The sequence below is a fragment of the Pristiophorus japonicus genome, chromosome 26 (assembly GCF_044704955.1).
Source record: "Pristiophorus japonicus isolate sPriJap1 chromosome 26, sPriJap1.hap1, whole genome shotgun sequence".
In the NCBI taxonomy this organism is placed as follows: Eukaryota; Metazoa; Chordata; class Chondrichthyes; family Pristiophoridae; genus Pristiophorus; species Pristiophorus japonicus.
Window position 1 is genome coordinate 12443903 of NC_092002.1, and position 71861 is coordinate 12515763.

General features: G+C 49.5%; 2 protein-coding genes and 1 pseudogene across 6 annotated transcripts; 2 read left to right on the top strand and 1 right to left on the bottom strand.

The window, feature by feature from the left end:
* Positions 1 to 5407: 5407 nt before the first annotated feature.
* On the bottom strand, positions 5408 to 25686 carry b9d2 (B9 domain containing 2). Of its 5 annotated transcripts, none has more exons than XM_070867830.1 (4): positions 25629 to 25686; positions 12549 to 12640; positions 10099 to 10224; positions 5408 to 6530 (listed from the first exon to the last, which is right to left on the bottom strand). In XM_070867830.1, the coding sequence occupies exons 2-4, from the start codon at positions 12634 to 12636 to the stop codon at positions 6217 to 6219; spliced, it is 528 nt and encodes a 175-aa protein (XP_070723931.1). In that variant the 5' UTR covers positions 12637 to 12640; positions 25629 to 25686; the 3' UTR covers positions 5408 to 6216. The 5 variants fall into 5 exon arrangements, with proteins under 5 accessions (XP_070723931.1, XP_070723926.1, XP_070723929.1 ...); XM_070867825.1 differs by lacking the exon at positions 25629 to 25686 and adding an exon at positions 14246 to 14365; XM_070867828.1 differs by lacking the exon at positions 25629 to 25686 and adding an exon at positions 14114 to 14238.
* A 9159-nt stretch (positions 25687 to 34845) lies between these two features.
* Positions 34846 to 35077, top strand: LOC139239273 (U2 spliceosomal RNA; annotated as a pseudogene).
* Positions 35078 to 57332: 22255 nt separating this feature from the next.
* LOC139239081 (synapse differentiation-inducing gene protein 1-like) lies at positions 57333 to 65311 on the top strand. Its single transcript, XM_070867599.1, has 3 exons — positions 57333 to 57788; positions 63543 to 63692; positions 65153 to 65311. Exons 1-3 carry the CDS (start codon positions 57333 to 57335, stop codon positions 65309 to 65311), a joined length of 765 nt encoding a protein of 254 aa, XP_070723700.1.
* Positions 65312 to 71861: the final 6550 nt, after the last annotated feature.

Below are 71861 nucleotides of genomic sequence, written 5' to 3' on the forward strand. Positions count from 1 at the left end.
GTCTCCAGTCGTCCTGGTTAACCCTTGCCACTGGATAAAGGCCTAGCTCTGTCAAGCCCCGTGTGGTGGCTGATGTGCAACGGTCACCACACGTTAAAAAAATCCACGCACAGGCATCTTCCACCTCCTCTATTGGAATTCAGGACTGGAACATCGGGTCCTTCATTGAAACAGCTGTGAACTTGTGGAAGCAAGTCATCCTCGTTCAAGGGACCACCGATGATGATGATGGATGCACCCTCCCTGGCTGGCTGAGCCATTTGTGTTAGCGTTGAAGTACTTCTGCCATTTTCTTTTTAAGTGCGGAAAGGAATTCAGAATAAGAACGGAAGACTCCAATTTCGGAATTGTTTTGAATGTTATTTTTTTTTTCAGGAGGCAATTGAGCTGTAAGGGCTTAAAAACTGCTGTTTTCACATGATATTAACTTACTTCATTTCAGAAGGCGGTTCCCCTTTAAGTGACCGACTGCTTTTTGAAATGACAGCCTTGCTTTAAGAGCAGGCTGTTCTTGCTGCAATGACGCCAGGGCCGTGCTACATTGGGGCCTCCTGCCGGGACTAACGCCACCAGGACAGCCTTGCGCGGTAAGTTTAGTGCAGGGCTAAGGTTAATGTCAGTGTCATCAGTTCCGGCGGCCATTAACATGGCCCACGTGACACCTAGGTTTTTAGCAACGTGGAATTTCCAGGCCCTTGTTTTACAGATGTAACTTAAGCTGAAGCCTCGTCTGCCTCACTTCTCCCTCAACCACTAAAAATACTTTGTACCACTCATAGGCAGTCCCTCGAACGAGGATGACTTGCTTCCACACAAGTTCACAGATGTTTCAGTGAAGGGCCCGCTATTCCAGTCCTGAACTCCAGTTGAGGGGGTGGAAGATGCCTGTGCGTGTGGTGGATTTTTTTAACGTGGGGTGGCCGTTGCACACCAGCCACCACACGGGCTTGACAGAGCTAGGTCTTGGTCCAGTGGCAAGGGTTAACCAGGAATACTGGAGACCTGCTCTGCTGCACGGACCTAGTGCGCGCACATATCGCACAGTGTGGGCTGGGCCCGTGCTGCCCCTGGGCCCTCGCCTCTTCTGGGCCCCGTACCCTCATTTGCCGCACCTCCGCCCACGATGTTCTAGGGCCCGGCGCTCCAGCTCTATTTATAGACCCGACCTGCGGTGGTGTTCTGATTAGTACCATTCCCCTGTTGTGACCACACAATCTCATTCAAGCCTTCCCTGATTCATTTGAAAATTCAGGCTTCATGAAGTGTCAGCTTTTGTACATGTACACCTACACTGGATAAAAGAAAACATTTGATTCCTGTCTGGTACTGTATGGCCCGTGTGTGTCTCAGGCAGGAAAGTGGAGTTGAGGCCAGGATCAGATCAGCCATGATCTTATTGAATGGCGGAGCAGGCTCGAGGGGCCGAATGGCCGACTCCTGCTCCGAATTCTTATGCTCTTATGCACTGCGGCTGAGAGTGTGTGTGTAATCTGGTGTTTAAAGTAAAGAAACGAAAAAGAAGAAAGTAATCCAACAGGAGGGAATTCCAGAGCTTCGAGCCAAGGCAGCTGAAGGCACGGATGCCAAGGTAGAGCGATAGAAATCAGGAATGCACAAGAGGTCAGAATTGGAGGAGCATGGTGATCTCAGAGGGTTGTAGGGCTGGAGGAGGTTACAGAGATAGAGATGGAGTGAGGCCATGGAGGAATTTGGCCACAAGGATGAGAATTTTATTATGAGCATGTATCTAACCTGTGCTGTACCAGGGGCAGGTACAGCACGGGGTTAGATACAGAGTAAATCTCCCTCTACACTGTCCCATCAAACACTCCCAGGGCAGGTACAGCACGGGGTTAGATATAGAGTAACGCTCCCTCTACACTGTCCCATCAAACACTCCCAGGGCAGGTACAGCACGGGTTAGATACAGAGTAAATCTCCCTCTACACTGTCCCATCAAACACTCCCAGGGCAGGTACAGCACGGGTTAGATACAGAGTAAAGCCCCCTCTACACAATATTTTTCCTTTTCAGGGAGTGAGGGAGGTAGCGGGGGCAGAGTCCAAGTTAGTTTGTGCTACAGACCTGGAATTAGGAACATTGTCAAATTTCCTGGAAGGGTTTACTTCTAGTACGAGCAGTGTGAGACTTTCGACCCATCAGTCTGAGCTGTGTTTAACCACCAGAGAAAACTGTTCTTTAAAATAAAAACAAAACAAGATATTTTTGAAATGACTCTGTATTTATTGATTCAGTTATGTACAATGCTCATTGCAAAATTAACATTAAAAAAGCAATCCACATGGAATAACATATTTCTGTTCACAAACACTTCCATAGCATTGTGCACAGTTGTGTTGGATATAATCGAGATCACAGGGCAGATAGGAGTGTGAGAGATGGAATAGAGAACAAAGCACAGACAGGGAGCGAGAACTTGATCGCTGCAAATATTAAATCAGTGCAGCCGAGACAGACTTCACAAATGATCAGATATTCTAACATAATTGGTGAATTTTCTAATTTACACCTGGAAGGTAGGTCTTGGTTTTGTGCCATAGCGTTAATTGGGTGATAACAAGTCGGCAGCCCATTTTACAACTCACCCAATTTATATTTACATTGCAGTCAGTCCCACACACACACTGACTCTCACTGGGGTACGGGTCCCACACACACTGACTCTCACTGGGGTACAGTTCCACACACACTGACTCTCACTGGGGTACAGGTCCCACTCACACTGACTCTCACTGGGGTACAGTTCCACACACACTGACTCTCACTGGGGTACAGGTCCCACACACACTGACTCTCACTGGGGTACAGTCCCACACACACTGACTCTCACTGGGGTACAGTCCCACACACACTGACTCTCACTGGGGTACGGGTCCCACACACACTGACTCTCACTGGGGTACGGGTCCCACACACACTGACTCTCACTGGGGTACAGTTCCACACACACTGACTCTCACTGGGGTACAGGTCCCACTCACACTGACTCTCACTGGGGTACAGTTCCACACACACTGACTCTCACTGGGGTACAGGTCCCACACACACTGACTCTCACTGGGGTACAGTCCCACACACACTGACTCTCACTGGGGTACAGTCCCACACACACTGACTCTCACTGGGGTACGGGTCCCACACACACTGACTCTCACTGGGGTACGGGTCCCACACACACTGACTCTCACTGGAGTATAGTTCCACACACACTGACTCTCACTGGAGTATAGTTCCACACACACTGACTCTCACTGGGGTACAGTTCCACACACACTGACTCTCACTGGAGTATAGTTCCACACACACTGACTCTCACTGGAGTATAGTTCCACACACACTGACTCTCACTGGGGTACAGTCCCACACACACTGACTCTCACTGGGGTACAGTCCCACACACACTGACTCTCACTGGGGTACGGGTCCCACACACACTGACTCTCACTGGGGTACAGTCCCACACACACTGACTCTCACTGGAGTATAGTTCCACACACACTGACTCTCACTGGGGTACGGGTCCCACACACACTGACTCTCACTGGGGTATAGTTCCACACACACTGACTCTCACTGGAGTATAGTTCCACACACACTGACTCTCACTGGGGTACAGTTCCACACACACTGACTCTCACTGGAGTATAGTTCCACACACACTGACTCTCACTGGAGTATAGTTCCACACACACTGACTCTCACTGGGGTACGAGTCCCACACACACTGACTCTCACTGGGGTACGGGTCCCACACACACTGACTCTCACTGGAGTATAGTTCCACACACACTGACTCTCACTGGGGTACAGTTCCACACACACTGACTCTCACTGGAGTATAGTTCCACACACACTGACTCTCACTGGGGTACGAGTCCCACACACACTGACTCTCACTGGGGTACGAGTCCCACACACACTGACTCTCACTGGGGTACGAGTCCCACACACACTGACTCTCACTGGGGTACGAGTCCCACACACACTGACTCTCACTGGGGTACGAGTCCCACACACACTGACTCTCACTGGGGTACGGGTCCCACACACACTGACTCTCACTGGAGTATAGTTCCACACACACTGACTCTCACTGGGGTACAGTTCCACACACACTGACTCTCACTGGAGTATAGTTCCACACACACTGACTCTCACTGGAGTATAGTTCCACACACACTGACTCTCACTGGGGTACAGTCCCACACACACTGACTCTCACTGGGGTACGGGTCCCACACACACTGACTCTCACTGGGGTACGGGTCCCACACACACTGACTCTCACTGGAGTATAGTTCCACACACACTGACTCTCACTGGGGTACGGGTCCCACACACACTGACTCTCACTGGAGTATAGTTCCACACACACTGACTCTCACTGGAGTATAGTTCCACACACACTGACTCTCACTGGGGTACAGTTCCACACACACTGACTCTCACTGGAGTATAGTTCCACACACACTGACTCTCACTGGAGTATAGTTCCACACACACTGACTCTCACTGGGGTACGAGTCCCACACACACTGACTCTCACTGGGGTACGGGTCCCACACACACTGACTCTCACTGGAGTATAGTTCCACACACACTGACTCTCACTGGGGTACAGTTCCACACACACTGACTCTCACTGGAGTATAGTTCCACACACACTGACTCTCACTGGGGTACGAGTCCCACACACACTGACTCTCACTGGGGTACGAGTCCCACACACACTGACTCTCACTGGGGTACGAGTCCCACACACACTGACTCTCACTGGGGTACGAGTCCCACACACACTGACTCTCACTGGGGTACAGTTCCACACACACTGACTCACTGGGGTAGTTCCACTCTCACTGGGGTACGGGTCCCACACACACTGACTCTCACTGGGGTAGTTCCACACACACTGACTCTCACTGGGGTACGGGTCCCACACACACTGACTCTCATTGGGGTACGGGTCCCACACACACTGACTCTCACTGGGGTACGGGTCCCACACACACTGACTCTCACTGGGGTACGGGTCCCACACACACTGACTCTCACTGGGGTACGGGTCCCACACACACTGACTCTCACTGGGGTACGGGTCCCACACACACTGACTCTCACTGGGGTAGAATTCCATGGGCACTGATTCGAGCAAAAGCATCGCTCAGACAGATTCACGGCATTTAGATGACACTATCGCTGCACATATATTAAAAGTGCTAAGCGCACCAATGCAATGTTACCGTGGAAACCATCAGGACGGGTTAACAACCAGCGGCCCAGCCCACGTGGCTGGGTAACGCATGCGGGTGATCGCACCGAATTGTTGCCGGCCATGATGAGAACAGACGCCATACAGCCCTGGTAGACGGGCAGATTAACCACGAATAAATGTGGGGAAAAAAATATATAAGGCCTCCCAAATAGACTGAGTAGAATAGACAATGAGAGGAAAAACAAGACTATATATATATGTATATATATATATATATATATATATATGTATATATATATGTATAGGAATCTAGTTTTATAACGTTACCAGAACCAGAATATATACCGACAGGTTGAACCTCTCTAGTCCGGGACTCTCTGGTGCGGAAACATCCGTGGTTCGTCATTAGTTTGCCGAACTGCCACTTTCCTGGGCCTGGGTTTGGGGCTCACTGTTAAGCGCTCCTGCGCCACTCAGTATCTCACTCTGCTTCCTCACTGTGGAATCGTGGGACTTGACAGTGCAATGAAGAGGCGTCAGACCCGAGACAGACAGAGAAATGACCAATCAGCAACATTCCCCGCCTCTCCTCCCTCATTCCAGCACTGACCACCCCCCCACCCCCCGTGGTTTGGAAAATTCTCTTTGTTTCGGCACCGGTCAGGTCCCGAGGGTGCCGGACCAGAGAAGTGCAAGCTGTACTTGATGCAGAATTTCATTGTTGAATATACTGGCCTGTGTTTTCATGCTCAAACCATACATGTAATGTAATGAACATGAGCAGACATAACTAGAGGCCCGGTCGGGATCAGTTTGCTCCAGGCCCAACACGCCCTTAATCCGGCCCTGCTGGCAAGGACTGGAATCTGCGGCAAGCAGACAAGCGCTCGGATAAAAAGAAACGACCACCTCGGATGAAACCGGATGCGAGCAGGAGAAAGTGCGGAGGGCCGCTCCGCCTGCGACGAGGCCTCGCCGGCGTTTCAGTACTCGACCCCGTAGCGGTCGAAGTTGCGGAGGATGATGCTGAGCTGCAGGTGCACCTTGCCCATGGCCACGGTGTGGAGCCGGTAGCGGTCGGCCCCGGTGTAGATCAGGTCGCTGTGCTTGAGCTGGGGCCCGCCGCCCACAAACGCGTGGCACAGCTGCTCCTGCCAGGTGCCCAGGGGCCGCCAGGTGACGCAGTGCAGCTCGTGGGAGCCCGGGCTGCTGGGCACGTGGCAGAAGCCGTAGCCATACAGCTCGTTCCTGCCGAAGGAGTCCTGGTGCCAGACCTGCAGGAAGAGCTTGGGCCAGCCTGCAGCAGAAAGAAAGACTTGCATTTATATAGCGCCTTTCAAGACCTCCGGACGTCTCAAAGCGCTTTACAGGCAATGAAGTACATCTGGACATGTACAAAAGGCGATCAAATTGCATGGCTTTCACGGAATGCCACACTGAACACAGACATTTCATCTATCAGCTTTCAACACGAGGCGATATCCATAAATGTACAAAAGCGGCCTCACTGTTGTAATGTGGGAAACTCGGCAGCCAATGTGCGCACAGCAAGCTCCCACAAACAACAATGCGATAATGACCAGATCATTTCTTTTTGTTATGTTGATTTGAGGGATACATATTGGCCCCAGGACACCGGGGATAACTCCCCTGCTCTTCTTCGAAATAGTACATAGCATAAGAACATAAGAATTAGGACCAGGAGTAGGCCATCTAGCCCCTCGAGCCTGCTCCACCATTCAACAAGATCATGGCTGATCTGGCCGTGGACTCAGCTCCACTTACCCGCCCGCTCCCCATAACCCTTAATTCCCTTATTGGTTAAAAATCTATCTATCTGTGATTTGAATAAATTCAATGAGCTAGCCTCAACTGCTTCCTTGGGCAGAGAATTCCACAGATTCACAACCCTCTGGGAGAAGAAATTCCTTCTCAACTCAGTTTTAAATTGGCTCCCCCGTATTTTGAGGCTATGCCCCCTAGTTCTAGTCTCCCCGACCAGTGGAAATAACCTCTCTGCCTCTATCTTGTCTATCCCTTTCATTATTTTAAATGTTTCTATAAGATCACCCCTCATCCTTCTGAGCTCCGAGTAAAGACCCAGTCTACTCAATCTATCATCATAAGGTAACCCCCTCATCTCTGGAATCAGCCTAGTGAATCGTCTCTGTATCCCCTCCAAAGCTAGTATATCCTTCCTTAAGTAAGGTGACCAAAACTGCACGCAGTACTCCAGGTGCGGCCTCACCAATACCCTGTACAGTTGCAGCAGGACCTCCCTGCTTTTGTACTCCATCCCTCTCGCAATGAAGGCCAACATTCCATTCGCCTTCCTGATTACCTGCTGTACCTGCAAACTAACTTTTTGGGATTCATGCACAAGGACCCCCAGGTCCCTCTGCACCGCAGCATGTTGTAATTTCTCCCCATTCAAATAATATTCCCTTTTACTGTTTTTTTCCCCCAAGATGGATGATCTCACATTTTCTGACATTGTATTCCATCTGCCAAACCTTAGCCCATTCGCTTAATCTATCTAAATCTCTTTGCAGCCTCTCTGTGTCCTCTACACAACCCGCTTTCCCACTAATCTTTGTGTCATCTGCAAATTTTGTTACACTACACTCTGTCCCCTCTTCCAGGTCATCTATGTATATTGTAAACAGTTGTGGTCCCAGCACCAATCCCTGTGGCACACCACTAACCACTGATTTCCAACCTGAAAAGGACCCATTTATCCCGACTCTCTGCTTTCTGTTAGCCAGCCAATTCTCGATCCATGCTAATACATTTCCTCTGACTCCGCGTACCTTTATCTTCTGCAGTAACCTTTTGTGTGGCACCTTATCGAATGCCTTTTGGAAATCTAAATACACCACATCCATCGGTACACCTCTATCCACCATGCTCGTTATATCCTCAAAGAATTCCAGTAAATTAGTTAAACATGATTTCCCCTTCATGAATCCATGTTGCGTCTGCTTGACTGCACTATTCCTATCTAGATGTCCCGCTATTTCTTCCTTAATAATAGCTTCAAGCATTTTCCCCACTACAGATGTTAAACTAACTGGCCTATAAGTTACCTGCCTTTTGTCTGCCCCCCTTTTTAAACAGAGGCGTTACATTAGCTGCTTTCCAATCTGATGGTACCTCCCCAGAGTCCAAAGAATTTTGGTAGATTATAACGAATGCATCTGCTATAACTTCCGCCATCTCTTTTAATACCCTGGGATGCATTTCATCAGGACCAGGGAACTTGTCTACCTTGAGTCCCATTAGCCTGTCCAGCACTACCCTCCTAGTGATAGTGATTATCTCAAGGTCCTCCCTTCCCACATTCCCGTGACCAGCAATTTTTGGCATGGTTTTTGTGTCTTCCACTGTGAAGACCGAAGCAAAATAATTGTTTAAGGCCTCAGCCATTTCCACATTTCCCATTATTAAATCCCCCTTCTCATCTTCTAAGGGACCAACATTTACTTTAGTCACTCTCTTCCGTTTTATATATCTGTAAAAGCTTGGGTTCCTGTCTCCTTTCCCTGTACTAGCAATACTGAACAGGGGGCGGGGGGGCTAAATCTTGAAGCAGTCCGTTGAAATCAATGCACTTTGCAACTTAAACATTGTGAATTAATTTCAATCACCTTCTTGGTTTATTTGACACAGAACCAGCTCATTTATCACTGCAGTAATTGTGCCTTGATTTGCCTTTTTTACCTTCAGTCCTGTGGATCAGACCTCACACACATATCGAATACAATACAACCAACCCTTAAGGGTTACGGTAGCACAGCGGTTATGTTACTGGACTCCAATTGCTCCTTCAATTTTGAACTCTTGCTCAGTCCCGATTTTAATCGCTCCGCCATTGGTGGCCGTGCCTTCAGTTGCCTGGGCCCCAAGCTCTGGAATTCCCTCCCTAAACCTCGCCGCCTCTCTACCTCTCTCTCCTCCTTCAAGACACTCCTTAAAACCGACCTCTTTGACCAAGCCCTAATTTCTCCTTATATGGCTCGGTGTCAAATTTTGTCTGATAACACTCCTGTGAAGCACCTCAGAATGTTTTACTACGTTAAAGGCGCTATATAAATGCAAGTTGTTATATTTCCGTACACCGTCCATCATCATCATCATCATCATAGGCAGTCCCTCAGAATCGAGGACTTGCTTCCACTCCCAAAGTGAGTTCTTTGATGGCTGAACAGTCCGATACGAGAGCCACAGACCCTGTTATAGGTGGGACAGACATTCGTCGAGGGAAGGGGTGGGGAGGGCTGGTTTACCGCGCGCTCCTTCCGCTGCCTGCGCCTGGCCTCTTCATGCTCCTTGCGTCGAGCCTCAAAGAGCTCAACGCCCTCCCGGATGGACTTTCTCCACCTCGGGCGGTCTGCGGCCAGGATCTCCCAGGTGTCAGTGGTAATGTCGCACTTTACCAGGGAGGCTTTGAGGGTGTCCTTATAACGTTTCCGCTGCCCACCTTTGGCTCGTTTACCATGAAGGAGCTCCGCATAAAGCGTTTGCTTAGGGAGTCTCGTATCTGGCATGCGTACTATGTGGCCTGCCCAGCGAAGCTGATCGAGTGTGGTCAGTGCTTCAATGCTGGGGATGTTAGCCTGGTCGAGGACACTGATGTTGGTGCGCCTGTCCTCCCAGGAGATTTGCAGGATCTTGCGGTCCATCACACATATGCCAATGCCGGAATTCACCAGTCTTTACAGAAGACGTACTGAAATACTTTGCGTCTTTGATAAATGACAGTAACAAATTGAAGGGGCCTATCATGCCTGCTATCCCTAGAGAGAAACTTAGACCAACAGGAGAGCGCGTGCAGCTGGATAAAAGGTGGCGCGCGCCGTAGTTACCTTGGAGACCTTTGGTTGCATAGTGCACATCAATAGGATGTGACCAGTAAGTCATCTCCTTGACTGTCGGGTTGTCCACTTGCGTTTGTCCTTCCTTCAAGCCGGACAGCAGCTTCCAAGCACATCCTGCGGACATGGGACGGGGAGGAGAAAGGAGATTGTTGCAAAAAAAAACAATTAGATTGTTGCTGTCAGCACAGGAATTGCTAGATGAAAAACGACCGTTCAAATTATCGCGCATGCGCGGTTTCTCCCGTGTGTAAGCCGGTGAGCGGACTGCGCGGGACCTCCTGACTGCTGCTCAGCCGCAGAGCTTAGCAGCACGGTTGGTCCCATTGAAGCACCGTCATTTACAGCTCAGAAGGAGGCCATTCGGCCCGTCGTGTCCGCACCGGCGGACAAAGAGCTATCCAGCCTAATCCCACTTTCCAGCTCTCGGTCCGTAGCCCTGCAGGTTACGGCACTTCAAGTGCACATCCAAATTCTTTTTAAATGCGATGAGGGTTTCTGCCTCTACCACCCTTTCAGGCAGCGAGTTCCAGACCCCCACCACCCTCTGGGTGAAAAAAGTTCTCCTCAAATCCCCTCTAAACCTCCACCAGTTACTTTAAATCTATGCCCCCTGGTTGCTGACCCCTCTGCAGAGAGAAACAGGTCCTTCCTATCCACTCTATCTCAGTCCCTCATAATTTTATACACCTCAATTAAATCTTCCCTCAGTCTCCTCTGTTCCAAAGAAAAACAACCCCAGCCTATCCAGTCTTTCCTCATAGCTAAAATTCTCCAGTCCTGGCAACATCCTCGTAAATCTCCTCTGCACCCTCCCCAGTGCAATCACATCTTTCCTGTAATGTGACCAGACCTGCATGCAGTACTCCAGCTGTGGCCTAACAAGTGTTTTATATAGTTCAAGCATAACCTCCCTGCTCTTGTATTCTATTCAATGCCCCGGCTAATAAAGGCAAGTATCCCGTATGCCTTCTTAACCACCTTTTCTACCTGGCCTGCTACCTTCAGGTGTCACAGAAACACAAAAATTTATTTTCTTCATTAAAGTGTGACAACTGAAAGTATGGATGTAATTTTCTTCCAATCCTGTTTGTTGAAAGGCTGAGCAGGGCTGTGTAATGTATTTGCTTCATGGGTTCTTTGATTAAGAATTCATAGCAACACATTACTATTAAGAACTAGTTGGTTTATTAGCAAAGGTTTAACTACACATGACCAGTTCAGCCACCAAGCTCACAACCACCTGCCTCATTGTGGATCCCCCGAACCCAACTGGCCGGGGTTTTATTGAGTCTTGTGAACATCACGTGACTGGCTAAGCCACTCACAACTCAACAGCTCTACAACTATTTTATGTCATACAATTAACCAAGAGCCCCCCTTGTTAATGGGGCACAACAACTCGAAAACTGAATAAATCAAATTAAAATTTGGTTGCCGGGGTTGATGATGCACTCCGGTGCAACAGCTCTACAACTATTTTAAATATCATCATTATAGGCGGTCCTTCTAAAGAGGATGTCTTGCTTCCACACCAAAAGGGTTGAGTTCACTGATGTTTTAATGGAGCACCCGATATTCCAGTCCTGAACTCCAGGGGTGGAAGATGCCTGTGCGTGCACATCAGCCACCACACGCCTTTATCCAGTGGCAAGGGTAAACCAGGACTGGAGACCTGCTCTGCTTATACTATGCTGTTCACAGACTGTGCTGTTCACAGACTGCGCCCTCTATTTTAAATATACCTTTAAGCCCCCTTTTGTAATGGCACAAAAAATCCACCAATTAACTAATGAACATTAAAGGGAACCGTGACAAATCAAATCAAATTAAAATTTTGTTCCCTGTTGAAATGATGCACTCCAGTCCCTCCGGCGCCCACCTCTCGCGGAAGGCCGCGAGCATACCGGTGGACACCGCGTGCTCCATCTCCAGGGACACCCTGGCAACAGCTCTACAACTCTTTTAGGGAAGCAAAAAATAAACATTAAATCGTGCCCCCCGATCTGGGGGACACTCCAAACACTTTTCACGTGCCCTTTTTTTGTTTTTTTTTGGTGATTTTTATGGGTTTTTTGGGGTTTTTTTGGGCAGTAAAATCACAGATATATATATATATATACACACACAAGTGCCTCCTATAAAAGGGGAGGGGGACACTAAAACCCAGCAATTAAAACAAATTGAACTTTAAAACATATAAAATCAAATTAAAATTTGGTTGCCGGGGGTGATGATGCACTCCAGTCCCTCCAGCGCCCACCACTCACGGAAGGCCGCAAGTGTACCGGTGGACACCGCGTGCTCCATCTCCAAGGACACCCTGGCAACAGCTCTACAAACCTGTGAGGATACTCAAAGGTGCATACGTCACAGGCTGCAGCTAAAACGTAGCAACCCATGCCCCACTCCTCCCCCACAACCCCAAGTGAAAGCCTCACCTGTTTGCAGTCCCCACTTACAGAACAGGCTGTGCTGTGGGAAGCCACTCGCTCCAACAATCTGTCCGATGATGTGTAGCTCCGCCATCCTCCTGCACGGAAATAACAGTGGTCATTTAGCGCAGCTCGCCCTCAACTAGGCGCGACACCGCGCAGAGCGATCCCATTGCCCCGGCACCGCCTATTAATGCCATTCTGCTGGCTGAACAAGCTGTGATGGACTTCACGTGGAGCACCCAACAAACCAGTAACGCACAACTACAGATAAAACCAGAAAAAAAGTCAACAGAATACCACCTGTTAGCTTCCAAACTTTAAAAGAGAGCAGCGGGGGGGGGGTAAGGTCAGATAGCCACAACACTGTCCTTTCATAAGAACATAAGAAATAGGAGCAGGAGTCGGCCATTTGGCCCCTCGAGCCTGCTCCGCCATTCAATAAGATCATGGCTGATCTGATCACGGACTCAGCTCCACTTCCCTGTCCGCTCCCCATAACCCTCGACTCCCTTATTGCCCAAAAATCTGTCTATCTCCCCCTTAAATATATTCAATGACCCAGCCTCCACAGCTCCCTGGGGCAGAGAATTCCATAGATTTACAACCCTCAGAGAAGAAATTTCTCCTCATCTCAGTTTTAAATGGACGGCCCCTTATTCTGAGACTATGTCCCCTAGTTTTAGTTTCCCCTATGAGTGGAAATATCCTCTCTGCATCCAGCACCACCCAATAGATTCCGGAGACAGCAGACTGCAGGAACTCTCCTCTCTCCATCAGCTGCATCAATCCTGCAAATGCTAAGAGATTGCTTTCCCCGGGCAGGAGGGTCTAGCACCAGGGAGTCACAGTCTCAGGATAAGAGGTCGGCCATTTAGGACTGAGATGAGGATGAATTTCTCCACTCAAGAGGCTTGTGAAACTTTTGAATTCTCTACCACCCAAAGGACAGTGGATGCTGAATCGTTGAGTATATTCAAGGCTGTGATCAATAGGTTTTTGGACATGAGGGGAATCAAGGGATTTGGGGATCGGGTGGGAAAGTGGACTTCAGTTTGAAGATCAGCCGCGATCGTGTTAAATGGCGGAGCAGGCTCGAGGGGCCGTTTGGCCGACTCCTGCTCCTAATTCTTATGTTCTATCAAAATGGCTTCAACTCACTCCACAGCACAAACTGGCCTGTGTTTCAGAAAAAAGACTTGGAGACTTGCATTTATATAGCGCCTTTCACGACCACCAGACATCCCATGGCACTATTTTAAAGAAGAGCAGGGGGGTTATCCCCCGTGTCCTGGGGCCAATATTTATCCCTCAGTCAACATAACAAAAAACAGATAATCTGGGTCATTATCACATTGCTGTGTGTGGGATCTTGCTGTGCACAAATTGGCTGCTGCGTTTCCCACATTACAACAGTGACTACACTCCAAAAGTACTTCATTGGCTATAAAGCGCTTTAGGACGTCCGGTGGTGGTGAAAGGCGCTATATAAATGCAAGTCTTTCTTTATTCCGAAATCCTGGAGCAGACCCCACACCCCAAAAGAGCGAGTGATTGACAGACCGACCGACCAATCAGAGCGCGCTCCTGAGCGGCCGCCGGCGGGCTCCGCCAATCAGCGACGGTAAGGGAGGCGGGTCTCCGCTGGCGCCGATTGCCCCGGGCGACGCCTCCCGCGGCCCAGTGGGGGATCTGTTTCTTACTGGGGCCGGGGGCTGGGGTCGCCTCTCTCCGCCTCCGCCTCGCTCTCCTCCTCCTCCTCCTTCCCTCACTCCGGCCCGCCGCCCGTCCTCCAGCCTCCGATAACCTGGGCAACCCAGCAACGCGCTCCTTCATTGGCTGGCGGGCGCTGGGGCCAATGGGAAGCAGGGTCAAGGGTCAGGGGGTCAGTCTCTCAAACCCAGCGGCTGATTGAGTCACCCCTTCCCCCTCACCTCCCTAAACCCGAGCTTCCCCTCCCCTCGTTCATCCAGCCACACTTTAGGAAAGATGTCCCACTCCAGGGACATAAATCCAGGCTGACACTCCCAGCGCAGTGCTGAGGGAGCGCCGCACTGCCGGAGGTGCCGTCTTTCGGGTGAGACGTTAAACCGGGGCCCCGTCTGTTCTCTCAGGTGGATGTAAAAGATCCCACGGCCACTATATTGAAGAAGAGCAGGGGAGTTATCCCCGGTGTCCTGGGGCCAATATTTATCCCTCAATCAACATCACTAAAAACAGATAATCTGGTCATTATCACATTGCTGTGTGTGGGAGCTTGCTGTGCGCAAATTGGCTGCTGCTTTTCCCACATTACAACAGTGACTGCACTCCAAAAGTACTTCATTAGCTGTGAAGTGCTTTGTGGTCCGGTGATTGTGATAGGCGCTATTTAAATGCAAGTTTTTTCCCTTTTTTTTTAAGCCCCTTAGAAAGTGCAGAGGCGATTAACAACAATTAGAACTTGCACTTATATAGTGCCTTTAAAGTAGTAAAACGTCCCAAGGTGCTTCACAGGAGTGTTATGTGACAAAAACCTAAGGAGAAATTAGGGCACGTGAGCAAAAGCTTGTTCAAAGAGGTAGGTTTTAAGGAGCGTCTTAAACAAGGAAAGAGAGGTTTAGGGAGGGAATTCCACAGCTTCTGGCCTAGGCAACAGGAGGCACGGCCACCAATGATTGAGCGATTATAATCAGGGATTCTCAGGGCGCCAGATTTGGAGGAGTGCAGATATCTAGGAGGTGGGGAATTTGTGGGGCTGGAGCAGGTTACAAAGATAGGGAGGGCCATGGAGGGATTTGTAAACAAGGATGAAAATTTTGAAATCGAGGCGTTGCTTAACCGGGAGCCAATGTAGGTCAGCGAGCACAGGGGGTGATGGGTGAGCGGGACTTAGTGCGAGTTAGGACACGGGGCAGCCGAGTTTTGGATGACAAGTTAATGTAGGATAGAACGTGGAAGGCCAGCCAGGAGTACCAGGGATGAGGGAATTCAGTTATGTGAAAGAAAGACCTGGTATTTATATACCGGGCCTCCCAAAGTGCTTTACAGCCAATGAAGTACTATTTTGAAATGTGGTCACTGTTTACATTGAATGGCACAGAATATACGGCACAGAAACAGGCCATTCGGCTCCACTCGAGCCTCCTTCCCCATCTAACTATCTGCATAACCCTCTATTCCCTTCTCCCTTATATGCTTATCTAACTGCCCCGTAAATGCATCGATACTATTCGCTTCAACCACTCCCTGTGGCAGCGAGTTCCACATTCTCACCACTCTCTGGGTAAAGAGGTTTCTGCTGAATTCCCCATTGGATTTCTTGGTGACTTATCTTGCGATGTTGTAATATAGGAAACACAACAGCAGTAATAACCAGATAATCTGTTGATTGAGGGATAAATATTGGCCAGGACATCGGGGAGAACTCCCCTGCTCTTCTTCGAAATAATGGTCGTGGGATCTTTCACATCCGCCTGAGAGAGCAGGCTGGAGCTGCGGATGTTGTCCTTAGAGCTGAAAGAGTTAAGTTGAGATTTCATAGTGGTCTTCAAAATTATGAAGGGTTTTGATAACGTTACATTGAATGTACAGGACAGGAACAGGCCATTTGGCCCAGCAGGTCTGTGCTGGTGTTTATACTCCACATGTCCCTCCTTACTTTAGCTCACCCTCCTTACTTTAGCTCACCCTATCATCATATTCTTCTATTCCTTTCATCCTCATGTTTTTATCCAGCTTCTTCTTAAATGCATCTGTGCCATTCACTTCTTTGTGGTAGTAAGTTCCACATTCTCATCACTCTGGGCAAAGAGGTTTGTCCTGATTTTCCTATTAGATTTACTAGTGCCTCTACTCATTGGAATTCAGGTGATCTTATCGAAACGTGTAAGATTATGAGGAGGCTTGACAAGGTGGATGCAGAGAGGATGTTTCCACTGATGGGGGAGACTAGAACTAGAGGGCATGATCTTAGAATAAGGGGCCGCCCATTTAAAACAGAGATGAGGAGAAATTTCTTCTCTCAGAGGGTTGTAAATCTGTGGAATTCTCTGCCCCAGAGAGCTGTGGAAGCTGGGACATTGAATAAATTTAAGACAGAAATAGAGAGTTTCTTAAATGATAAGGAGATAAGGGGTTATGGGGAGCGGGCGGGGAAGTGGACCTGAGTCCATGATCGGATCAGCCATGATCGTATTAAATGGCGGAGCAGGCTCGAGGGGGCGTATGGCCGACTCCTGCTCCTATTTCTTATGTTCTTATGTTATATTTATGGGCCACTAGTTTTGGCCTCCCCCCACAAGGGGAAGCATCTTCCCTACGTCTACCCCATCCAACCCCTTCATAGTTTTAAGGACGCGACTGCTGCCAACGACCGAGGAAGCAGCGTAGGGGCATTCTGCGCATGCGCGCTTCCGGTTTGTTAAGGGAACGGGCGCATTAAAAAAAAGAATTAAAAATCCGGGAAAGGTGCGGTCTCGTTAGAAAAAGCCAGAAAGGGAGAGTGCTCGTTGGAGCTGCCGCTTCTGGTCGTTGGCAGCAGTCACTCTGTAGTTTTAAAGACCTCTATTAGGTCACCCCATAACCCTTATCTAGAGAAAACTGCCTGTTCAGTCTTTCCTGATAAGTATATCCTCTCAGTTCTGGTATCATCCACGTGAATCCTTCTTGCGCTTTCTCTTGTGCCTCTATTTCCTTTCTATAATATGGAGAAGCATCCGGGAGGGCACCGAACACCTCGCGTCTCTTCTCCGGGAGCAAGCAGAAGCCAAGTACAAACAGCGGAAGGAGCGCCCGACAAACCAAGCACCCCACCCACCCGTCCCTCCAACCACCGCCTGCCCCCACCTGTGACAGAGACTGTAGGTCCCACATTGGGCTCATCAGTCACCTGAGAACCCACATCAGTGTGGAAGCAAGTCACCCTCGACTCCGAGGCACTGCTTAAAGAAGAATATGGAACCAGAGCCGTGCACAGTAAGTAGTAAGGAACTGTTTCCAGTGGCAGGAGGGGCGGTAATTAATTGGTCAGAGAACCAGAGGGGAGAGGAGGAGAATTTTTTTTACGTAGTGTGTTTTTTTCAAAAATCTACTTTATTCATATAAAATGTTCACAATACACTGGAAAATAGTTCAGTACATTGCGGTCAGCAATTCCATACAATCCGTTCGGATGCTGACAGCAGTTCCATACAATGCACTAGCGTGCATTTCATTTCAAGGTACAGTTCAGTACAATCTGTAAATCACGTTACATGTAGTACTGTGCAAATAAGGGTATTACATGGAGCAGATGAGAACAGGTTTACATTACATTCCAGGATACATTTCAATACCGATCACCAATCACGTTACATGTAGCACTATGCCGATGAAAGCAGTACACAGAACGGATGAGAATACATTTACATTTCTTTACAAGGTACTAAACAGTGCAGAGACTTTCATTATACACGGCACAACACAGGTGTTTTTCAGTACATGGTGCTCTATGTATACAATTACGTAGTGAGTTGTTACGGCAATTGGATACATCCCTAAAAAGGAAAAGTTTGCAGTCCTGTGGGGAAAGAGTGGGAGCGTGGGGCTGATTGGATCGTTCTTTCAATGAACCGGCACAGGCACGATGGGCTGAATGGCGGCCTCCTGTGCAGCACAATTGTATTTTAATGCTTTTTCAGTCTCTAATAAGGAGGTCTGTGGTTGCAGAGGTGAAATGGCAGTGGATTATTTTGCACGGGCTGTGTGTCCAAATTCAGAAGACAAGCATAATATTAACGAAACCAAAAGGAGTCGAGATCAGTAAAAGGATCATTTCTATCAACTTCAGGATGCCCCAAAGCACCTCACAGCCAATGAAGTACCTTTAAAGTCTAGTCTTTCAGGTGAGACGTTAAACCCTCTCAGGTGGACGTAAAAGTTCCCATAGCATTATTTCGAAGAGGAGCAGGGGAGTTATCCCCGGTGTCCTGGGGCCAATATTTATCCCTCAATCAACATCACTAAAACAGATTATCTGGTCATTGTCACATTGCTGTTTGTGGGATCTTGCTGTGCACACATTCACTGCCACATCATACAGTAATTACACTTCAAAAGTACTTCGTTGGCTGTAAGGCGCTTTGAGACGTTCGGAGGTTGGGATAGGTGCTATATAAATTCAGATCTTTCTTATTCCTTAGGGCAGAGAAGGTTGAGAGGAGATTTGATCGAGGTGTTCAAAATCATGAGGGGTCTGGACAGAGTAGATCGAGAGAAACTGTTCCCATTGGCGGAAGAGTCGAGAACCGGAGGACACGGATTTAAGGCGATTGGCAGAAGAACCAAAGGCGACATGAGGGAAAACGTGTTTACGCAGCGAGTGGTTAGGATCTGGAATGCGCTGCCTGAGAGGGTGGTAGAGTCAGACTCAATCGCGGCTTTCAAAAGGGAATTGGATAAGTACCTGAAGGGAAAAAAATTGCAGGGCTACGGGGAAAGGGCGGGGGGGAGTGGGACTGGCTGAGGGGCTCCTGCAGAGAGCCGGCATGGGCTCGACGGACCGAATGGCCTCCTGTGCTGCAACCATTCTATGATTCTAAGGGTCACCGACCTGAAACCTTAACGCTGTTTCTCGCCTCACAGACGCTGCCTGACCTGCCGAGCTTTTCAAGCATTTTTGTTTTATTTCAGATTAACTAGTCATTCGTTTTGCTGCAGTTTGTGGGATCGTGCTATGTCTGTCTATGTAACAGTGACTGGATTTCAAAGTAATTCCTTCTGTGTGAAGCTCTGTGAGATGTTTCTGACATGTGACAAGCAATGTTACCCCTAATCTTTTTTGAGTGCATGGCCCATTCAATATTTATGCGCAAAATTTCATACTGGGACCAGCGGACACTCCGCGCAGATGGGGAACGTTGATGACACGGTGTCTGTGCACATACACATCTGACCATTTACCCCATCTTGTACAAACTCCCTGAATGTCCAGGAGAGGGCGACAGACTCCCATTAACCAGCTTGTGCCTGGGAGCTGATCTCACTCAGAAACACACTCAACTCACGCACTCACACATTCATTCTCACACTCACACACACTCGCTCACATACATGCTCACTCACTCACACACACATACTCTCACATACACACTCTCACTCACACTCACACTCACTTACACACACGCTCACACTCTTGCTCACCCAGACACACACTCATTCTCACACACACACACACACTCACTCACACACTCATTCACTCACGCTTTCACTCACTCGCTCACACTCACACACACTCGCTCACTCACGCAGTCACTTACACACACACAGTCACACACACACTCACTCACTCACTCACTCACTCTCACAATCACTCACACACTCACTCATACACTCACTCTCACACCCACTCTCACACCCACTCACACACACACATTCTCACACACGCACGCACACTCACTCACACTCACACATACACTCGCTCACTCACTCACACACACAGTCACTTACACACACACTCGCTCACTGACTCACAGTCATTTACACACACTCAGTCACAAACTCATACACACACTCGCTCATTCACAGACTCACTCACTCACTCACTCACTCACTCACACATACACACACACTCACTCACTCACACACATGCTCGCTCACTCACTCACAGTCACTTACACACACTCACTCACTCATTCACTCACACACTCACTCACACACATTCACTCACTCACACACACTCACTCACACGCACACACATTCACTCACTCATTCACTCACTCACTCACTCACACTCACTCACTCACACACTCACTCATTCACACTCGCTCACTCGCTCACACACTCGCTCACACACACACACACTCACTCACTCACATGCTCGCTCACTCACTCACAGTCACTTACACACACTCACTCACTCATTCACTCACACACTCACTCGCTCACTCACACACACATTCACTCACTCATTCACTCACTAACACACACACTCACTCACACACACACACATTCACTCACTCATTCACTCACACTCACACACACACACACACTCACACACACTCACTCACTCAAACTCACTCACTCACACACACACTCGCTCACTCTCACACACACTCACTCACACTCACACACACACTCACACACACACACACACTCACTCACTCACTCACTCAAACTCACTCACTCTCACACACACTCGCTCACACACTCGCTCACTCTCACACACACTCACTCACACACACTCACTCACTCACTCACTCAAACTCACTCACTCACACACACACTCGCTCACACACTCGCTCACTCTCACTCACTCACTCACTCACTCACTCACTCACTCACACACCTCACTCACTCACACACAAACACACTCGCTCACTCACTCACACACACACGCACGCACACTCACTCACTCACACACTTACTCACTCTCACACTCACACACACACACTCACTCACTCACTCACACACACATTCACTCACTCATTCACTCACACACACACACACACCTCACTCACTCACTCACACACACACACACTTGCTCACTCACTCACACACTTGCTCATTCACACACACTTACTCACTCTCACACACACACACTCACTCACACACACACACACACACACTCACTCACACACACACACATTCGCTCACTCACTCACACACTTACTCACTCTCACACTCACTCACACACACTCACACTCACTCATTCACTCACTCACACACACTCGCTCACTCACACACTCACTCTCACACTCACTCACACACACTCACTCATTCACTCACTCACACACACACTCGCTCACTCACACACTTACTCTCACACTCACTCACACACACACTCACTCACTCACTCACTCAGCAGTCTCATTGCCCTGAGTAAGTTTAGGGACATTGATTTTTGGTTGTGTGACGCCTCAGTTAGTGGCCAGACGGAGCGTTAATGGGAGTGTAAGAGTTTACTGACCAGGCGTGCAACTTTTAGCGCCCCGACTGAAAATTCAGCAGCGGCTCACTGGTGGCACAAACCATTAGCGCCCGGCTGCTGACGATCGCAGCGATCCTGACGTCAGTCCTGGTGCAATGCCCACGCTTGCACACCGGTCGGGAAATTTGGTGTGACCGCCTCACTGAAGGCCCGCCAGTAACAACGCCTGGATAAACAGTGGGTCCAGGTTTGCAGAGTCGTTAGCTGGCGGCTAATTAAAGGGATGAGGAAGCCCTTCCCTCGGAGGTCACAGTCAGTGCAACGTTTACACACAGCATGGTGCGCGAGCTCCCAGTTTGCAGCGGCAGACAGACACAACAGTGCGGCTTGAAAACAAGTGAGTTTGAAAACTTTAACAGGTGCGTTACTATGCTGCGCCTTTAAGACTCAGCTTTTCCCGGGATCTGACTCAGAGTTCCGAGCACGTGCAATGGACCCGCAAAATATGCTGTCCAAACGTTTGTTATCGCCCTCCCCCCAAGCTCTGGTGTGCAACGGCTGATTTATCGCCCCTGTCAGCTCTTGGACCGATTCTGACCAATTTCTGGGCGGGAGGTGCAAACTTTTGCAAGGCGCTAAAAGTACCGCCCCGCCTGGATTAATGCCGCAACGGAAGCGCGGCCCAATTTCCACCCCTCGGTGTTCTACAGAGTCTTACAGTACGTGCTTGTTTTTGTCTTTGTGACATCTTCCCTTCCACCTCCCCGTACACTTGGCCACCAGCCGCGCTGAGGCTCGTTCGTGCTTTAAGCAAGAGATGGCTTTAGTCAGCTCATGCATAGAATGACATTCATTAATAGAACATCACACTCAATGAAGTATTGATGAAAGAACAGGGACATTTGGGCCTGTTTAGTGACTGGGCTGTATGCCAACTGCACCACATTAAACTGCGTGCTCTCTCCATAGGTTTACATAGAAACATAGAAAATAGGTGCAGGAGCAGGCCATTCGGCCCATCGAGCCTGCACCGCCATTCAATATGATCCTGGCTGATCATTTTTGCAACTTCAGTACCCCATTCCTGCTTTCTCTCCATTCCCCTTGATCCCTTTAGCCGTAAGCGTCACATCTAACTCCCTTTTGAATATAGCTAATGAACTGAAGAACAGTCACTGCTAATGTAGATGAAGCTCCAGATATGGGCTCACTGTCTGACATTGGCACCTGGTTAAGCAACACCTCGATTTTAAAATTCTCATCCTTGTTTTCAAATCACTCCACGGCGTCGCCCCCTCCCTATCTTTGTAATCACCTCCAGCCCCATATCCCCCCCCTACCCGAGATCGCTGCCCTCCTCTAATTCTGGCCTCTTGAGCATCCCCGATTTTAATCGCTCCACCATGGGCGGCCGTGCCTTCAGCCTGTGGCTCAGTGGGCAGCACTCTCGCCTCTGAGTCAGAAGGTTGTGGGTTCAAGTCCCACTCCAGGAACTTAAGCACAAAAATCCAGGCTGACACTCCCAGTGCAGTGCTGAGGGAGTGCCGCACTGTCGGAGGTGCCGTCTTTCAGATGAGACGTTGAACCGAGGCCCCGTCTGCTCTCTCAGGTGGACGTAAAAAATCCCAGGGCACTATTTCGAAGAAGAGCAGGGGGAGTTCTCCCCGGTGTCCTGGGGTCAATATTTATCCCTCAACCAACATAACAAAAACAGATTATCTGGGTCATTATCACATTGCTGTGTGTGGGAGCTTGCTGTGCGCAAATTGGCTGCCGTGTTTCCCACATTACAACAGTGACTGCACTCCAAAAGGTATTTCATTGGCTGTAAAGCGCTTTGAGACATCCGGTGGACGTGAAAGGCGCTATATAAATGTAAGTCTTTCGCTCTTTCTTAACTGTCCTGAGCTCTGGAACTCCCTCCTTAAACCTCTCCGCCCCTCCACCTCTCTCTCGCCTCCTTAAACCCTCTTTGACCAAGTACTTGGGAATGCCTCGAGACATTCGCCCCCACCCCCACACAAGAGCATCCCAAATCTGTGACACCACCGTCTGGCTGCCACCAGAATCACCGCCTCGCCAACCACAAACCCTTCCTGGATTGCTTCAGTGCCGCGACTCGGGAACGGCAAATTTTATTTACATGGACAGCAGCAGGCTTCAGAAAGAGAAAAAAGAGTACGACAGAGAGAAAACGCCATTGGGTTTCTTTGAGGCAATTTGATGCACAAGCCGTTTGGAACAGAATGCCTCCTCCATTGAGTGAGCGGATAATTCGAGCCGTGTTCAGTGATCAACCAACAGACACTCTCCGTCTGCGTCAATCCTGTGTTTGTCTCAGATTTCCAGTATCCACACGCATTATGCTTTTGTTAATGAAATGATCTGGAATTATGACTCTGAAATACTGCTTGACAGAACCATACTATATGCCACATTACACAGGGGCCGCATTACCCTAACTACACCTCTGTGCTTGACGATGTGAAAGAAAGACTTGCATTTATATCCATCATCATAGGTAGTCCCTCGGAATCGAGGAAGTCTTGCTTCCACTCCTGAAGTGAGTTCTCTGGTGGCTGAACAGCCCAATACAAGAACCACAGTCCCTGTCACAGGTGGGACAGACAGTGGTTGAGGGAAGGGGAGGGTGGGACTGGTTTGCCGCACGCTCCTTCCGCTGCCTGCGCTTGCTTTCTGCACGCTCTCGGCGACGAGACTCGAGATGCTCCTCAAGATGTGAAAGAAAGACTTGCATTTATATAGCGCCTTTCACAATCACTGGATGTCCCAAAGCACTTTACAGCCAATGAAGCACTTTTGGAGAGTAGTCACTGTTGTAATATGGGAAACGCGGCAACCAATTTGCGCACAGCAAGCTCCCACACACAGCAATGTGATAATGACCCAGATAATCTGTTTTTGTGATGTTGATTGAGGGATAAATATTGGTCCTAGGACACTGGGGATAACTCCCCTGCTCTTCTTCAAAATAGTGGCCGTGCGATATTTAACGTCCACATGAGAGGGCAGACGGGTCTTCAGCTTAACTTCTCATCTCAGAGGTCTCTGTAATGTATTTGCTTCATGGGTTCTTTGCTAAAGAATTCCTAGCAACACATTGCTATTAAGAACGCGTTGGTTTATTCGCAAAGGTTTAACAATCACACTACACATTACCAGTTCATCCACCGGGCTCACAACCACCTGCCTCATTGTGGATCCCCCGAACCCAACTGGCCGGGGTTTTATTGAGTCTTGTGAACATCACGTGATTGGCTAAGCCACTCCCACTCAACAGCTCTACAACTATTTTGTTGCAAACAATCACGTGCCCCCTTGTTTTTTTTGAGGGCACTAAAAACACAAATTATGAAATTACTCAACAGCTCTACAACTATTTTAGTTGCAATCAGTAATCAAGTGCCCCTCATTAAACGGGGTGGGGGGGAGGGGGGGAACATATCAAACACTTTCAAACAAGTGCCCCTTTGTTTTTTTTGAGGGCACTGAAACACAAATTATACAAGTGCCCCCAGCTAAGGAGGGGTGCACTAAAACCGGCAAATTAAACAAATTAAACTTTAAACAATCGTAATCAAAATTAAAATTTGGTTGCCGGGGTGATGATGCACTCCAGTCCCTCCGGTGCCCACCTCTCGCGGAAGGCCGCGAGCGTACCGGTGGACACTGCGTGCTCCATCTCCAGGGACACCCTGGCTCTGATGTAGGCGTGGAAGAGAGGCAGGCAGTCAGGCTGAACGACCGCCCGCTGCCTGGACCGGCTGATGGCCCCCTTGGCTGTGCCCAGGAATAGTCCTACGAGGAGGCCCTCCGACCTGCCCGCTCCCCTCCGCACAGGGTGCCCAAAGATCAGGAGTGTGGGACTGAAATGCAACAAGAATTTGAGGAGCAGCCCCTTCAAATAATGGAATAGGGGCTGCAACCTCGTACATTCAATAAAAACATGGAACACGGACTCCTCCAGACCCACAAAAATTGCAGACGGCCTGGGAGCCCATGAACCAACTTAAAAACCGATTGCACCGAGTGCAACACCCTCCAGGTCAAGTCCCCAATAAATAGGGGGAGGACTCCCGCGTAGAGTGCACTCAACAGCTCTACAAACCTGTGAGCATACTCAAAGGGGCACAAATTACAATTATTCTAACTACCAAAGATATATTTTAATCACTCACGGGCGATGTCATTACCATCCTTCATTTCCTTGCACACTCAGGAAAAGCAGAAGACAATCCAGGCTTTCTTCTGATGGAGCCTCAAAGCCGTCCTGTTCACCCTGGAAAGCCTGTTGCTCCGAGATACAAAGAAGTTCAACCATTAACCCTTAGCTCCCCAAGATGTCCAACACCATACACCACCACTCGAGGCCAACCCATCTTCACAACTCAGCCCTCTGACACTGGGATCAGCTGGTGGGGCCTTCTCCGGGTCACCTCCAGATGTTTGGATGTTTCCCTCGTCCCTCAGTTAGCAGAATGAACGCAGTGAAGTGGAGTATTTAACATAAACATTCGACACCAGGCCTGCGTTCGAAAGTTCAAGCAGTCTTTATTTTGCACGGGGAGGAAAATGACCTGCTATGGGTCTAACCAGGTCACTGTCCAATGATACGCAGTTTCAAACAACTGTTTATACACTTGAAGTTCATGCTCAACCTCGTGCATGATCCTTTGGCACAATTTGATTAGTTTAAAGCCCGCGTGCACAATGACTGATTGGTCCATTTCCTTCCGCGTCACATAACGTTTTCTGCCTAGCTTGCGTAACATTCAACGTCCCTGTTCTTGCTTCTTGGAACTAGCAAACCTCATCTTTCACAAACCACACCCCGTTATTTCAGGGGATTTACTTTAGCTACAGCCGGTCTGCGGTTTATGCATATGTGCTGTTGTGCAGGTTGCATTGTTAACCCTTTAACTCCTGAAGGACGCTATGTCCCACTTCAGCAGTATTCCAGGATTGGCCTGACCAGAGCCCTCTGCTACAATTATACAGGGCATTGGTGAGGCCACACCTGGAGAACTGCGTACAAGTTCTGGTTTCCTTACCTAACGAAAGACAGACTTGCCCCAGAGAGAGTGCAACGTAGATTTACTAGACTGGTTCCTGGGATGAGGGGATTGCCCTATGAGGAGAGATTGAGTACACTAGGCCATTGGAGTGCTGCATCGGAGAACCGGGGTGCCCTTTCTGTCCCCAGTTGAGACAATGCTCCATTTCCTGTCACAATGAGGTACCTGTACTTCTGTAACTAGAGTTTAGAAGAATGTGAGGTGATTTAATTGAAACATGCAAAATTCTCAAGGAGCTTGACAGGGTTAATGCTGAGAATATGTTTCCCCAAAACGTTAATGAGATGTCTTTTCTCTTACGCACAAGATAGCAACTAAGCTGGAACAGAGACTTCAGAAACTCACTCAACAGGACCCCCTAGTGGCCAGTGCTTTCAATTACACTGTGACAGTTGACATAGCAAAATTGAATGGAAAATGTTGACATAGAGATTGACAGTGGTAGAAGCTGAGAGAGTTAGGAGGTGTTCGCCATACACAAGATGTCTAAAAACGTATCAATTCGTTAGTCCCACCAATTTGGTTACTTTGCCGGGATGAATGTTTCTCCCTGTTTGACCAAACTCCGAGTTCTGCTTCTCTATACTTGAAAAGTATTTTTTTTTAAAGTATTTAATAAATGCATGAAAATTGGGAAAGGGCAGGGGAGTGGGACTAATTGGGTAGCTCTTTCGCCAGTGACTGTACTTCAAAAGTACTTCATTGGTTGTAACGCTCCTTGGGACATCTTGAGATCGCGAAAGACGCTAAATACAGACCGGCAGTGATCTCATTGAATGGTGGAATAGCCTCGAGGGGGGCTGGATCGCCTACTCCTGTTCCTAAGAGCCGGCACAGGCAAGCTGGGCCGAATGGCCTCCTTGTGTGCAGTATTGCCGCCGCATGGAATTTAAGTGAACATACATAACAACCTAAGAATTAGGAGCAGGAGTCAGCCATTCGGCCCCTCGAGCCTGCCCCACCATTCATAGAAACATAGAAAATAGGTGCAGGAGTAGGCCATTCGGCCCTTCGAGCCTGCACCGCCATTCAATGAGTTCATGGCTCAACATGCAACTTCAGTACCCCATTCCTGCTTTCTCGCCATAACCCTTGATCCCCCTCGTAGTAAGGACTACATCTAACTCCTTTTTGAATATATTTAGTGAATTGGCCTCAACAACTTTCTGTGGTAGAGAATCCCACAGGTTCACCACTCTCTGGGTGAAGAAGTTTCTCCTCATCTCGGTCCTAAATGGCTTACCCCTTATCCTTAGGCTGTGACCCCTGGTTCTGGACTTCCCCAACATTAATAAGAACATAAGAACATAAGAATTAGGAACTGGAGTAGGCCATCTAGCCCCTCGATCCTGCTCCGCCATTCAACAAGATCATGGCTGATCTGGCCGTGGACTCAGCTCCACTTACCCGCCCGCTCCCCATAACCCTTAATTCCCTTATTGGTTAAAAATCAATCTGTGATTTGAATATATTCAATGAGCTCGCCTCAACTGCTTCCTCGGGCAGAGAATTCCACAGATTCACAACCCTCTGGGAGAAGAAATTCCTTCTCAACTCGGTTTTAAATTGGCTCCCCCGTATTTTGAGGCTGTGCCCCCTAGTTCTAGTCTCCCCGACCAGTGCAAACAACCTCTCTGCCTCTATCCTGTCTATCCCTTTCAATATTTTAAATGTTTCTATAAGATCATCCCTCATCCTTCTGAACTCCAACGAGTAAAGACCCAGTCTACTCAATCTATTATCATAAGGTAACACCCTCATCTCCGGAATCAGCCTAGTGAATGGTCTCTGTACCCCCTCCAAAGCTAGTATATCCTTCCTTAAGTAAGGTGACCAAAACTGCACGCAGTACTCCAGATGCGGCCTCACCAATACCTTGTACAGTTGCAGCAGGACCTCCCTGCTTTTGTACTCCATCCCTCTCGCAATGAAGGCCAACATTCCATTCACCTTCCTGATTACCTGCTGTACCTGCAAACTAACTTTTTGGGATTCATGCACAAGGACCCCCAGGTCCCTCTGCACCGCAGCATGTTGTAATTTCTCCCCATTCAAATAATATTCCCTTTTACTGTTTTTTTTTCCGAGATGGATGGCCTCACATTTTCCGACATTGTATTCCATCTGCCAAACCTTAGCCCATTCGCTTAACCTATCTAAATCTCTTTGCAGCCTTTCTGTGTCCTCTACACAACCCGCTTTCCCACTAATCTTTGTGTCATCTGCAAATTTTGTTACAATACACTCTGTCCCCTCTTCCAGGTCATCTCTGTATATTGTAAACACTTGTGGTCCCAGCACCGATCCCTGTGGCACACCACTAACCACCGATTTCCAATCCGAAAAGGACCCATTTATCCCGACTCTCTGCTTTCTGTTAGCCAGCCAATTCTTGATCCATGCTAATACATTTCCTCTGACTCCGCGTACCTTTATCTTCTGCAGTAACCTTATCGAATGCCTTTTGGAAATCTAAATACACCACATCCATCGGTACACCTCTATCCACCATGCTCGTTATATCCTCAAAGAATTCCAGTAAATTCGTTAAACATGATTTCCCTTTCATGAATCCATGTTGCGTCTGCTTGATTGCACTATTCCTATCTAGATGTCCCGCTATTTCTTCCTTAATGATAGCTTCAAGCATTTTCCCCACTACAGATGTTAAACTAACTGGCCAATAGTTACCTGTCTTTTGTCTGCCCCCTTTTTTAAACAGAGGCGTTACATTAGCTGCTTTCCAATCCGATGGTACCTCCCCAGAGTCCAGAGAATTTTGGTAGATTATAACGAATGCATCTGCTATAACTTCCGCCATCTCTTTTAATACCCTGGGATGCATTTCATCAGGACCAGGGAACTTGTCTACCTTGAGTCCCATTAGCCTGTCCAGCACTACCCCCCTAGTGATCGTGATTGTCTCAAGGTCCTCCCTTCCCACATTCCCGTGACCAGCAATTTTTGGCATGGTTTTTGTGTCTTCCACTGTGAAGACCGAAGCAAAATAATTGTTTAAGGTCTCAGCCATTTCCACATTTCCCATTATTAAATCCCCCTTCTCATCTTCTAAGGGACCAACATCTACTTTAGTCACTCTTTTCCATTTTATATATCGGTAAAAGCTTTTACTATCTGTTTTTATGTTTTGTGCAAGTTTACTTTCGTAATCTATCTTTCCTTTCTTTATTGCTTTCTTAGTCATTCTTTGCTGTCATTTAAAATGTTCCCAATCTTCTAGTTTCCCACTAACCTTGGCCACCTTATACGCATTGGTTTTTAATTTGATACCCTCCTTTATTTCCTTGTTTATCCACGGCTGGTTATCCCTTCTCTTACCGCCCTTCTTTTTCACTGGAATATATTTTTGTTGAGCACTATGAAAGAGCTCCTTAAAAGTCCTCCACTGTTCCTCAATTGTGCCACCGTTTAGTCTGTGTTCCCAGTCTACTTTAGCCAACTCTGCCCTCATCCCACTGTAGTCCCCTTTGTTTAAGCATAGTAAGCTCGTTTGAGACACTACTTCCTCACCCTCAATCTGTATTACAAATTCAACCATACTGTGATCACTCATTCCGAGAGGATCTTTTACTAGGAGATCGTTTATTATTCCTGACTCATTACACAGGACCTGATCTAAGATAGCTTGCTCCCTTGTAGGTTCTGTAACATACTGTTCTAAGAAACAATCCCGTATGCATTCTATGAATTCCTCCTCAAGGCTACCCCGTGCGATTTGATTTGGCCAATCGATATGTAGGTTAAAATCCCCCATGATTACTGCCGTTCCTTTTTCATATGCCTCCATTACTCCCCTGATTATTGTCCGCCCCACCGTGAAGTTATTATTTGGGGGCCTATAAACTACGCCCACCAGTGACTTTTTCCCCTTACTATCTCTAATCTCCACCCACAATGATTCAACATTTTGTTCATTAGAGCCAATATCGTCTCTCACAACTGCCCTGATATCATCCTTCATTAACAGAGCTACCCCACCTCCTTTCCCTTCTTGTCTATCTTTCCGAATTGTCAGATACCCCTGTATGTTTAATTCCCAGTCTTGGCCACCCTGCAACCGCGTTTCAGTAATGGCCACCAAATCATACCCATTTGTAATGATTTGTGCCGCCAACTCATTTACTTTGTTTCGAATGCTGCGTGCGTTTAGGTAAAGTGTTTTAATACTAGTTTTTAAACCATGATTTTTAGTTTTGAGCCCTCCTGCAGCCCCTTTATATTCATACATATTGTCCCTTCCTATCACCTTGTGGTTTACACTTACCCCAGTGCTACTCTGCTCTGTTGCCTCCTGCCTTTTGCATTCTTGCCTGTTCATCTGAGCTCTCACACACCCTAACTAGCTCAGAGCCCTCTCCTGGGTTCCCATCCCCCTGCCAAGATAGTTTAAAGCCCTCCCAACCGTACTATCAAAACCACCCGCGAGAACATTGGTCCCGCCTCTGTTGAGGTGTAACCTGTCCGACTTGTACAGGTCCCACCTTCCCCAGAAGCGGTCTTGAGAGAGTCAGTGTGTGAATGTTACTGAAATGAAATGCGTGCACAATCGCCCTGCACAAGGTTATTTACATGTGGATTAAATTTAAGGGTGAAAGCGTGGCCCAGCTCACTGAGTTATAAAGTCTTTGGCCCCAGTGGAAAGCAGGGTGTAGCTAATCTCCAACCTGTTGTTGCACTTTGCCCAAAATGGGTTTACAATCACTGGAAACTAATATCTTGCAGAGCATAAAACACTTTGTAATCGTCCCTTTGCCATACCATGCAAGGGGGAATTGCCCCCTGGTTACGTTAGGATGTCCAGGTACAACTGGCATAAATTAGAAAACAATTGCTCCATATAGTCCGCAGAGAGTATAATCTGTCAGTGTGAACAATAGCAATGGCCTAGAGTCAAAGGGATAGATGTTTAACTTTCCGTCCGGACTCAAAACCGGATTCAATGAGATCATGGCTGATCTTTGACCTCAACTCCGCTTTCCTGCACTGTCCCCATATCCCTTGATTCCCTTAATATCCAAACATCTATCAATCACTGTCTTCAATATACTCAAAGACTGAGCCTCCACAGCCCTCTGAGGCAGAGAATTCCAAAGATTCACCACCCTCTGAGTGAAGACGTTTCTCCTCATCTCAGTCCTAAATGGCCGACCCCTTATCCTGAGACTGTGACCCCCGGTTCTAGACTCCCCAGCCCGGGGGAAACATCCTCTCTGCACCTACCCTGTCAAGCCCTGTAAGAATGTTGTATGTTTCAATGAGATCACCTCTCATTCTTCTAAACTCTAGAGAATATCGGCCTAGTCTACTCAATCTCTCCTCATAGGACAATCCCCCCATCCCAGGAATCAGTCTGGTGAACCTTCGTTGCACTCCCTCAATGGCAAGTATATCCTTCCTTAGGTAACGAGACCAAAACTGTGCACAATACTCCAGGTGTGGTCTCACCAGGGCCCTGTATAATTGCAGTAAGACATCTTTACTCTTATACTCAAATCCTCTTGTAATAAAGGCCAACATACCATTTGCTTTCTTAATTGCTTACTGTACCTGTATGTTAACTTTCAGTGATTGGTGAACAAGGGCACCCAAATCTCTCTGAACACCAACACTTTCCAACTGTTATATCTGTTTTGGAGGACCATGCACCGTACCATTTCATTTTGACTGCAGTGTGCTTTTGAATTTCCTGCCTCCCTGGCGTCAGTATTTAATATTTCCTTACAGCATTTTTACACAGGAATTCCTCTTCGAGCTGGAAGAAAGAGTCTGTCTCTTTGATCCACAGTTTGTTTAAATATCAGACGCCCAGCATGAAGCATTTTAATTAGTTGCTGTCCTTGCCGGGGACAATGCATCTTCACCATTGCACAGGCCGCATTACTTGTAAACCAATCAATTGACAGGATTCATTACTCCTAACCTGTTCAGCAATTTACTAGAGTTACGAGCAGCAGTGATGAGAGCTAGACGCTGGGCTCTGAATACTCACCCGTCGAGCGCACAGGATACACATCCTTCATCCGTTTTGCCAATCACTTTTTCTGCCCCCATTTCCAGAAAGAAAGAAAGGCTTGCATTTATATAGCGCCTTTCACAACCACCGGACGCCTCAAAGCGCTTTACAGCCAATGAGGTCCTTTTGGAGTGTAGTCGCTGTTGTAATGTGGGAAACGCGACAGCCAATTTGCGCACAGCAAGCTCCCACAAACAGCAATGTGACAATGATCCAGATAATCTATATTTGTTATGTTGATTGAGGGATAAATATTGACCCCAGGACACTGGGGAGAACTCCCCTGCTCTTCTTTGAAATAGTGCCACGGGATCTTTTCCGTCTACCTGAGAGGATAGACGGGGCCTCGGTTTAACGTCTCCAACCGAAAGTCGGTACCTCCGACAGTGCAGCACTCCCTCAGCACTGCACTGCGAGTGTCAGCCTGGATTTATGTGCTCAAGTCCCTGGAGTGGGACTTGAACCCACGACTTTCTGACTCAGAGGCGAGTGTGCTGCCCACTGAGCCACGGCTGACACAGCAGGCAGCGGATGTCAATGCCGAGGGGCAGTTCGGGTCTTTTAGATACCGTACCTACTCTGTGACATGTGACAAAGACACTGTTAAACTGGCCCCAGCCCCTGGCCTTCCCAGACCCTCAGAGAAGTGTCGCCTTCCCTCCAGGAGCAGAGTCCCTTCCACACCTCTCAATCCAGCTGCACTCTTCATTCTCCGAGTGCGTTAGTAATCTTCGTTCCTGAGGTACCGTATTCCCCGAATTCACCAGATTCACTGCATTCACCGTATTCTCTGTATGCCCTGGGAGTGTTTGATGGGACAGTGTAGAGGGAGCTTTACTCTGTATCTAACCCGTGCTGTACCTGCCCTGGGAGTGTTTGATGGGACAGTGTAGAGGGAGCTTTACTCTGTATCTAACCCTGTGCTGTACCTGCCCTGGGAGTGTGTGATGGGACAGTGTAGAGGGAGCTTTACTCTGTATCTAACCCCGTGCTGTACCTGCCCTGGGAGTGTGTGATGGGACAGTGTAGAGGGAGCTTTACTCTGTATCTAACCCGTGCTGTACCTGCCCTGGGAGTGTGTGATGGGACAGTGTAGAGGGAGCTTTAATCTGTATCGAACCTGTGCTGTACCTGCCCTAGGTGTGTGAGTGTGTAATGGGACAGTGTAGAGGGAGCTTTACTCTGTATTGAACCCGTGCTGTACCTGCCCTGGGAGTGTGTGATGGGACAGTGTAGAGGGAGCTTTACTCTGTATCTAACCCCGTGCTGTACCTGCCCTGGGAGTGTGTGATGGGACAGTGTCGAGGGAGCTTTACTCTGTATCTAACTCGTGCTGTACCTGCCCTGGGAGTGTTTAATGGGACAGTGTCGAGGGAGCTTTACTCTGTATCGAACCCGTGCTGTACCTGCCCTGGGAGTGTTTGATGGGACAGTGTAGGGGGAGCTTTACTCTGTATCTAACCGGTGCTGCACCTGCCCTGGGAGTGTGTGATGGGACAGTATAGAGGGAGCTTTACTCTGTATCTAACCGGTGCTGTACCTGCCCTGGGAGTGTTTGATGGGACAGTGTAGAGGGAGCTTTACTCTGTATCTAACCCGTGCTGTACCTGCTCTGGGAGTGTTTGATGGGACACTGTAGAGGGAGCTTTACTCTGTATCTAACCTGTGCTGTACCTGCTCTGGGAGTGTTTGATGGGACAGTGTAGAGGGAGCTTTACTCTGTATCTAACCCGTGCTGTACCTGCCCTGGGAGTGTGTGATGGGACAGTGTAGAGGGAGCTTTACTCTGTATCTAACTCCCTGTACCTGCCTCCACCACAGATGTACAGAACGCTAATGAGCACGAAATCTATAACGGAAAGAAATCCGAGTTAATTTGTCACCTTTAACCCGCGGATGCTGTGCTAACCCAGATCGGAAACTGAGAATATAAATGGAGAGTGCTGTATGAGCTATTTTTGGGATGTGGAGGTGGTGCTAATCTCGAATGAGCCTGAGAGCCAGGAACTGATGAAAGAGTGGGGAATGTTTTGCATAGATTTTATTTAATGATTCCCCTTGTAGTGTGTACTTTGAATATACTGAGGAAAGCACACAGGTTACAGAGGGAGGGAAGGGTCTGTATATCCTCCCGTACCCACCATATTGAATAGACCGCCCCCCTGCCATGTGGGTCAGGCCAATTGGGAAATAGCCAGGACCTTCAAATTGATGTGGTCTGCGTGTAGTGGAGCAATATCTCCCGCAGTGCGGGTGGTATTGGAGCTCGCCTCTTGAGTGGTCCAGGCATCTTCTCGGCCTTTTGGCTAAGATCATGCATAACTAACCTGACCAGCCACCATGACCTCCGGGTGGTTTCTCCCTGGTCAGGAAGATATATGCTTGCATTTTTGGAAACAGGAGGTGGGTGGGGTGGGTTGACCCATCCACCTCCACGGAGGTGTGTGGGGGACCTGACCCATCCACCTCCATGGCACGAACCTGGTATTGCAGTACTTCCAGGAACGGTGCAGTGGCTCTAGGCCTTTTGGCTAAGAGCATTGGCGCAGAGTGATCCTTGGCATGTGCAAGGTGACCTCTGGCGTTTGTGATTTGACAAAGAATTGGAACGATTGGCTACGAATTTAAATTTAATAAAAAAAAATTTAAAAAAATATCTCCCGCAGTGCGACGGTTAATTCTCCGGGCGTTCACATAACAACATAGGAATTTGGAGCAGGAGTCGGCCATACGGCCCTTCGAGCCTGCTCCAATAAGATCATTGTGCATGTTAGCTGTGCATGAGGTCATGTCTGACAGAAGTGCTTCCTCCTGGGGGAAACCTGACAGGTGAAGGAATGCGGATCACGGTTCAGCGTGAGACGCTGGTCAGAGATCAGCCATAAATGCAGCCTGGAGCCGGGACTATTGGACAAGACGTTAAACCGAGGCCCCGTCTGCTCTCAGGTGGGTGGTAGAGACCCAGCGGCCACTATTTTGAAGACGAGCAGGGGAGTTACCCCCGGTGTCCCGGCCAATATTTATCCCTCAATCAACATCACTAAAAAACGGATTATCTGGGTCATTATCACATTGCTGTTTGTGGGAGCTTGCTGTGCACAAACTGCCGCGTTTCTCACATTACAACAGTGACTACATTCCAAAAGTACTTAATTAGCTGTAAAGCACTTTGGGACGACCAGTGGTCATGAAAGGCGCTATATAAATGCAATTCCTTCCTCCCTCCATCCCTCCCTTCCTCCCTTCCTTTTCTCTCGGACACCCCCCTTTTTCTTGGACCCCCCTTTCTCTCGGATCCCCCCTTTCTCTCGGACCCCCCCTTTCTCTCGGACCCCCCATTTCTCTCGGACCCCCCCCTTTCTCTTAGACCCCCCCTTTCTCTCGGAACGCCCCCCCCTTTCTATCGGAGCCCCCCCTTTCTCTCGGACCCCCCCCTTTCTCTCGGACCCCCCCTCTTTCTCTCGGACCCCTCCCCCTTTCTCTCGGACCCCCCCCCACTCTTTCTCTAGCGCTGGAAAGTGGGATTAGGCTGGATAGCCTCTTGTTGGCCGGCGCGGATATGATGGGCCGAAATGGCCTCCTTCCATGCTGTAAACGTCTATGATTCCTTCCTTCCTTCCTTCCTTTCTTTCCCTGAGACGAAGCAAAGAGCCTTTGCCTGGCGTTAACAGGAGCAGGAGCCTGCCTACCGGCCCCTCGGGCCTGCTCCAATAAGATCAACAGGATCGTGGTTGACCTTCGACCTCAACTCCACTTTCCCGCCCAATCCCCACATCCTTTGATTCCTCGGGATGGTAAGGGTCTCCCGATGGCGCCGATGTCTTTCCCGCCCCATTACCACCGGCGATGCGACCGGCTCCATTTTGAAAGGGGCCTTCCTGCCTGTTTTGGGCGATCGGCCCCTTTTAATGTGGACGGCGGGTGTCTGTGAGCTGACCAGGACCCCGATCGTCATTTATCCGTCGGCACTGGTTAGACGCTGTGCCCTGGCCCGGGATATCCCGCGGTAAACACCGAATCACGTCACCGCAGACTGTCCGCCTGAGATCCTGCTCGCACAGGTTTGAGGTTGATTTAAAATGCAGGTGCAGTCCAGTATGATTCATCTTTTTTAATAAACGCTGGGTATTAGCTGCCAGGCTGAAGCTTTGCATTATTGATAAGAAGCCCACAAACTGCAGCTTGGACTATATCCTGATGCCTTTCAATAAACAGATTCCATTGTGGGCATCGGGTGCTGATTCACCACTTGTGGTTGGATCACCTGGGTCTCCTCTGACAGAGCAGCCCACTCCCCTTCGATCATCTGAGGGGCAAAGATAATCCCTTGCATCTTTTCTCTGCTACCAATCATCTCCTTAAACTCCTTTCCCCCCACCCCCACCTCTGGCAACAATAAGGAGCTTCTGGACTTCATTGTCGCCAAGGCGTTGACCTCTGTCTGTTCTGATATCTCTGCCTGTGCTTCACTTTCCCATGTCCATCAAATCAAACCCACCACAGCCTAGCACCCGAACCCGTCTCTCTCTCTCACTCTCGTTTCTCCCCTCCTCTCCCTCATACCCTTCCCGAGCTCACCTCGACCACGAAGCCCACCTCCTGCTCACTCAGCCCTATTCCTACTCAACTGCCCTTCCAACCCCCCCCCCCCCCCCCCCCCCCATTCTCACTGCCAATGCTATTGTTTCAATCGATCCTGCAAATCCCCTGGGAGGACAGATGCACTGGGAGTGTCAGCCTGGATTTATGTGCTCACGTTCCAGGAGTGAACCCACAACCTTCTGACTCAGAGGCAAGAGTGCTGTCCACTGAGCATTAGCGTCCTCGCTCAGGCCAACATCCCCAGCATCGAAGCACTGACCACACTCGACCAGCTCCGTTGGGCGGGCCACATTGTCCGCATGCCCGACTGTTTTGGATCGATAATAATAGACCCAGGTTCGGGATCTGGATGAATGTTAAATAAGAGACAAGGCGAATGAAGTAAAGAATAAGATACCGTTGACTGAGAGAAAAGAAAAATTAATAATACAGTTTACGAAGAAAAGAGAAGTATGATAAGATGCAGCAACGCGCACGGCCTTCTGCCCGTCGGGAACTCCACAAGCAATGGCTGGTCTGGAGCATTGGGGGTCCCTGCACCGCTCACGAATCACGGTCCAAGGTGAAGTTCGAAGAGCTACGGGACAGTGCTGTATCTTTCTACTATCAAATAAACATACTATTGAACAAAACATGGGTGCATGTGGCTTATGGCCAACTCCTAATCTGTAAGGCCCCAGGTGCTTGTTCACAAAGCATGCGATCTCGAGCCGCGGACCATCTCATAACAAGCTGGTGTGCGTCCCAAGGTCGCTTTCTCTCTCTCTATATAGCAACAACAATCCATGAAGCATAAGAACATAAGAACATAAGAATTAGGAACAGGAGTAGGCCATCTAGCCCCTCGAGCCTGATCCACCATTCAACAAGATCATGGCTGATCTGGTCGTGGACTCAGCTCCACTTACCCGCCCGCTCCCCATAACCCATAATTCCCTTATTATCTATTATCTTATTATGTTAAAAATCTATCTATCTATGACTTGAATACATTCAATGAGCTAGCCTCAACTGCTTCCTTGGGCAGAGAATTCCACAGATTCATAACCCTCTGGGAGAAGAAATTCCTTCTCAACTCGGTTTTAAATTGGCTCCCCCTTATTTTGAGGCTGTGCCCCCTAGTTCTAGTCTCCCCGACCAGTGGAAACAACCTCTCTGCCTCTATCTTGTCTATCCCTTTCATTATTTTAAACATTTCTATAAGATCACCCCTCATCCTTCTGAACTCCAACGAGTAAAGACCCAGTCTACTCAATCTATCATCATAAGGTAACCCCCTCATCTCCGGAATCAGCCTAATGAATCGTCTCTGTACCCCCTCCAAAGCCAGTATATCCTTCCTTAAGTAAGGTGACCAAAACTGCACGCAGTACTCCAGGTGCGGCCTCACCAATACCCTGTACAGTTGCAGCAGGACCTCCCTGCTTTTGCACTCCATCCCTCTCGCAATGAAGGCCAACATTCCATTCGCCTTCCTGATTACCTGCTGCACCTGCAAACTAACTTTTTGGGATTCATGCACAAGGACCCCCAGGTCCCTCTGCACCGCAGCATGTTGTAATTTCTCCTCATTCAAATAATATTCCATTTTACTGGGTTTTTTTCCAAGGTGGATGACCTCACATTTTCTGCCATTGTATTCCATCTGCCAAACCTTAGCCTATTCGCTTAACCTATCTAAATCTCTTTGCAGCCTCTCTGTGTCCTCTACACAACCCGCTTTCCCACTAATCTTTGTGTCATCTGCAAATTTTGTTACACTACACTCTGTCCCCTGTTCCAGGTCATCTATGTATATTGTAAACAGCATGGATTAGAGACACACTGTGAATGACTAAATATCATAATTAACCCTATGTGATTAACCCTATACAATACACAGACACCAGACTCCCGAAGCAACTGCTCTACTCAGAACTTCTGCTCGGCAAGTGAGCCCCAGGTGGGCAGAGGAAACGTTACAAGGGCACCCTCAAAGCCTCCTTGATAAAGTGCAACATACCCACCAACACCTGGGAATCCCTGGCCAAAGACCAGTCCGCCCTAAGTGGAGGAAGTGCATCCGGGAGGGTGCTGAGCACCTCGAGTCTTGTCACCGAGAGCGTGCAGAAACCAAGCGCAGGCAGCGGAAGGAGCGTGCGGCAAACCAGTCCCACCCTCCCTTTCCCTCAACCACAGTCTGTCCCATCTGTGACAGAGACTGTAATTCCCGTATTGGACTGTTCAGCCACCTGAGAACTCACTTTTAAAGTGGAAGCAAGTCTTCCTCGATTTCGAAGGACTGCCTATGATGATGATGATGATGATATTGTTTCCCAGTGTCAGCTGTGGCTCAGTGGGCAGGCACTCTCGCCTCTGAGTCAGAACGTCGTGGGTTCAAGTCCCACTCCAGGAACTTGAGCACAAAAATCCAGGCTGACACTCCCAGTGCAGTGCTGAGAGAGGTGTCGGAGGTGCCGTCTTTTGGATGAGACGTTAAACCGAGGCCCCGTCTGCTCTCGGGGGATCGTAAAAGATCCCATGGCACTATTTCAAAGAAGAGCAGGGGAGTTATCCCCGGTATCCTGGGGCCAATATTTATCCCTCGACCAACATCACTGAAATAAATCGATGATCTTGTCACTGTGGGGCAAGCTCGATCGACCAGATGGTTTTCGCCTGTCCATCATTGTCTGTATTCGTATTATCACATTGCTGTGTGTGGGAGCTTGGTGCGCACTGCATTTACCGCATTACAACAGTGGCTACACTTTGAAAGTACTTCATTGGCTGTAAAGCGCTTTGAGAAGTCCGGTGGCCGTGGAAGGCGCTATATAAATGCAAGCCTTTCGTTAAACAGGCAGCTCACTACAGTTGAGCGTTTGGCTCCAGCGTAGGCCCCAGGCTTGTTGGCCATTGAGCTCGACATACAGCAGCCCAAGAGGGGATGGCTCAATATGTTTCCGCAGATGGAGGGGGCCACAGGGCCTTGGGCTCAGTGTTACGTGTTAGCGCCGGAGAGGGTCGCTAACGGGCCGCTAAGCATTGTCCTCGCCTCCCGAAAACGTCAGTGGGGCGGATGGGGGCGGCGCGTAGAGGTAGCGCTGCGCGCTCCAGCGCCGCCCACGTGGTGACATCATCGAGCGTGCAGCGTTTACTCGGGAGCGGCGGCAGCAGCATTGAACTGGGTCACCCGCGTTACCGGCGGGCGCCGTTCCCGATAGGCGCGGCAGGTGTTCCCCCGAAGCATCCGGGACAAAATGGCCGCTGAGCAGAAGCGAAGCCGCTGCCATTAACTTTATTCATTTTAAACGACGTTACCATTTAACGTACCCGCCTGGCTTTCTCTGCAGGTTCTGAGCTGGTCGGCAAGCCTCCCTCTTTTGGCGCTGGGGCACCGGCATCCGAGCATCGCGACTTCAGTCGGATTCCCGCGCTATCGGCCCCGCGAGCGCCCAGAAAGTAGCGCGCAACACTTCCCTCCGCGCTGCACTCCCCCCCTCGGGGCGCTAATACTGAATATCCCGGTTGGAGGCGGTAAACATCGCCCGTTGCTAAAACTGGCGACCACGCAGGGTCAGCGCCTCAAACCGGGCCAAAACGAATTTCCGGCCCATAATCTACGGCACAAGAGTAGAACGGTGGCCCACGTGTAAAGCAATGAACTGACTCCTTCAGGGGGGAATTCGAGTGTTGCAATTGCTCCCAGCAGAGCCTGTCATTTGAGTGCAGTGTTTCGACTATGAGGACTCCATGATTGTTTCCAATTGCTGCTATTTACAACCATCACATCCCCAGCAGCAGTGAATGAGGCCCACGGCCCCAAAGCCCCCGAGGCGTCCCGTTTGCAGCAAATGACAAAACAGCAATGCAACTCAAAATATCCCCGTGCATGGTGTGAAAATCATTTAGAATAATGTGCTCGGTAATACAGTGCAGAGAAAGACATTAGCACCAAACTGAGTTAGATACTCAGTTGGGAACGTTAAGGTTGTCAGAGGGATGAGATTCAGTGAAACACAGGAATGGGAGGAGGCCGTTCAGCCCCTCGAGCCTGTTCTGCCCTTCAACGAGATTAGAATCATAGACTTCACTGAATTCCTTCCAGCATAAGAACATAAGAATTAGGAGCGGGAGTCGGCCATTCGGCCCCTCGAGCCTGCTCTGCCATTCAATAAGATCATGGCTGATCTGATCATGGGCTCAGCTCCACTTCCCCGCCCGCTCCCCATAACCCTTGATTCCCTTATCGTTGAAAAGTCTGTCTATCTCCGCCTTAAATATATTCAGTGACCCAGCCTCCACAGCTCTCTGGGGCAGATAATTCCACAGATTTACAACCCTCTGAGAGAAGAAATTCCTCCGCATCTCAGTTTTAAATGGGCGGCCCCTTATTCGGAGACTGTGTCCCCTAGTTTTAGTTTCCCCTATGAGTGGAAATATCCTCTCTGCATCCACCTTGTCAAGCCCCCCCCCCCATAATCTTATACGTTTCGATAAGATCACCTCTCATTCTTCTGAACTCCAATGTGTAGAGGCCCAACCTACTCAACCTTTCCTCATAAGTCAACCCCCTCATCCTAGGAATCAACCTGGTGAACCTTCTCTGAACAGCCTCCAATGCAAGTATATCCTTCCTCAAATACGGAGACCAAAACTGTATGCAGTACTCCAGGTGTGGCCTCACCGATACCCTGTACAGTTGTAGCAGGACTTCACTGCTTTTATACTCTAGCCCCCTTGCAATAAAGGCCAACATTCCATTTGCCTTCCTGATCACTTGCTGTACCTGCAGACTCACTTTTTGTGTTAACTGGAAAGCTGGATCTGTTTCTGACTGCAGCGGAGATCACCTCTCACAGAAGGTGGGTACTGCCGGGAATTTAATGGCCAGAGCGATCTCCTGGACTAGTTTCGATCGGTGAGGTGGGTCGGAGAGGAATTTCTCAGATTTTGTTTTTTGCAAATTGGCCTGGGTTTTTTTAATCTGTTTTGTTGCCTCTCCCAGGAGATCACACGGTTTGGGGTGGGGTGGAGAGTATATGTTGTGATACACAAGGTATCGCCATTGTGTGGGACGGGCTGGATGGACCTTTGATGGTCTTCACCTGTCAGTCATTTCTCGTGTATTTGTTTTCATGGAATGGTTAAGCACGGAAGGAGGCTCATCTTAGCTTATCCCACTCCCCCACCCTTTCCCCGCAGCCCAGCAAATTCTTTTACTTCAGACACTTATCCAACTCCCTTTTGAAAGATAAAATGGAGTCTGCCTCCACCACCCTTTCAGGCAGTGCTTTCCAGATCCTAACCACCCGCTGCGTAAAAAGTTTTTTTTCTTATGTCACCTTTGTTTCTTTTGGCTGATCTGTATCTTAACTCTATCTCCCTGCCTTGGTTCCGTATTCCTTTAATACCCTTGCTAACGAAAGTCTATCAGTCTCAGTTTTGATAGTTTCAATTGACCCCTGGACTCAACAGCATTTTGGGGAAGAAATTTCCAGATTCCAACCACCCTTTGTGTGAAGAAGTGCTTCCTGACATCACCCCTGAACGGCCTGGCTCTGATTTTAAGGTTACGCCCCCTTGTTCTGGACTCCCCCACCACCAGAGGGAATCGTTTCTCTCTCTATCTACTCTATCTAATCCTCCAATCATCTCAATGAGATCACCCCTTAATCTTCTATATTCAAGGGAATACAAGCCTAGTCTAGTCTTGGGGCTACATTTTAAAGGCGCTATATAAATGAAAGCTGTTGTTGAAGTCAAGCGACTCTATTCTGAACTCCAAATCATCATTTAAGGATCCACTGTGGGGGGGATGGTTAGGAACTTGTTGGGGGGGGGGGGGTCCTAACCCGGTGGGGGTGAGCCCTGTGAGCTCTGTCTGGAGCCTGGCAGTCAGAATGAATGGCTTGAATCACACTTTGCAAAGTACTTGATTACTTAGGCAGGCAGGATCTAAGTGCACATTCCAGGTAAACTGCTGGGTGTGTCTTGTCCTCCAAGGGGATTAATCCGAAATCTGGTCTTGTCCTCCAAGGCGACCAATCAGAAATCTGGTCTTGTCCTCCAAGGCGTCCAATCAGAAATCTGGTCTTGTCCTCCAAGGTGTCCAATCAGAAATCTGGTCTTGTCCTCCAAGGCGACCAATCAGAAATCTGGTCTTGTCCTCCAAGGCATCCAATCAGAAATCTGGTCTTGTCCTCCAAGGGGACCAATCCAAAATCTGGTGTTGCAAATAGACACGAGCGTTTGTAGATGGGTTAAGTCTCGGGTATAAAACAGACAACGCTAATTACCGAGAGGACACTGTTAGGATTTACTGAGGCTCAGGGAATCAATCTGGGCTGTGAGCCACTTTTCTTATTACTATGCAGATTTCAGTGTTCCTAATTGCTCCCATTTCCATTGATTATACAAGGCCAACATACAGTTCACACCACAACACGCGCAGGGATTAGACTGATCCGTATCGGATGGGGCTAAATTAACAAGTGAGCGAAACAGAGAAAGAGGGCGAAAAGGAAATAACGGGCTGGGAAGGGAAGGAGGGAGCCAGAAAGGGAAAGGAAAGGAGTGAGGGATGGAGGGAAATAAGGAGTCGGAGGGAGGGAGAGAGGAAGGATGGAGAGAGGGAAAGAGAATGAGGGCTGGCAGGAAAAAGAGGGAGGGAGGAAAGATGTAATGTATTTGCTGCATGCGTTCTTTGCTTAAGAATGCATAGCAACACATTGCTATTAAGAACTAGTTGGTTTATTAGCAAAGGTTTAACAATCACACTACACAATACCAGTTCATCCACCAGGCTCATAACTACCTGCCCCATCGTGGATCCGCCAAACCCAACTGGCTGGGGTTTTATTGAGCCTTGTGAACATCATGTGACTGGCCAAGCCACGCCCACTCAACAGTTCTACAACTATTTTGGTAAAACGATAATTCAAGTGCCCCCTTATTAAAGAGGTACTAAAACCGACAAATTAAACTCTTGACAGTAATCAAATCAAATTAAAATTTGGCTTCTGGGGGTCCCTCCGATGCCCACCTCTCGTAGAAGGCCGCGAGCGTACTGGTGTAAAATTCTTCTGTATATGTGTTGGACCAAATGGCAGAAGTGGGCTTTAAACCCATGTATCCACTGGGGATTGTGACCTGAATGCAGCGCCTTAGACTGCTCGGCCAACAACAGCTCTGCAAACCTGTGAGCATACTCACAGGTGCATACATTGCAGGTGGAGAGAGGGAAAGAGCGAGGGATGGCAGGAGAGGGAGTGAGGGAGGAAGGAGGGAGAGAGGGAATGAGAGAGAAAGGGATGGCAGGAGAGGGAGAGAGGGAGGAAGGAGGGAGAGAGGGAAAGAGAGTGAGAGGGATGGCGGGTGAGGGAGGAAGGAGGGAGAGAGGGAGTGAGAGGGATGGCGGGAGAGGGAGTGAGGGAGGAAGGAGGGAGAGAGGGAAAGAGAGTGAGAGAGATGGTGGGAGAGGGAGTGAGGGAGAAAGGATGAAAGATCCTTGCCTGTCAAGAGTCAGTGTGCCTGGAACTGCTCCCCAGGAATAGTCAGCACCTTCCAGGGAGGAGGGGAGGAAATGGTGCCCTCTTTCATCCACGAGCAGGTTACCTCGCGTAGGCCTCTCACATCCTCATTTCATACTCCGGAGGAGGGGGGAGGGGGAGGCAGTGAGCGATGGTGAATGCAATGTTCCAGCGCAATGACCCAATCCCTAACTATAGCCAGTGTCCGGTCCGTGTTTAGCCGCCCGCTCAGCACACCACAGATGTCCCAGGCTGGGTACCAGCTCCAGAGTCTCCGTCACACACCTAACACAGTCCGTGGCACCGGGTGGGTGGGTGGGATGTGGGATGTGGGGGGTGGGGGGTGCACTGAGCGGCAGCTGCGGAAAGGGCATGAATCTTTCCCGCTCAGCACTGTAGCGTATTTGCTTTGTGGGTTCTTTGCTTAAGAATTCATCGCAACACATTGCTACGAAGAACTACCATCATCATCATCGTAGGCAGTCCCTCGGAATCGAGGAAGACTTGCTTCCACTCTTAGCATGAGTTCTTAGGTGGCTGAACAGTCCAATATGGGAATTACAGCCTCTGTCACAGGTGGGACAGATAGTCATTGAGGAAAGGGTGGATGGGACTGATTTGCCGCACGCTCCTTCCGCTGCCTGTGCTTGATTTCTGCATGCTCTTGGCGATGAGACTCGAGGTGCTCAGCGCCCTCCCGGATGCACTTCCTCCTCTTAGGGTGGTCTTTGGCCAGGGACTATGTGTTATGTTCAGAATAACTCCACAAGACTGTGTGCTGTAAGCTCAAACTAGTTCGTTTATTAGCAAAAGATTTAGCAATCACACTGCACATTATCAGTTCACAGCTGCCTGCCTCGTCGCGGGACCCCCGAACCCAACTGGCTGGGGTTTTATTGAGCCTTGCGAACGTCACGTGACTGGCTAAGCCACTCCCATCTCAACAGGTCAGCAACCCCGGTGAGCTCACTCACATGGTTCAAGTGATCAATGGTATCTTATTGCGAAGGGGATGGAGTATAAAAGCAGGGAAGCCTTGCTACAGTTATACAGCGTATTGGTGAGGCCACACCTGGAGTACTGCGTGCAGTTTTGGTTTCCATATTTACGAAAGCATATACTTACTTTGGAGACAGTTCAGAGAAGGTTCACTCGGTTGATTTCGGGGACGAGGGGGTTGACTTATGAGGAAAGGTTGAGTAGGTTGGGCCTCTACTCATTGGAATTCAGAAGAATGAGAGGTGATCTTATTGAAACGTATAAGATTATGGGGGGGGGGGGGCTTGACAAGGTGGATGCAGAGAGGATGCTTCCACAGATGGGGGAGACTAGAACTAGAGGGTGTAATCTTAGAATAAGGGGCCGCCCATTTAAAACAGAGATGAGGAGAAATTTCTTCTCTCAGAGGGTTGTAAATCTGTGGAATTCGCTGCCTCAGAGAGCTGTGGAAGCCGGGACATTGAATAAATTTGAGACAGAAATAGACAGTTTCCTAAACGAGGTTATGGGGAGCGGGCGGGGAAGTGGAGCTGAGCCCATGATCGGATCAGCCATGATCTATTGAATGGCGGAGCAGGCTCGAGGGGCTGTATGACCTACACCTGCTCCTATTTCTTATAGTTGCAGGCATATTTGCCGAGCAGCAGCAGCTGGCGGGCACTAGGACCGAGGGAGGGGGGAGCTCTGCAGTCGGTGGAAATGCTGGGATTGATTGTGCGAGGTAGTTGGAGGAACAGTGCTGGGCGAGCGGCTGGACGAGGAGTTCTGTGCTGCAGAAACTTTCATCGGGGAAGCCTTGTCTCTGCTGTGTGCTGGGGTCGCTGACCGGGGTCCTGTAAGACGGAGATGGTAACATCCTGAGATGCTCAGCTCGATGCCACGTACCCCACAGGGTCTCCCGGTAAGTCCCTGGCTATTTGTGCGCCCCGTCCCCTCCTTTCCCGATCAAACTTCGGGCCAGCCAATCGACCCGGCAGCGTGTCAAAGTCTATTTGGCGATCTCGAGTTTCAATTTCTCACAACGATTCTGCACCCAATGGCCAATTCGGAGAAAATAAACCTCAAATTAAAACAGAAAATGCTGCAAGTACTCAGCAGGTCTGCGAGTAGCTGAGAGAGAGAGAGAGAGAATGTCTCTCACAAGATTAGTCTGGGCCAGTTCATATTGCATGACTCCCACCCCACCTCTGCAAAATCTTTCTTTGCTTCCTTTTCATTCCTTCTCTCTATTCCCTTCGCTCTTTATTCTCTCTTTTATTCATTCTCTCTCTTTAATCACTATTCCCTTTCTCTCCGTTCTCTCATTTATTCCTTCTCTCTATTTCTTCTCTCTATTTTCTCTCCCTCTTAATTCTCCCACGTTTTATTCCCTCGCTCTCTTCTCCCGGCCTGCTTTCCCTCGCAGTATTTTCCCTGCCGATCTGTACGATTGTACAGAGAGTGATCACACTCCAGTTCAGAAATTAAGTCAGCCGTGGCTCAGTGGGCAGTACCCTCGCCTCTGAGTCAGAAGGTTGTGGGTTCAAGTCCCACTCTAGGGTATGAGCAAAAAATCCAGGCTGACACTCCCAGTTCAAGTCCCACTCTAGGGTATGAGCAAAAAATCCAGGCTGACACTCCCAGTGCAGTGCTGAGGCAGTGCCGCACTGTCGGAGGTGCTGTTTTTTGGATGAGACGTTAAACCGAGGCCCCGTCTGCCCTCTCAGGTGGATGTAAAAGATCCCACGGCACTATTTCAAAGAAGAGCAGGGGAGTTATCCCTGGTGTCCTGGTCAATATTTATCCCTCAATCAACATAACAAAAACAGCTTATCTGGGTCATTATCACATTGCTGTGTGTGGGAGCTTGCTGTGCTCAAATTGGCTGCTGTGTTTCCCACATTACAACAGTGACTACACTCCAAAAGTACTTCATTGGCTGTAAAGTGCTTTGGGACATCCTGAGGTCATGAAAGACGCTATATAAATGCAAGTCTTTTTATCTTCTTACTGAAGTTGGGCACTAATTTACTGAGTCTGTTTCATCAAATGCAATCCTCAGGGTACTTAAACATGGAATTGGGGGGGGGTCAGACTGTGGGAATGGAGGATACATGGACCGTCACTCCGAAGGGGGGCCCTCTCCTCTCTTTAAACTGAATGAAACCAAACTGAAAGTTGGTAACATGAATCTTTTTAATCTCCATCTTACTGCAGGGCCAGGGTGGGGGAGAGGGGCGGGGGTGGTCAGAGATAAGATAGGGATGGAGTCAGAGGTGAGATGGGGTTGGGCGGGGGTCAGAGGTGAGATAGGGATGGGGTTGGGCGGAGGTCAGAGATGAGATAGGGATGGGGTTGGGCGGAGCTCAGAGGTGAGATAGGGATGGGGTTGGGCGGAGGTCAGAGGTGAGATAGGGATGGGGTTGGGCGGAGGTCAGAGGTGAGATAGGGATGGGGTTGGGCGGAGGTCAGCGGTGAGATAGGGATGGGGTTGGGCAGAGATGAGATAGGGATGGGGTTGATCAGAGGTGAGATAGGGATGGGGTTGGTCAGAGGTCAGAGGTGAGATAGGGATGGGGTTGGGCGGGGGTCAGAGGCGAGGTGGGTTTGGGACGGGGCAGGATTGGAGAGGCAGAGCGTGCTGTCATCGTGTGGTGGGTTCTAGCCATCTAAACAATGACCATCACACTGCAGGCTCCCACTGTCAGCAAGCTCCAAAGGCAGGCAAGGTCAGGGCAGGGGAGGGGAAAGAGCATGGCTGGGGGAAAGGATAGGCCACCACTAGGGCAGGGTTTCTAGAATGTGTGTGGGGATTGTATGTGTGTGTCTGTGTGTGTCTGTGTGTGTGTGTGTGTGTGTGTGTCTTTTTTTGTGTGTGTCTGTGAGTGTGTCTTTCTGTGTGTGTGCCTGTGATTGTGTGTGTGTCTGATTGTGAGAGTGTGTGTGAGACTTTGTGTGCGTGTGATTATAGAAATATTACAGAGTAGGGAGATCGATCAGAGGAAAGCATGGCTGGAGAGATGATGCAGGAGGGAAGGCTTTAGATACCTGGGACATTGGGTCCAGTTCTGGGGGAGGTGAGACCTGTACAGTCCGGAGGGGTTGCACCTCAGCAGAGCTGGGGCCTATATCCTCGCGGGGGGGGGGGAATTGCGAATTCTGTTGGGAGGGGGGGGAGGGTTTAAACTAATCCGCCAACAAAATCCAGGTCGGTGATTGGAGCGTGGGCAGGTACAGCAGGAGCGGTGAGGTCGGGGCGAAGGAGCGGTGAGAGACGTGATCGGGGCCCGGGAGAGGCGAGAGTTCGTGGAACAGAAGAGGCGAGGGCCCAGGGGCAGCACGGGCCCAGCCCACACTGTGCGATATGTGCGTGCACTAGGTCCGTGCAGCAGAGCTGGTCTCCGGTCGTCTTGGTTAACCCTTGCCACTGGACCAAGACCTCGCTCTGTCAAGCCCCGTGTGGTGGCTGGTGTGCAACGGTCACCCCACGTTAAAAAAAATCCACCCACAGGCATCTTCCACCCTTCAAGATGTAGTTCTGGATCTGGAATATTAGGTCCTTCATTGAAACACCTGTGAACTCATCCCTTTTTGGTGTGGAAGCAAGTCATCCTCGCGAGGATATAGGCCCCAGTGTGATTGTATGTGTGTGGGGGGGGGGGTTGTAATTTGTTTGCTGAGTCATTTCATTGTTGTCTTCACCTGCCAGTGACTGATGCGTGCAGTCAGTCTCATTATTCACAGCCCCACGCAGTGTAGCTTTGATGAACTGTTCTCTCTCCTTCCGCTCTCCGCATTTCTAATTAAATTAGTAATTTGTGATGTTGCTGGAGGTGCTGTCCCTCGTATTGAGGATGACTCGCTTCCACACCAAAAAGGATGAGTTCACAGGTGTTTCGATGAGGACCTGATATTCCGGATCCCGAACTATATCCTGAAGGGTGGAAGATGCCTGTGGGTGGATTTTTTTAACGTGGGGTGACCGTTGCACACCAGCCACCACACGGGGCTTGACAGAGCGAGGTCTCGGTCCAGTGGCAAGGGTTAACCAGGACGACTGGAGACCAGCTCTGCTGCACGGGCCTAGTGCGCGCACATATCGCACAGTGTGGGCTGGGCCCGTGCTGCCCCTGGGCCCTCGCTTCTCCTGGGCCCTGAACTCTCGCCTCCCCTGGGCCACAATCACGTCGCTCATGTGCCCCGATCTCTCGCCGCTCCTCCGCCACGATCTCTCGCCGCACCTCCGCCACGATCTCTCGCCGCTCCTCCGCCACGATCTCTCGCCGCTCCTCCGCCCCGATCCCTCGCCGCACCTCCGCCACGATCTCTCGCCGCTCCTCCGCCACGATCTCTCGCCGCTCCTCCGCCACGATCTCTCGCCGCTCCTCCGCCACGATCTCTCGCCGCTCCTCCGCCACGATCTCTCGCCGCTCCTCCGCCACGATCTCTCGCCGCACTTCTGCTGTACCTGGGCCCTGCTGAAGTTCCTGGCCATGCTCCAATAGGCTGTACCACGGCGACGATTCCATCGGAGTGGTGTTTATACATCACCAAGAAATCCAGAGGTGGAGGGTGGGGAAGAGCCCAGGTCTAGAGGACAGGATAGAACCAAGGGTGAACAGCGTAGGAGAGAAGGTGAGTTAAATCAGGAAGGAATGAGTGACCCGAAGCTTCGTACAAAAAGCCGAAGGGTTGCAGGAGACGGGGAAGACTGGGGGATGCGTTTGGTTGGTTCTAGCTCTGGGGTGGGATCACCCTGTGATGCGAAGAGTTGTGGCTCAGTGGGCAGCACTCTCACCTCTGAGTCAGCAGGTCGTGGATTCAAGTCCCACTCCAGAGACTTCAACACGTAATCCAGCCTGACACTGATGGAGTGTGATTGAGCCTGTTCCAGCATTCAACTAGATCGTGGCTGGTCTGTCTCTTAACCCCATCTCCCTGCCTTGGTTCTGTAACCCTTAACACCCTTGACTAACAAAAACCAATCAATCTCAGTTTTGACCTTTTCAACTGACACCCAGCCTCCACAGCTTTTTGAGCGAGTTCTGTGCTTTCCACCGTCCTTTTGCCTGAAGACTTGCCTCCTGACATCACTCCCGAGTGGCCTAGCTCTCATTTTAAGATTATTTCCCCCTTGTTCTGGACTCCCCCTGCCATATGAAATAGTTTCTCTTTGCCTACACGATCAACTCCTTTTAATTATCTGAAATGCCACAATTAGATCTCCCTTTAAAGTTCTATATTCAAAGGAATACAAGCCTAGTCTGTGCAAACTCTCCTCATAATTTAACCCTTTTAGCCCCGGTATGATTCTGGTGAATCTGCACTGCACCTGCTCAAGGCCGGTATATCCTTCCTGAGGCATGGGGCCAGAACTAAACACAGTTACCCCATGGGGTCCGACCAGAGCTTTATGTCATCATCATCATAGGCAGTCCCTCGAAATCGAGGAAACATAGAAACATAGAAAATAGGTGCAGGAGTAGGCCATTTGGCCCTTCTAGCCTGCACCGCCATTCAGTAAGATCATGGCTGATCATTCACCTCACTCTCCCTTTCCTGCTTTCTCTCCATACCCCTTGATCCATTTAGCCGTAAGGGTCTTATCTAACTCCCTCTTGAATATATTCAGTGAACTGGCCTCAACAACTCTCTGTGGCAGGGAATTCCACAGGTTAACAACTCTCTGAGTGAAGAAGTTTCTCCTCATCTCAGTCCTAAATGGCTTACCCCTTATCCTTAGACTATGTCCCCTGGTTCTGGACTTCCCCAACATCGGGAACATTCTTCCTGCATCTAACCTGTCCAGTCCTGTCAGAATTTTATATGTTTCTACCAGATCCCCCCTTATCCTTCTAAACTCCAGTGAATAAAGACCCAATCGATCCAGTCTCTCCTCATATGACAGTCCAGCCATCCCGGGAATCAGTCTGGGGAACCTTTGTTGCATTCCCTCAATAGCAAGAACGTCCTTCCTCAGATTAGGAGACCAAAACCAAACACAATATTCCAGGTGAGGCCTCACCAAGGCCCTGTACAACTGCAGTAAGACTTCTCTGCTCCTATACTCAAATCCTCTTGCTATGAAGGCCAACATGCCATTTGCCGCCTTCACTGCCTGCTGTACCTGCATGCCAACTTTCAATGACTGATGAACCATGACACCCAGGTCTCATTGCACCTCCCCTTTTCCTGCCGCCATTCAGATAATATTCTGCCTTCGTGTTTTTGCCCCCAAAGTGGATAACCTCACATTTATCCACATTATACTGCATCTGCCATACATTTGCCCACTCACCTAACCTGTCCAAGTCACCCTGCAGCCTCTTAGCGTCCTCCTCACAGCTCACACCGCCACCCAGTTTTGTGTCATCTGCAAACTTGGAGATATTACACTTAATTCCTTCATCCAAATCATTAATGTATATTGTAAATAGCTGGGGTCCCAGCACAGCCTTGCGGCACCCTACTAGTCACTGCCTGCCATTCTGAAAAGGACCCATTTATCCCGACTCTGCTTCCTGTCTGCCAACCAGCTCTCTATCCATGTCAATACATTATCCGCAATACCATGTGCTTTAATTTTGCACACCAATCTCTTGTGTGGGACCTTTTCAAAAGCCTTTTGAAAGTCCAAATATACCACATCCACTGGTTCTCCCTTGTCCACTCTACTAGTTACATCCTCAAAAAATTCCAGCAGATTTGTCACGCATGATTTCCCTTTCATAAGTCCATGTTGACTTGGACCGATCCTGTCATTGTTTTCCAAATGCGCTGCTGTTTCATCTTTAATAATTGATTCCAACATTTTTCCCACTTCTGATGTCAGGCTAACCGGTCTATAATTACCCGTTTTCTCTCTCCCTCCTTTTTTAAAAAGTGGTGTTACATTAGCTACCCTCCAGTCCATAGGAACTGATCCAGAATCGATAGACTATTGGAAAATAATCACCAATGCATCCACTATTTCTAGGGCCACTTCTTTAAGTACTCTGGGATGCAGACTATCAGGCCCCGGGGTTTTATCGGCCTTCAATCCCATCAATTTCCTTAACACAATTTCCCGCCTAATAAGGATATCCTTCAGTTCCTCCTTCTCACTAGACCCACTGTCCCCTAGTACTTCCGGAAGGTTATTTGTGTCTTCCTTCATGAAGACAGAACCAAAGTATTTGTTCAACTGGTCTGCCATTTCTTTGTTCCCCATTATAAATTCAGCTGAATCTGACTGCAAAGGACCTAAGTTTGTTTTCACTAATCTTTTTCTCTTCACATATTTATAGAAGCTTTTGCAGTCAGTTTTTATGTTCCCGGCAAGCTTCCTCTCGTACTCTATTTTCCACCTCCCAATTAAACCCTTTATCCTCCTCTGCTGAATTCTAAATTTCTCCCAGTCCTTAGGTTTGCTGCTTTTTCTGGCCAATTTATATGCCTCTTTCTTGGATTTAACAGTATCCTTAATTTCCCTTGTTAGCCACGGTTGAGCCACCTTCCCCGTTTTATTTTTACTCCAGACAGGGATGTACAATTGTTGAAGTTCATCCATGTGATCTTTAAATGTCTGCCATTGCCTATCCACCGTCAACCCTTTAAGTATCATTTGCCAGTCTATTCTAGCCAATTCACGTCTCATACCATCGAAGTTACCTTTCCTTAAGTTCAGGACCCTAGTCTCTGAATTAACTGCGTCACTCTCCATCTTAATACGTGAGTTCTCAGGTGACTGCACAGTCCAATATGGGACAGTCTGGTTTGCCGCACGCTCCTTCCGCTGCCTGCGCTTGGTTTCTGCACGCTCTCGGCAAAGAGACTCGAGGTGCTCAGCGCCCTCCCGGATGCTCTTCCTCCACTTAGGGCGGTCTTTGGCCGGGGACTCCCAGGTGTCGGTGGGGATGTTGCACTTTATCAGGGAGGCTTTGAGGGTGTCCTTGAAACGTTTCCCCTGCCCACCTGGGAGTGGAAGCAAGTCTTCCTCGCTTGCCGTGTCGGAGTTCCAAGTAGAGCGCTTGCTTTGGGAGTCTTGTGTCGGACATGCGAACAATTTTTATGTCAGTGTAGCATGACTTCCAATCCCTTGTATTCCAGCCCCCTTGAAAAAGAAAGACTTGCATTTATATAGCGCCTTTCACGACCACCAGTCGTCTCAAAGCACTTAACAGCCAATGAAGTACCTTTGGAGTGTAGTCACTGTTGCAATGTGGGAAATGTGGCAACCACATTTTTGCACAGCAAGCTCCCACACACAGCAATGTGATAATGACCAGATAATGTGGTTTTTTTCTTATATTGATTGAGGGAAAAATATTGGCTAGGACAGCAGGGAGAACTCCCCTGCACTTCTTCGAAATAGTGCCCGTGGGATCTTTGACATTCACTTGAGAGAGCAGACGGGGCCTCGGTTTAATATCTCATCCAAAAGACGGTACAGCACTCCCTCAGTACTGCCCCTCTCCCTCAGCACTGGGAGTGGGACTTGAACCCACAACCTTCTGACTCAGAGGTGAGGGTGCTGCCCACTGAGCCACAGCGAACACTTGAAATAAAGGCCAACATTCCATAAGCCCTTTTAATTATTTTTTGTACCTGTCAACTGGTTTTCATAGTCCCCTAACTCTGGACTCCTCCATGTTTCCTAGCTTCTTGCCATTCAGAAAATCTATCTTCCTTAGGTCCAAGGTGGATGGTCTCATGCTTTCCCGCATTGAACTGTAGAATGGTTGCACAATGTTTATGTTACTGGACTAGTAATCCAGAGCTTTGGACGAATGCTCCTGGGACCTGAGTTCAAATCCCACTGCTGACAGCTGGGGAATTTAAATTCCAGATTTATTTAATGAACTGAATTTAAGCAATAAATAAATAAATCCCACCACGGCAGCTGGGGAATTTACATTCAGTTAATTAAATGAATCTGGAACATAAAAAGCTCGTGTTGGCAATGGTGACCATGTAACTACCGGATTGTCGTACAAATCCATGTGGTTCAGTAATGTCTTTGCGGGAAGGAAATCTGCCGCCCTTACCTGGTCTGGCCGCTATGTGACTCCAGACCCACAGCAATGTGGTTGACTCTTCACTGAAATGGCCCAGCGAGATACTCAGTTGTACCAAACCGCTACAAAGAACAGCGGTTTAAGAAGGCGGCTCACCACCACCTTCTCGAGGGCAATTAGGGATGGGCAATAAATGCCGGCCTTGCCAGCAACGCCCATGTCCCAGGAACGAATAATTTTCAAAAAATGAACTCCATCTGCCACAGTTTTGCCCACTCACTCACTCGTCCTTTTGCAACTCTCTGTTCCCAACAACACTGCTTCCTGTGGCACCTAGCTTGATGCCGTCAGCAAACTAGAGAGTCGATGGGGGGGGAGGCGGGGGGAGAGATGGGGATGGAAAGAGTCGGGGGAGGAGAGAGAGTCGGGGGGGAGGGGAGAGTCGGGGGGAGGGGGAGAGAGCCGGTGGGAGAGATTGGGTGGGGGGAGTGTCGGGGGGGGGGAAGAGAGTCTGAGTCAGGGGGCGAGAGAGAGTCTGGAGGGGGGAGAGAGAGAGTCTGGAGGGGGGAGAGAGAGAGTCTGGAGGGGGGAGAGAGAGAGTCTGGAGGGGGGAGAGAGAGAGTCTGGAGAGGGGAGAGAGAGAGAGAGTCTGGGGGGGAGGAAAGAGAGTCGGGGGGGTGGGAAGCGAGTCTGAGTGGGGGAGAATCAGGGGGGAGAAGAGAGTGCGGGGGGGGGAAGAGAATCGGGTGGTGGGGGAGGAGAGTCGAGGGGGGGGAGGAGAGTCGGGGGGGGGATGAGAGAGTCGGGGGGGGGGAAGAGTCGGGGCCTCATGTCCTGCTTCTCGGCATCACGTGGAGGGAATGATTTTGGGGGGGTGCGGGGGCGGAGTTTGACAGAAACCGCAATTGGGGGGGAGGGAACTTGACAGACACACGTCTGTCATAAAAAGTGCAGTACAAATAGTTACAGTGAAATGATAAACACGCAACGTGCAGGATAATGTTTGCAACCTGTTTGTTCGCAGCCTTTTCTGCCCATTGCCTTTTTGAATTAGAGATGGTTCCACATTGGGAATCGCCCAGATTCCTCAGCCCAAAGCTCCCGGCTCAACTTCATCTCAAGTTTTATCTGTTTCATTTTTTTAAAAAAGATCTTTCCTGTCATCTGAGCAGGGTGCATGCTCAACTTTGCCATTAAACCTGGTCTTCCCATCCAAATATGGACATTGCATTGCGGTCAGTGGCATTTTACACGTGTGTTGTACGCAGGTTTGTAGAGCTGTTGCATTGGGAGTGGCTTAGCCAGTCATGTGATGTTCACAAGACTCAATAAAACCCCAGCCAGTTGGGTTTGGGGGATCCACGATGGGGCAGGTGGTTGTGAGCCTGGTGGATGAACCGGTAATGTGTAGTGTGATTGTTAAACCTTTTGCTAATAAACCAACTAGTTCTTAATAGCAATGTGTTGCTATGAATTCTTAAGCAAAGAACCCATGAAGCAAATACATTACAGCCGCATTAGGATTTTATGAATAGTTACTGTCCTATCCTAAACCTTTGGGGACTGTGGCCACATTTGAGAAGCAGGGCTGTGAATTATTCTAGTGACCGGAAATGACTGTTGACGACAAAGTCTGGCAAGAACCTTGAGACCATTGGAACTGCACATGCGCAACAACTTCATGTCGTTGGCAGCAGTCGTTTCCTTTATGTTAACAGCCTCTTATGTGGCACCTTATCGAATGCCTTCTGGAAGTCCATATAAATAACATCCACAGACATTCCCTTATCCACCACGTTGGTCATTTCCTCACAAAGTTCAACTCGGTTCGTTAGACATGATGTACCCTTTACAGATCATGCTGGCTCTCTCTGAAGAGCAGGGGTTGTTCTCCCCGGAGTCCTGGCTAATATTTATCCTGCAACCAACATCACTGAAACATCTGGTCAGTGGTGTTTGTGGGAGCTTGCTGTGTGCAAATTGGCTGCCGCATTTCCCGACATTACAACGGTCACCACGCTTTCAAAAAGTAATTTTTTATTTACTCATTCACAGGACGCAGGCGTCGCTGACAAAGCCGGCATTTATTGCCCGTCCCTAATTGCCCCTCGAGAAGGTGGTGGTGAGCCGCCTTCTTGAACCGCTGCAGTCCGTGTGGTGAAGGTGCTCCCACACTGACTTTGTCATAGGTTTGATACAACGGAGTGTCTCGCTGGGCCATTTCAGGGGGCAGTTAAGAGTCAACCACATTGCTGTGGGTCTGGAGTCACATGTCGGCCAGACCGGGTAAGGGCGGCAGATTTCCTTCCTGAAAGAACATTAGTGAACCAGGTGGGCTTTTACGACAATTCATGGTCACTATTACTGATACTAGCTTTTTATAGTTCAGATTAATTTAATGAACTGAATTTAAATTCCCCAGCTGCCGTGGTGGGATTTGAACTCGGGCCTCTGGATCATTCGTCCAGGCCTCTGGATTACTGGTGCAGTAACATAGCCACTATGGTACAGTTCCCATTACTTCATTGGTTGTAAAGCGTTTTGGGTCGTGCAAGGCGCTATATAAATGCAAGTCTTTTGAAGATTTTAATTATTGCCATTAGCCAAAAAAGAATAAAGCATCATTTTGTTTGACAGACACGATGCAGCACATCTGTTGACGTTGGGTGGAAAGGACGGTGAAGCGATGGAAAATCTGCGTGAGCTTCAGAGCCCACTGTTGGGCAAGCAGACGAGCAGCAGACCGTTTGGTCACGTACATTTTGGCCGAAGCCTGGCCCAGGAGGGCCCGACATCTCCCCAAGGCCGAGCCGGCACCTCGTCGGCGGCGATCTGGAGCCGGCTGGCTCAGGGCAATTTGCCGAGTCGCGCCGACTCCCGGCTGGCCCAGCAGCTCCTGGACACCCGCTCGCTGCGGAGCACCGCGGAGTCCCTGCACAGCCCGGGCCCCGTGCTGTGCGCGGACCCCGGGCTCTGGGCCGGCCTGAGAGGCTGCGCGGAGACCACTTTCACCGAGAGCAAGGCCGCGATACAGGAGGGCGGGAGCTCCGCGGAGCGCGGGGCTCTGGAACCTGACACCAGTCAGGCGAAAGTCCCAACGGTCTCGATCAACGTGGAGGAGTTCCCCTTTCCGGAGACGCAGGTAAATTGGTTGCCGCGGAAATCAAAATGGACGTCAGGCTGCGTAGGCCCGTGCTGCCTCCTGTCCTAATTTGCCAGTTACATTCGGGACTTTCATCGATTCCTTATGGAAAAAAACAGCGTTGGGAATGTGGACGAGACTATTTGGGTTAGACCCAGCAAGCCTATCCCTTTCTGACTGATCTCAAACCCCCTCCCCTCTATCTGCCTTTTCACTATATCGCAAATCCTTGCTTCTCCATAAGTCTAGTCCAACATCCCCCGTGTGAAAGAAAGACTTGCATTTATATAGCACCTTTCACGACCACCAGATGTCTCAAGGTGATTTACAACCAGTGAAGTACTTTAGGAGTGTAGTCACTGTTGTAATGTGGGAAAGGCAGCAGCCAAGTTGCGCACAGCAAGCTCCCACAAACAGCAATGTGATAATGACCAGATCATCTGTTTTTAGTGATGTTGGTTGAGGGATATATATATTGGCCCCAGGACACCGGGGATAACTCCGCTGCTCTTCTTCAAAATAGTGGCATGGGATCTTTTATGTCCACCTGAGTGTGCAGTTTAAGATCTTATCTGAAAGACAGCACCTCCTGCAGTGCAGCACTCCCTCGAGTGTCAGCCTAGATTTTTGTACTTAAGTACCTAGAGTGGGATTTGAACCCACAACCTTCTAATGCCTAGTCAGCTGTGTTACCCACTGAGCCACAGCTGACAACAAGATGTAGGACTGGGTGAGTAAGATGTCGGGCTACGCGAGTTGGAATCTGAGCTGAGCTAATGACCAGATTATGCGATGACATGGCTGAAGCAAGGCTTGAACGCATCACTTTTTGACTTAGCGACAAAAATGCTCCCATTGAGCCTCGGCTGACAGTTACATTAACCTTGTTCACCCAATCCTTGCTTGTGGGATCTTGCCGAATGGAAATCGCGTCCTGAATTTGTCTACATAGCAATAATCGAGGCCCCGTCTGCCCTCACAGGTGGATGTAAAAGATCCCACGGCACTATTTCGAAGAAGAGCAGGGGAGTTCTCCCCGGTGTCCTGGGGCCAATATTTATCCCCCAACTAACATCACTGAAACGGATTATCTGGCCATTATCACATTGCTGTTTGTGGGAGCTTGCTGTGCGCAAATTGGATGCCACATTACAACAGTGACTACACTCCAAAAAATACTTCAATGGCTGTGAAGCACTTTGGGACATCCTGTGGATGTGAAAGGCGCTATATAAATGCAAGTCCTTCATTCTTTTAAAGTAACATTGTGCGTAGGGAACTATGCATGTTTCTAGGATGTGATTTGAGACTGGGTCCCATTACACGGCATTAAATTCCCCTTTATTGACTTATTTCTCCAACTCTGCTCATTTGTGAATCAGTTCCTCATTATTCAGTTCTGTGAAATAATTCACATGATTGAAGCAATTAGGATTTATTTTAATTAGTTCCACAGGGACTAGAGGAACATTAGATTGAAATTTACAGCATCCAACACCAAAATATAATCCTTTAAACACTTTATAAATAGCACGCCAACAGAGAGATAGGAAGTGAGGGGGAGAGAGAGAGAGAAATGGAGAGAGACGGAGGGATGCAGAGAAATGGAGCGTGAGAGAGACAGAGAGGAAGGGGGAGAGATGGAGACACAGAGAGAGAGAAATAGAGAGGTGGGGGGGGGATAGAGACATGGAGAGAGACACAGAGGGAGAGATGGGGAGAGAGAGACAGAGTGAAAGAGACAGAGGGAGGGAAACAGAGAGAAGGGGAGGAAGGGATGGAGAGACAAAGAGAGATACAGAGATAGAGATAGAGATATAGAGAGAGAGACAGAGGAAGGGAGGAGAGCCAGAGAGTGAGAGACAAAGAGAAAGAGAGAGAAGGAGGGAGATATGGAGAGACAGACACAGAGACAGACAGAGATAGGAAAGGAGAGAGGGAGAGAGAGAGGCAGAGAGAGATAGAAGGAGAGATGGCGTGAGAGGCAAAGAAAGGGGGAGAGGAAGGGAGGGAGAGATGGACACAAAGACAGAGAATCAGAGAGAGGGATGGAGAGAGAGAGTGGGACAGAGAGGGCGAGAGAAAGAGTGGGAGGGAGCATTGGAGAGACAGACACAGAGACAGACAGAGATAGGAAAGGAGAGAGGGAGAGAGAGAGGCAGAGAGAGATAGAGAGAGACAGAGATAAATGGAGAGGAAGGGAGAGAGATAGGGAGAGCGAGAGAGAGAGCCTTTCTTACATAGGAAGGATTTTACAGGATGCAATCTGTGGGTTGGTAGTGAGTCACACACTAGAAAAAGGATCAATTAGATTATTAATAGCCCCAGCACCCTCTGTGCAAAGTGTAAATCAGCTGAATGTGCACCACTGCCCCCTGCTGGAAATGGCAGGCACTTGCGTACATCAGGTTACACCAACCCCCCAGCTAACTCACACATCTGCAGGCAGCTCCTGGGACCTCACTATAACCTTGGGTCAATCACTACTTGAAGCTTCCAGTGGGACATTTGATTGAAGCCCCAGTATTACAGTCTATGTAATCTCAGCAGTGGCTCATTGGGTAGCACATTTGCCTATGGAACAGATTTCCGAGTGGAGCGCTTGCTTTGGGAGTCTTGTGTCAGGCATGCGAACAATGTGGCCCGCCCAACAGAGCTGGTCGAGTGTGGTCAGTGCTTCGATGCTGGGGATGTTGGCCTGATCGGGGGCGCTAACGTTGGTGCGTCTGTCCTCCCAGGGGATTTCCAGGATCTTGTGGAGACATCGTTGGTGGTATTTCTCCAGCGATTTGAGGTGTCTACTGTACATGGTCCACATCTCTGAGCCATACAGGAGGGAGGGTATTACTACAGCCCGATAGACCATGAACTTTCCCATCTGTGACAGAGACTGTAATTCCCGTATTGGACTGTTCAGTCACCTAAGAACTCACTTTTAGAGTGGAAGCAAGTCTTCCTCAATTTCGGGGGACTGCCAATGATGATAGGTCAGAAGGTTGTGGGTTCAAGTCCCACTCCAGGGACTTGAGCACAAAATCTAGGTTTGACACCCAAATGCAGTGCTGAGGGAGTGCCGCACTGTCGGAGGTACCATCTTTGAGACGAGACCCTAAACTGAGGTCCTTGTCTGTCCTCTCGGATGGATGTAAAAGATCCCATGGAACCATTTGAAGAGCAGGGGAGGTGTCCTGGGCCAATATTTATCCCTCAATCAACACCACTAAAAAAAACCCAGATTATCTAATCATTATCACATTGCTGTGTGCAAATTTGCAGCCACATTTCCTGCATTACAACAGTGACTGCACTTCAAAAGAAATGGCTGTAAAGCAGACCTTTTCTTTACCTGATTGCCTTCACTGACTTCACTGTCAGTCAACGGCCTGTCCCCACCCACCCCTGTAGAGTAGGCAGAGAGAAACGGTTCCCATTGGCGGAAGGGTCGAGAACCAGAGGACACAGATTTAAGGCGATTGGCAGAAGATTCAAGGGTGACATGAGGGAAATGTTTTTTTTAACGCAGCGAGTGGTTAGGATCTGGAATGCGCTGCCTGAAAGGGGCAGACTCAATCGCGGCTTTCAAAAGGGAATAGACACTAGACTTACATACTGCAGAGAGAGAGAGGGAGGGAGACATGGAGACAGAGAGAGGGGGAGGGAGAGGTGGAGACAGAGAGAGAGAGAGAGAGAGAGGTGGAGACAGACAGAGAGGGAGGGAGGGAGAGATGGACAGAGAGGAAGAGATGGAGACAGAGAGAGAGAGAGAGAGGGAGGGAGACATGGAGACAGAGAGAGGGAGGGAGACATGGAGACAGAGAGAGGGAGGGAGACATGGAGACAGAGAGAGGGAGGGAGACATGGAGACAGAGAGAGGGAGGGAGACATGGAGACAGAGAGAGGGAGGGAGACATGGAGACAGACAGAGAGAGAGAGAGAGAGGGAAGGAGACATGGAGACAGAGACAGAGAGAGAGAGAGAGAGAGGGAGGGAGAGATGGAGACAGAGAGAGAGATGGAGACAGAGAGAGAGGGAGGGTGACATGGAGACAGAGAGAGAGAGAGAGGGAGGGAGAGGTGGAGACAGAGAGAGAGAGAGGGAGGGAGAGAGCGATGGAGAGAGAGGCAGAGAGAAAGAGAGAGACAGAGATAAATAGGGAGGGAGAGAGATAGAGATGGAGAGGAGAGAGAGCCTTCTTAGACAGGAAGGATTATAGACACCACATGAAGAAAAAAAACTGTGCATGGCTCCGGGGAAAGGGCGGTGGGGGAGTGGGACTGGCTGAGGGGCTCTTGCAGAGAGCCGGCACGGGCTCGACGGGCCGAATGAAGATTTACGAGGAGGTTGCCGGGACTGGAGTATTTTAGCTATGAGGAATGATTGGACAGGCTGGGGTTGTTTTCTTTGGAACAGAGGAGGCTGAGGGGAGACCTTATTGAGGTGTATAAAATTATGAGGGACCTGGAAGGACCTATTTCCCTTAGCAATGAGGTCAACAACCATGGGGCATAGATTTAAAGTAATTGGTAGGAGGTTTAGAGGGGATTTGAGGAGAAATTTCTTCACCCAGAGGGCGGTGGGGGTCTGGAACTCACTGCCTGAAAGGGTGGTAGAGGCAGAAACCCTCACCACATTTAAAAGTACTTGAAGTGCCGTAACCCACAGGGCTACGGAGCGAGAGCTGGAAAGTGGGATTAGGCTGGGTGGCTCTTTGCCGGCTGGTGCGGACACGATGGGCCGAAATGGCCTCCTTCCGTGCTGTAAGTTTCTGATTCCATGCCAGTTATTTTTAGAACTAATTTAAAAAAAAAAGCGTTCAAAGAAAATGTAAACGCCCCTGTGACTTTTCTCCTGGGTGTCTTTGAGATTAGACGTTAATTCCTGGAGACTGCGGAACAACCCTGGAGCATTGGGTACCCCTCCATCTATCAGATGAGATGTTAAACCTGTCGATGTAAGCGGGGGGAGATTGACAGGGTAGATGCAGGGAGAATGTTTCCCCCCGGGCTGGAGAGTCTAGAACCAGGGGTCACAGTCTCAGGATAAGGGGTCGGCCATTTAAGACTGAGATGAGGAAGAATTTCTTCACTTAGAAGATTGTGAATCTTTGGAAGCCTCCGCCCCAGAGGATGTGAATGCTGAATCGTTGAGTATATTCAAGGCTGAGATCAATCTATTTTTTGGGGGCTGAAATTACCCCCTTTTCTTAAGACCTGTTACCACCGCAAATCGGTGGCCACGTGCAGAGTGCAATGGCCGCTGACTTTTGGTGGAAAGGCCACTGGTAAACCAACTAGTTCTTAATAGCAAGGTGTTGCTATGAATTCTTCAGCAAATAACCCATGAAGCAAATACATTACATCACCTCTGCAACCATCCCTTCCCAATTATCTTCTTAGAAACGTAGAAAATAGGTGCAGGAGTAGGCCATTCGGCCCTTCGAGCCTGCACCACCATTCAGTAAGATCACGGCTGATCATGAAACTTCAATACCCCATTCCTGCTTTCTCTGCATACCCCTTGATCCCTTTAGCCATAAGGGCCACATCTAACTCCCTTCATGGCTTGGCATCCATTTTGGTCTAACTGGGCTCCCGTCAGGCATGTTTTTTCTACGTTAATGGCGTTGTAGAAATGTAGTCTGGGCTGGGCTGGAGCACAGATCCCAGAGGTGAAAGGTCAGTGCCTGAGTCACTTTCCCTGATCTGGTATTTTACCCCGAGAGTACTCACGGTGTCAACCTTGCTGTGTTCGCAGACGGATTACTACAGCGAAGGCGACAGCGATAGTGACAGTGATGGCACCTTCTCCCTCATCATCCCCCAGGATTACCTGGGACTTGCCGTCTTCTCCATGCTCTGCTGCTTCTGGCCCATGGGAATTGCTGCGTTTTACTTGTCACAGAAGGTAAGACGCCATCTTCCACACATTCCTGCTGTTGATTAAACTTGGGCTTTGTGCCCTGGAGTTCAGAAGGTTGAGGCGATCCAATCGAGGTGTTTAATATGATTAAGGGATTCAATAGGGGCGATACAGAGAAACTATTTCCTCTGTTTAGGGGACTCCAGAACAAGGGGGCACAAACTTAAACTTAGAGCTAAACCGATAAAACAGGCAGCACCTTTGCACACAAAGTGAAGAGGAAATCTGGAACTCTCTCCCTCAAACGTTTGTGGATCCTGAGCGGGGTTCAATTGGAGCTTTCAAGGCTGGGATCGGTAGATTTTTTTTTTAATCAGATATTGGTTTCAAAGGATATGGAGCGATGGAGTTGGGGTCCAGAACCACACTGAATCGAACTGAATGACAGAACTGGCTCGAGGGGCTGAATGGCCGCCTCCACAAGAAATAGGAGCAGGAGTAGGCCATATGGCCCCTTGAGCCTGCTCCGTCATTTAATACGATCATGGCTGATCCGATCATGGACTCAGGTCCTCTTCCCTGCCCGCTCCCCATAACCCCTTATCGGTTAAGATTTCTTATGCTCCGATGTTCCCAGCCAGTTGCCACAGTCGAAGTAGAGTTGTGTTTAGTACTCTATGGGCAGGGTTGCGTAGCAGCCATTAAACGTGTTGTAACCTCCTCTGGCCCGACAACCCGCCGAGATCTCTGCCTCTTATGCAACCCAGATTTCCTTCGCCCCACCATTGCTGGCCGTGCCTTCAGCTGCCTGGGCCCGAAGCTCTGGAATTCCCTTCCTAAACCTCTCTGCCTCTCTCTCCTCCATTAAGACGCTCCTTAAAAGTGATCCAAGTGCTCCTTTTTCTTATTCGTTCCTGGGGTGTGGCCTTTGCTGGCAAGGCCGGCATTTATTGCCCATCCGTAATCGCCCCTTGAGAAGGTGGTGGTGAGCAGGCCTTCTTGAACCGTTGCAGTCCGTGTGGTGAAGGTGCTCCCACAGTGCTGTTAGGGAGGGAGTTCCAGGATTGTGACCCAGCGACGATGAAGGAACGGCCGATATATTTCCCAGTCGGGATGGTGTGTGACTGGGAGGGGAACGTGGAGGTGGTGGTGTTCCCATGCGCCTGCTGCCCTGGTCCTTCTGTGCGGTAGAGGTCGCGGGTTTGGGAGGTGCTGCCGAAGAAGCCTTGGCGAGTTGCCGCAGTGCATCTTGTAGACGGTGCACACTGCAGCCACGGTGCGCCGGTGGTGGAGGGAGTGAGTGTTGAAGGTGTAGGATGGGGTGCCGATGTCTGATAACGCTGTTGTGAAGCACCTTGGGATGTTTTTAAACTATTACAGGCGCTATATAAATACAGGTTGGAATATCAGTTTTAAATATTCTGGTTAGAAGAATTAACGCTGGCTACTTCTCGTGTTCTATTCTCCGGTGCGACAATGAAACCTTCCCATCTTGTGCCCTCCAGACCAGCAGGGCCACGGCCAAAGGGGATTACCGTCGGGCCAGCTCGGCTTCCAGGCAGGCTCTGTGTACGGCGGTCTGCTCCATCGCCCTGGGAGTCTGCACATATGTCGGCGGCGTGGTGGCTCTCGCGGTCTACATGTCGAAGAATGGCCGCGCGTAGCGTCAAGTCCCGAGCGGCCGCCAACCTGCGCGTCACGGTCAAGAGGAGAAGCTCGGCGGACTTTAGCCTGGCTCCTGCAGCGTTGAGATACCGGGGTTCCATGCAGAGGGGGCGGGGGGGGGGGGGAGCGAAACCCTTCAATCGTCCGACCGAAGCTGACCCGACACCCTTGCCCGACGGGATCTGAAGCTGGTGGCAAGCTGCTCGTTGTGGAACTTTCGCCGCCCGTGGTCCAATTCCAATAAACTTCAGGCACCTTGGGGAAGTGCATCCCGATGCTCTCTGCAATGTTGCACGGTAAATAATTGCCTTTTTACAGGAGTTGCAATGTCTGGCCGTGACTTCAAGTCCCACTCCAGAAATTTGAGCACGTGATCTCAGGCCAGCACCCCCAGTGCCTGTACTGAGGGAGTGCTGCACTGGCGGGGGTGTCGCTTTTCTGTCTGTCCTCTCAGGTGGACATAAAAGATCCCATGGCAATATTTCGAAGAAGAGCAGGGAAGTTCTTCCTGGGCAATATTTATCCCTCAACCAACAACACCAAAAACTGCTGATCTGATCATTATCACATTGCGGTTTGTGGGAGCTATTTTTTTTATTCATTCCTGGGATGTGGCAAGTCCGGCATTTTTTTTCTCCAAAAATATACATATTCATATAAAATGTTCACAATACATTGGAAAATAGTTCAGTACCTTGCGGTCAGCAATTCCATACAATTCGTTTGGACGCTGACACAGTTCCATACAATGCACTAGTGTGCATTTCATTTCAATGTACAGTTTAGTACAATCCGTAAATCACATTACATGTAGCACTGTGCAAATAAGGGTATTACATGGAGCAGATGGGAACAGGTTTACATTACATTCCAGGATACATTTCAATACCGAAGGCATTTATTGCCCATCCCTAATTGCCCCTTGAGAAGGTGGTGGTGAGCCGCCTTCTTGAACCGCTGCAGTCCGTGTGGTGAAGGTGCTCCCACAGTGCTGTTAGGGAGGGAGTTCCAGGATTATGACCCAGCGACGATGAAGGAACGGCCGATATATTTCCAAGTCAGGATGGTGTGTGACTGGGAGGGGAACGTGGAGGTGGTGGTGTTCCCATGCGCCTGCTGCCCTCGTCCTTCCAGGGGGTAGAGGTCGCGGGTTTGGGAGGTGCTGCCGAAGAAGCCTTGGCGAGTTGCTGCAGTGCGTCTTGTAGACGGTGCACACTGCAGCCAGGGGGCGCCGGTGGTGGAGGGAGGGAGTGAGTGTGGAAGTGCCTGCCACACTTCCTACATTGACTATGTTTCAAAGGCATTTCATTGGCTGTAAAGTGCTGAGATCGTGAAAGGTGCTATATAAATGCAAGCCTTTCTGACTTTTACATTTTAGGCGTTTGAGACTGGGATCCAATGTGGGTGGGAGAGGGCGGAGATCGAAGAGGATGGGGTCAGAGGGGATGGGGTTAAGAGACTCCAACCCCTGGCCCTTGCAAATGTTTGGCAGCCAAGGTAAAACGGCAAGGTTTCATCTCGCAGCAAAGTGAGACGTCCCACGAAGAATGCTGAACGATGGCCCCACAGATTTGGCTGCACACCGTGTACAACTTGTGCTGACATCCCTCGGCACAGCAGGGGCTGAAACACTTTCTTCCCTTGGAGCCAGGAGCACGCTCATTAACTGCAGCGGAGAATATAACACTCACTGGCTACTGTTGATCACCCAAATAGCCTGAAGCAGCCAAGAGAAGTGTGAAAGCTAAATGGCAGGAAAGGGAATAAAGAACCGGGCAAATTACATTTGAACACAAAGCATCAAAAAATGCTTTGGGTGAATTTAAGGAACAATCTGAGAGTGACTGCACTCTCCTGGTTGACATTGTACAAGCTGTGTTTGTATTCATTGTCGGGATGTGTGCCCATCCCTAGTGTAATGTATGAACCCGTGAGCATGCTCACAGGTTTGCAGAGCTGTTGCATTGTGAGTGGCTTAGCCAGTCACATAACGTTCACAAGACTCAATAAAACTCCGGCCAGTTGGGTTCGGGGGATCCACGATGAGGCAGGTGGTTGTGAGCCTGGTGGATGAACTGGTAATATGTAGTGTGATTGTTAAACCTTTTTGCTAATAAACCAACTAGTTCTTAATAGCAATGTGTTGCTATGAATTCTTAAGCAAAGCACCCATGAAGCAAATACATTATGACCTAATTGCCCCTTGAGAAGATGGTGGTGAGCCGCCTTCTTGAACCGCTGCAGTCCGTGTGGTGAAGGTGCTCCCACAGTGCTGTTAGGGAGGGAGTTCCAGGATTGTGACCCAGCGACGATGAAGGAACGGCCGATATATTTCCAAGTCGGGATGGTGTGTGACTCGGAGGGGAACGTGGAGGTGGTGGTGTTCCCATGCACCTGCTGCCCTTGTCCTTCTAGGCGGTAGAGATCGCGGGTTTGGGAGGTGCTTTCGAAGAAGCCTTGGCGAGTTGCTGCAGTGCATCTTGTAGATGGTAGCCACTGCAGCCACGGTGCGCCGGTGGTGGAGGGAGTGAATGTTGAAGGTGGTGGGTAGCGTGCCGATCAAGCAGGCTGCTATGTCCTGGATGGTGTCGAGCTTCTTGAGTGTTGTTGGAGCTGCATCTAGAACCCACCAATGCGGCTGTATTGCAGAACTCGCCCTCACAACCAGAGGGTGGGGTACAGAGCTATACAGACCAGAAAGATCCCAGGCTTGATCCCCAGAGGGTGTCAGAGGTTAAGGAAAATCTGGCAGTGTGCATGCTCTGGATGGCTGAATGCTGGATCCTGCGAGAAGCTGAATGCGTGGACATTACCCTACGTTAAAGAAAGACTTGCATTTCTATATTGTCTTTCACAACCTCAGGATGTCCCAAAGCGCATTGTAGCCAACAAAGTACCTTGGAAGTGTGGTCACTATAGTAATGCAGGAAACGCTGTAGCTTGTTTGCACACAGCAAGCTCCCACAAGGCACGATATAATGTAAGTTATCATATTCTCCATCAACACAAACCATGTTCTTCTGTAATCACCCCCGCACTCAACATGTTAACCCTAGTCAGACCTCTTGGGAGACAATGGAAGTCAGGGTAAGGGGAGAAGATTTTAACATTTCTATACAACACCTACTACACTCAGGCTCTACCAGGGCAGATTACGTAGAGAGTAAAGCTCCCTCTACACTGTCCCATCAAACACTCCCAGGGCAGCTACAACACGGGTTAGATACAGAGAAAAGCTCCCTCTACACTGTCCCATCAAACACTCCCAGGGCAGCTACAACACGGGTTAGATACAGAGAAAAGCTCCCTCTACACTGTCCCATCAAACACTCCCAGGGCAGCTACAACACGGGTTAGATACAGAGAAAAGCTCCCTCTACACTGTCCCATCAAACACTCCCAGGGCAGGTACAGGGGGTTAGATACAGAGTAAAGCTCCCTCTACACTGTCCCATCAAACACTCCCAGGGCAGGTACAGCACGGGGTTAGATACAGAGAAAAGCTCCCTCTACACTGTCCCATCAAACACTCCCAGGGCAGGTACAGCACGGGGTTAGATACAGAGAAAAGCTCCCTCTACACTGTCCCATCAAACACTCCCAGGGCAGCTACAACACGGGTTAGATACAGAGAAAAGCTCCCTCTACACTGTCCCATCAAACACTCTCAGGGCAGGTACAGCACGGGGTTAGATACAGAGTAAAGCTCCCTCTACACTGTCCCATCAAACACTCCCAGGGCAGGTACAGCACGGGGTTAGATACAGAGAAAAGCTCCCTCTACACTGTCCCATCAAACACTCCCAGGGCAGGTACAGCACGGGTTAGATACAGAGTAAAGCTCCCTCTACACTGTCCCATCAAACACTCCCAGGGCAGGTACAGCACGGGTTAGATACAGAGTAAAGCTCCCTTTACATTGTCCCATCAAACACTCCCAGGGCAGGTACAGCACGGGTTAGATACAGAGTAAAGCTCCCTCTACACTGTCTCATTAAACACTCCCAGGGCAGGTACAGCACGGGGTTAGATACAGAGTAAAGCTTCCTTTACATTGTCCCATCAAACACTCCCAGGGCAGGTACAGCATGGAGTTAGATTCAGAGTAAAGTTCCCTCTGCACATACTCCTGCTGTCCTCCTTCGGGCAGGGCCTCTATCCCTGGGTTTCGTTGGACGCAGTGGCGGTCTCACGCTGTTGGCCCGTGCTGCACCGTTCCTGGGTCGCTGCTCGCCGCTTCCGACTGTGCTCCGACCTCCCGCTGTCCTCCGACCTCCCGCTGTCCTCCAACCTCTGCACTCTTGCTGTCCTCCGAGGTACCAATGGGCGGACTGTGGAGGCTGCTGTCTCCTGTGGTCCCTTTAAGGTTGACCTGGTTTGTCCAAGATCATCTCACCCCCCATCATCAAATTGCAGTACGCAGACAACGCTTGCGTCTGCACATGCTCGGAGGCCGAACTCCAAGCCATTGTTAACAGCTCCACCGAGGCGTATGAGAGCATGGGCCTTACACTAAACATCCATAAGGTCCTCTACCAACTTGCCCCCACCACACAGCACTACCCCCGGTCATCAAAATCCACGACGAGGCCTTGGACAAATTGGACCATTTTCCGTACCTCGGGAGTCTACTGTCAACAAGGCCAGACATCGATGACAAGGTCCAACACCACCTTCAGTGTGCCAATGCAGCCTTTGGTCATCTGAGGAAGAGAGTGTTTGAAGACCAGGACCTCAAACCCGGCACCAAGCTCATGGTCTACAGAACAGTAGTGTTTCCCGCCCTCCTATATACCTCAGAGTCATGGACTATGTACAGCAGGCACTTCAAAATACTGGAGAAGTATCACCCACGATTGTCTCAAAGATTCCCTGAATTCTTGTCAGAGTTCCTCAGAAGGGAGCACGAGCACAGTTGTAGAAGCCTCCCGTGAAATTGTGAGAGGACAATGAGTGTCTGACTAAGGAACTTGTGGAGCCAGTAGCCCTAGATTCCAGCCACACAGAATGCAGTGATGAGAACTCAAATAGTGTCTTATACATAAGACTAACTTTTTGGTTCTTATTCATATTTTACTTCAATTACTGAAGTAAAAAAATTACGGGTCTCTTTCTTTTTTGACCTTAACGTCCCTTGCTAAGATTGTAGCAATCTCTCCTTGCATGAATACCCAAGGGACATTCCCTCCGCAAGATCCTGAAAATCCTGGCGGGATAGGTGCATCAACGTCAGTGTCCTCGCTCAGGCCAACATCCCCAGCATCGAAGCATTGACTGACCACACTCGATCAGCTCCACTGGGCAGGCCACATAGTCCGCATGCCTGACACGAGACTCCCAAAGCAAGCGCTCGACTCGGAGCTCCGACACGGCAAGTAAGTCCTAAGGTGGACATCCTCAAAGCCTCCTTGAAGGAATGTAACATCCTCACCGACACCCGGGAATCCCTGGCCCAAGACTGCCCTGGGTGGAGGAGGAGCATCCGGGAGGACGCTGAGCACCTCGAGTCTCTTCGGCGAGAGCAAGCTGAAGCCAAGCGTCGACAGCGGAAGGAGCCCGCAGTAACCCAGGCCCCCCACCCACCCATTCCTTCAACCACTGTCTGCCCCACCTGTGACAGAGACTGTAGGTCCCGCATTGGGCTCTTCAGTCACATTTATAGTGTGGAAGCAAGTCATCCTCGACTCCGAGGGACTGCCTATGATGATGATGAAAGCTCCCTCTACACTGACCCACCAAACACTCCCAGGGTGCATATTGGGTATATTATTCAGCAACCCACTGGTCTCACTCGCAGTGACCAGATGGCACGGGCAGTGGTGCCCAGTGAAAGTCCTGATACTGGTCGTGTGTCAGGGCTCTGCCTGAATCATTGCAGTTCTTTCAAAATTAGCTTGCGAAGCATTCTGATTCACTGCTGTGATGTGCAGGTCCATGAGCGAGGGGGCAGGTTCAGCTGGCAGCAATCTTCACCTTGCTCAGTCCGTGGAAAGTAGCACCTTCTTAGGATGGCCAGCTGCCACGCATTTATAATCTCCATTAACATTTCTCCAAATTCTAAAATCTTGGAGGAGATTCTTTCCGCTGTTGCACATTGAGAATCTTAATTTTCTATACAGTCTTTTCCTGAGGGTGGGATTAAAGCGCTTTGTTGGGCCGGAGCAGAGGGAGATTCACAACTCGTGCTGCAGACCACTCGACACTGAGCTTAGATGCACAAAGTGTCCCACTTTCATCTTCACCCGCTTCAATCCCTGTAGCATACGGAAATGGCAGACAGGAAAAGACTCACTGGTCCATCTAGCCTGCCCCATACAGTTGTGATACCCCATGATGCACACTCCCTCAGCGCCCATGGAACCATACGCCAATGGGAGTCAGTGCCCATGGAACCCATAGCCCTGGGAGAGTCAGCACCCCTGGAAACCACTCCCCAATGGGAGTCAGCACCCCGAAATCAGTACCCCAGTGAGAGTCAGTATCCCGGGGAACCCGTTCCCCAGTGAGAGTCAGAATCCCGGGGAACCCGTTCCGGAGTGAGAGTCAGTA

Excerpts from the sequence above, each read along its gene's own strand:
- b9d2 (XM_070867830.1), bottom strand. The coding sequence starts at position 12,636 with ATGGCGGAGCTACACATCATCGGACAGATTGTTGGAGCGAGTGGCTTC. Across the intron at positions 10,225-12,548 it reads TAAGTGGGGACTGCAAACAG|GATGTGCTTGGAAGCTGCTG; the intron begins GTGAGGCTTTCA and ends CCATGTCCGCAG. Across the intron at positions 6,531-10,098 it reads TGCAACCAAAGGTCTCCAAG|GCTGGCCCAAGCTCTTCCTG; the intron begins GTAACTACGGCG and ends TTTCTGCTGCAG.
- LOC139239081 (XM_070867599.1), top strand. The coding sequence starts at position 57,333 with ATGGAAAATCTGCGTGAGCTTCAGAGCCCACTGTTGGGCAAGCAGACG. Across the intron at positions 57,789-63,542 it reads TCCCCTTTCCGGAGACGCAG|ACGGATTACTACAGCGAAGG; the intron begins GTAAATTGGTTG and ends CTGTGTTCGCAG. Across the intron at positions 63,693-65,152 it reads CGTTTTACTTGTCACAGAAG|ACCAGCAGGGCCACGGCCAA; the intron begins GTAAGACGCCAT and ends TGTGCCCTCCAG.